This window comes from Camelus bactrianus, chromosome 8 (genome assembly GCF_048773025.1).
Source record: "Camelus bactrianus isolate YW-2024 breed Bactrian camel chromosome 8, ASM4877302v1, whole genome shotgun sequence".
Taxonomy (NCBI): Eukaryota; Metazoa; Chordata; class Mammalia; order Artiodactyla; family Camelidae; genus Camelus; species Camelus bactrianus.
This window is the reverse complement of record NC_133546.1, coordinates 27,581,318-27,633,002: the sequence shown is the minus strand read 5'-3', so window position 1 is coordinate 27,633,002 and position 51,685 is coordinate 27,581,318. Positions and strand designations below refer to the sequence as shown.

The following is a 51,685-nucleotide window of genomic DNA, read 5'->3' as shown; positions in this document are numbered from 1 at the left end:
CCTTAACTCTGCAGTAGAGCGCATTCGCAGCTGCATTAAAAATTGCGAATGCAAATAAGCAATCCTAGCAGGAACAACGAAGGAATAAGTGAAGTCATTTCCGTGTGTTCACTTAGTAGACAAGTTTTCATAGCACACACAAATTATTCTAAGCATCCCTGAAGGGCAGGAAGTAATTTTCACAGAAGTTGAGAAGCGCAGAGAATGTTCTTATGATAAATATTCAAATATAATGTAATTGTTAGAGAAAAAGCATTGATTGCTTCAGGTGAAAGAAATACCAAGTTAATTAGAAGATAGATTGGCTTGGCCTTTGTCTATTAAGGCAACAATATTTTCTGAAAGGATATCAGGACATTGAAAGTCCAGATGGTCTAAGGTGGGAAAAGACTTAAACCACCTGAGCAAATTCTAGGTTGTTTTGAATTATACATACACATGTACATAAGTGAGTGAGGTCTACCAGGGAAAAGAAACAGAAGTTTATTTTTCATTCTCTTCTTTCAACAGAGAAACGGGAACAAGAACTATTTTCTATTTCTCGTCTCTCCTGAAGGAAACTATAATCCAAGTGTGTTAATAAGCAGCAACTTATACTCTGCTTCTGCGAAGAGGGGGCAAGAGACCATTATACTGGTCAAGCAGAAGGCACGCGTCCCATCTAAAGGGATAGCATTCTTCAGCTAGACCCCATTGTGGACTTTTAGGAATAATGGCCCAACATAGTCAGATGATCTGCTTTGTCAAGATATATTGGAAATTCTTATTTTTATGTGAAATATTTTTTTCAGTATTCTTAAGTTGTTGTAAAATGTTCTGTGATCAAATAAAATATGTGTTTCACCCTCTGTAATAGGCAGTAGTTTCAGCCATAGAGTGCTAAAGCTGGAGAAAGCCTAACAAAAAATGTAGCCCCACTTCCTCATTTCACAGATTAAAAAATCTGAAACCCACAGAGACATCATCAAAACCACACAAATAATTACAAGCAGCACAGGTCCAGATGACCTAGTTCAGAATCTTGAGTTCTTCCTACCACAAAATTCACTCAGCAAATATTCACTGAGAATCCACCCTGTGCCAGGTTCTATGCCAGGCACTGCAGATATCAAGATGAGTAGGACAGAGTATTTCCCCTCATGTTGCTTGAGGAGTGAGACCCTTTCCAGACCACTGCAAGAGATGCTGTAATAAAGATTTGTTCACAGCACAGAGGGAGCCCAGAGATAAGGTTGACTCACTGTGGGGTCAGGAACCACTCCAAAAGAGAAGTGTTACTAGAATCTTGAAAAATGTGTAAGAGTTCACTGGGAAGACAAGATGGGAAAGGATGTTCCAGCCAAAATGAAGAGCACATAGAACTTCGTAAAATCATAGGCAAGTGTAAATTCTCAGGGATCTCTCATAATTTTAATCAGATAAAGCAGAGTGGGTGGACTGAAGGGACATAAGACTGGAAAATCAAGTGGAGTTTATACAATGAAAAACCTCTGTCACGTTAAATGAGTATCAAATAGGTGTTAAACTATTAAAGCAAGAGATGATGTGTTCATAATTCCATACAGAGAAAACTCTGGAGAAGTGGGAGAAATTAAAGGAAAATAACAGAGACAAAGAGAGAGAGTTTGATTTTGACCACTTAGAAGGCTGTTGCAATAGTAGCATCCCCCAATTAAGAATTTCCTCAACATCAGAGGTATTGAAGGACTATAGTAAGGCAATATATTGAAGAAGAGGTGGTGAGGACTACTTTGAGAAATATTTGAGACTTGGAAATCAGTTAGAAATGGAGAATTAAAGACATAATTTCTATTTTTAAGACACACACAACTGAGATCTAAGATTGCTGATCAAGCAATTGCAGTTTGAGGATGGAGGTAGTGAAATGAGGGAACAAAGTGACAATATGTTTAGCTTGGGACATATTGTGTTTAAGATTCTGGAGAAGTGATATTCAGTTCGAGATGTCCAGCTCCTACAGGTACCTGAGAATGGGAGCTGGAGTTCAGGATAGAGTTCTGATTGGAGCTATGGGAAGAGATGATCTCTCTAATTCTAAGGATGGGATGTTATCAACTTTCTGTGTTTAAAGGAGAGCAGAGAAAGAAAAACCCTGAAAAGGAGTAATCAGAGCAATAGGAAGTAAGCCAGAAAAGGTGTAGAGAATGAAGGAAGACATTTCAAAAAAGAAGGAATGGTCCATAATATCACATATCACGGGAAGTTCAAGTAAATTAAGAACCAAACGTTGTGCATTAGACTTGGGAATTAAGAAGTGGTTGGTGATTTAGGAGGAAGTATTTCAATCAGTCAAGGAGCTGTCATGTGTGGGAGCCCATTACTGGGTTAATAAATTGTAAAAGACCCCAGCTGCTTGTGACCTTTAGGAAGAACAAATGTGCTTTGCTAGCAGGCATCTGTGCATCCGCTCTCCTGTCTCCTTCCCGTAAAAAGCAGAGACAATGCCTTGCTTGCATAGTTGAGGTTTTAGCCTGGGGCTGCTTCCAGTGGCAAAGTCATTGTGTGTCCCTCGCTATAAAAGCAGGACACGGCTTGTTTTAAGAATAGGTCCATAGTCCAGGGTTTACTCTTCTCGTTGCAAAGCGACAACCCCATGCCCTCAGCTTTAAACTCTGGGCATGCTTTCTGCTGTTTAGATAGTCTATAATCCCCAAGACAACGAACTGGCTGGTCTGATGGTCTGTTTTGTAGTCAACATCTTATGTCTGAAGAATGTACCTTGTTCCTCTCCCTCCATGACTGCCCTGAAGATAAATTAAACCTTTGTTCTCATTGTGGAATTTATGATCTCTACCCGATCCTGTTTTTCCTTAAGCTCCTGCTTTCTGTGACACAATTGTTTGTGATCTTTTCTTTGATTGTATACAATAAATATGAGAGTGTTTGAGAGGCTCGGAGAGTTGGTCCCCAACTCCCTCTCACTCTCTTGACTTTCCACAGAGTCTCAAGTAACTCATTCTGTCTCGATGGGACTTCTGCTGGAAAGAACCCACAGTCATGCAAAGAATTTACATCTATATAAGGTATGCTGCATTTTCCAAACATCCCTTCGTGTTACCTTTGCTAGAACCCTGGACTGTGGGAGGGGAAATCACGAAGTGCTGTAGGAGAACTGAAGGCTAGGTGGTGTCCTCAGGTCACCCTGCTAGTTCCCAACTGAACAAGGACCAAAGCTCAGGTGTCTGAATCCTCCTCTTGGGCTTCTTCCAATTTCCCATGTTTTAAAACATGTTATGAGTGGATTCCTTTCAGGTCTTTTGAAAACTAAGAATAAGATCTCACCCGTTTGTATTCAAGTGAAAAAATAAGTACAGTTTAGTTAAACCTGAAATATTTACAGGTACAGAAGATGAATGAATTCTAAAAGAAATCCTGGTATTTATAGCATCCTATCGGAGCGCCTTCCTGCTTCTTAGTGAAATTCAGCTAGGTGCCTCGAATCCAGAAGGGCTCAAACATTTTACTGATTGCAATTCTTTTCACTTCTGCCCTAACAAACCCTTACACTTGTAGGAATTACTTACGTCTGAAGGCTTGTGATTTGGATTTTTCAGTGCTAGTAACTCTAGGAATTTGGGTCTTCTTGGAAAGATTTTTGAAGGGCAACCAGAAGAAAGTCTTTGAGTGGGAATCTTTTGTTATCTGCACACTTGTGTCCTTATTACTATAAATACCACCTAAATAACCCCTGTCATGTAGGCTACAGTGTATACGCTTCACTGCTGTATCTCCAGTGTTTGGAATAGCAATTCTAGTGAATGGAAGGAGATAATTGTCCATTCATGAAACAGTCCCTGAACTAAAAATATTTGTTAGAAGACCACCATATGATATTGTGGGACAGAGAAGGAAAAGACACAAAAAGGAAAATACAGCAAGACAAGGAATTTATTGATTAATAAGAGGTACAAGTATGCTTGTGAAAGCTTGTTTTTTTTTTAAATTTTAATACAGTGGGAAATCCACAGCTCTTTTAAGAAATCTGTGCTAGATTAAAAGGCAGCTTAATTTAATATCTAATAAACAATAGTTTGTTCCAGTGTGCCTTTTAAAAATTATTATTATTGAAGTATAGCTGGTTTACAATGTGTTAATTTCTGGTGTACAGCATAGTGATTCAGTTATACATAAATACACATATATATTCCTTTTCATATTGTTTTTCATTATACGCTATTACAAGATATTGAATACATAGTTCCCTGTGCTATACAGTGGGATCTTGTGGTTTATCAATTTTATATATAGTCGTTAGTATGTGAAAATCTCGAACTCCTAATTTATCCCTCCATGCTCCCCTTTCCCCTCTGGTAACCATAAATTTGCTTTCTATGTCTGTGAGTCTATTTCTGTTTTGTAAATAAGTTCATTTGTGTCATTTTTTTTTTTTTAGAGTCCACATATAAGTGATATCATATGGTATTTCTCTTTCTGGCTTACTTCATATAGTATGACAATCTCTAGGTCACCTCTCATCTGCTGCTGCAGTCTGCTTGTTAATCTAAGACCACTCAATGCTTAGTTATATGCCAAGCACAGAGCAGATTTTGCTCTTACTTTTAAACAAAGAGGTAATAGACATCCCATAGAAATTTTACATGGATGATTACAGCATGACGATTGGTATGTTCATTTCTCATTTTATTCCTAAATATTGTCGATATGTGCCCTCTTCTCTCTGCCTCTCACCGTCTGTGTCCCAATCCACTGCAACAGCTTCCTCATTGGCATCTGTACCTCCAGTCTACTCAGTGTTATTATCCTCAAAGCCACCACTGTGCATTTAAAACCGTCACTCCAGGCTTCATGCCACCCCCCTGATTGCAGTATGCCCCCAGAGGTACTTCTTACAAATAAAATTGCTTGGGCTGGGCAGGGGTGAGGGGTTGCACAGGTTAGGGGAAGAAATCATAGAAAGGTGTCAATGGAGAAACAGCTGGGAAATCTTTTGATAATACATCCATGAAAATTCACAGTGGACGTTTATAAATTGAAGGCTCTGAGAAGTAGTTCGGTAAAGAAACAAGTCTAACTTTCTTTAACTCAGTATTTTCTTTAACTCAGAATGTTTTTGACTGTAGATCTTTTTTTATATTCAATGGCTGTAAAGGCTTTCATAGTATCTATTATGGAAAACATTGGCATATAAATAGAGTGATCATATGTCCAGTTTGCCCAGGATAATCCCAGTTTAAGTTTGTTGTTTCAGCCTCCTGTCTGCTAAGCACCTCCTTTCCTTCTCAAAAATGTCCCAACTCAGGTGATACACTATATGGTTACCTTATGTATAAGGACCTACAGGGTTTGGAGACTGCCTTTCCCTGTACCAAAATTTATGCTTCGGATATTCTAGTTTAGAGAATTTTCCATCTCCTTCTGCTCCCACCTCCCTCCCACCCACCAGCTCTCCAACCACACACCAGGGGTTTTCTTATTTCTGTGCTTTGCTCAGTAAGTTCCCTTCAACTAGGATATGTTCTCTCCTCCTTTCCATTTTAAAAGTAAGCTCTATTTTAGTGTAATTGTAGACTTATAGAAGAGTTGTCAAGATAGAACAGAGTTCTCATATACACCTCACCCAGATTCTCCTAATGTTAACATCTTACATAGTCATCATGGATTCATCAAATCTAGGAAATTATCATTGTTATAGTGATTTTGACTCAGCTATTGACTTGATTTGGATTTCATCAGTTTTCCACTGATGTTTGTTTTCTGTTCCAGATCCAATCCCACATTGTATTTACATAGCATGCTTCCTTTGTCTTCTCCAATCTGTGACAGTTTTCTGGTTTTTCTTTTTTCTTTTTTTTGTCATAACCTTGACACTGAGAGTGCTAGGTAAGCATTTTGTAGAATGTCCTCAATGCAGGTTTGTCTGATGTTTTCACAGGATTAGACTGAGTTACAAATTTTTGGAAAGAATACCTTGGAGGTGAAGTGTTCCCATCGTATTATTTCAGATGGCGCATGATATCAGAATGATCTGTTTACCGATGTCGTTAATCTTTATAGCTTGGTTAAGGTGATGTCTGTGAGTTACTATTTTTCCATTTTCGTACTATATCCATCAGAAGAGAATCACTAAGTCCAGTCCACAATCAAGAGGAGAAGAATTGAGCTCTATCTACCTCCAGAAAGGAGGAGCATTAAAAATTTATGGATGTATGCTGAAACTATCTCAGTAACTAATAAATATTTGGAGAGAGAGACTTTGAGGCTATGTTCATATCCTACTTTTCCTTAAAGTTTTGCCCACGGATTTGAGTGTTCATCGATATGTTCTGCCTACTGCAGTTAGTACTCTTGTGTCGTAAAGGTCATTTTCTATTTCTTTCAATTCTTCTGTAAGGAGTAGTTGTCACTTCTCCCAAATTTATCTATTTCTTTCGTCATTTATTTATATCAGTATGGATTTATATTTATTTCTTTTTTTAGGTTATAATTGTTACCTCTCCACCATTGGGAATTTTTTCAGATTGGTTCCTGTGTCCCCATTTGACAGGACCCATTTTCCCCCCCTAATATTTCTTTACTTGTTAGTACAGCAAGATGTCCCAGGCTTATTTTGTATATTCCTTGCTTCGGCTCTAAAATCAGTCATTTTACTATGAAGGCATTGTTCCTTTTACCAAAAAATGGTGTTTAGAAACCAAGATCTGGATGCTAGCCTTCTCATTGCTCCTGGGGTGTCACTGCTTCTGTACCCTCTAAGTGGAAAGAACTAGGAAATAAATGTCTGTATATTGACTCATGCATACACACATATTTATAATTTTATCTGGCTTTTTCTGTATATACACACACACACGTGAGTTCACATAGGTATTTCCAGCTCTAATACAGCATCATTGGGTTCATTCTAGCCTTCTCTCTTTCTTCATTGTTAACTTATTTCTCTGACAGTGGGGAACCTAGCTCTTATTATCTGTCATTCAATTACTTATTCAGACCATGTAAAGTAGTTTCAGAGCTGCTAACTCATACTCTTGGGAGGGAAAAACTTAAGTACAGGGTTAAGGACAATTCTTTTTGTCTTTAGCCTTTCAGTACTGAGTCAAAACAATGTTTCCCAAAATTACCAAGATCAGCTCTTTTCCCTCACCCCTTAAGTGAAAGTATATTATATGTTTGTATTGCACTTTGATTCATTTGTCATGTGCCTACACTCCATCTGGTATTCACCAAACATACTGATTGATTTTTTTCATCTGAGTAAAATTCACTCTTTTTGTGTACAGTTTCATGGATTTTTGACAAATTAAAGGAGTCATGTATCCATCACCCCAATATCATCTAGAAAAGTTTCATCTTCCCCAAAATTTCCTTTTGCAGGAACTTTCATTCAACAACTCCCTCAACCCTTGGCAATCACTTATGTTTTCTGTCCCTCTAGCTTTTTGCCTTTTCCAGAATGTCATAAAAATTGAATCATGCAATGAGTAACATTTTGTGTTTGACTTTTTTCATTTAGCAGCATGCATTTAAGATACATTCACATCATTGTATGAATTCATAATTTGTTCTTTTCTATGGCTGAGTAGCTTTCCATTGTCAGGATGCAACACCATTTATTTGCCCATTCACCTATTGGTTGTTTCCAATTTAAGGAAATTTTGAATAAAGAGTCTATAAATATTTTCATGCAGGTTTTGATACAAGTATAAGTTTTCAATTCATTTAGGTAAATGTCTACAAATGGGATTGTTGGGTTGTATGTATTTAATTTTATAAGAAGTTGCCAAATTGTTTTCTAAAATGACTATATCATTTTGCATCCCCACCAGCATTGAAGGAGGATTTCTACTGCTCTAAATCCTTGTAAACATCTAATATTATTAGATTTTCCTTTTTAATTTTTATCCATATTAATAGGTGTGTAGTGGCATCTTACTGTAGTTTTAATTTTATTTTCCTAATAATGTTGAACATCTTTTTTATATGCTTTTTGAAATTCACATGTCTTCTTTACTGAAATGTTTGTTCAGATCTTTTGCCCATTTTTCTTTTTGTTAGATTGTTTGCCTATTATTGAGTTTTAAGGATTCTTTATATATTCTGTGTTTTATCAGATATTTCATCTGCAAATGTTTCTCCCATTGTGTAGCTTACTTTTAGATTTTCCTGACAGTGTCTTTCACATGGCAACATTTGTTAAATTTTTTTATGCTCTCTGGAGTTGTTGCCAATGCATAGTGAGGCCAAACAAGCAGAAACATCAGTGGAGTTTGGAGCAGAGAAAGGTTTATTGAAGGGCCAAGCAAGGAGAACCGGCAGTTCATGCTCAAAAAGCCCGCAAATTTCCCAGTGATTTTCAGTGAGGAGGTTTTATAGGCAAAATTTGGGGTGGGGGCTGAAGGGTGTGTGACTTTCTTCTGATTGGTTGGTGCTGAGGTAATAGGGCAGTGTTTCAGGAATCTTGTGCTCAGCCTGGGTGGGGTCCTTAGTTCCTGCAGAAAAACTCAAAGATACTGTGATGTATATCCCTTCAGGAGGAACCAGGACCCTGCTCCAAGGCTGCATGATTGTTTCTTAACTACTCCTTCCATCTTTCTGCATTCCCTCCTTTCCCTGAAAAGCAACTGTTTGAGTCTGCCCTTTGGAACTCAGGGAAGGTCAACGAGGTTGAATGATGTCTATTTTCTACAAATAAGAAGTAGAGGGCAGAGAAAGGATTTGTACTAGGGAGGACCCCACAGGATCCTGCTCCATTTCAATGCCCTCTTTTCCTTGATATGCCTCAATCTTGAAGAGAACAGGTTTTGGACAAAAAAGGGAATAACATTTCGGATAGAGGTTAATCATAAATTCAGCAGAGGAACTTGCTTTTGGGGCCTTCAGTTTCAGTCCCCACTTCTGTTTTAACCTCCCCTAAATCTTTCAGGGAGTGAGGCAAGGGCTCTGGCTACTTCCTGCTGAAATGAGGCATAGCCCTGCTTCAGTTTGGGGCATGGACACCAAACTGGAAACACTCTTGTGTTCCAAGTCTTGGATGATAGTCTTGTATGATTAAGGTCTTAGTCCCTTGATCCATCATTTTGATGGAACTGATCTAGTTAGAAGTAGCAGTGACAACTCAAACTTTAATAGACAAAATAGATCTCAGCTTATAAGGAATTCAGGATAATAACCCTGAAACCCAGTCTTGACCTGGCAGTTCAGGGGAGACTTCTTATAGCCAGGTAGCCAGTTGTCTAGTTTATCTAAGAAGATTGTAACTTCTGATGCGGTATTAATCTATACATAACAGAAGTTATTGGCCACTACACACATGTCCCTTTTATCTGCTAACATCTGATCATTGTCTAAAAATTTAATAGTTAGAAAAGGCCATCTTGTAACCATAAGGTTGTATCTACCAGCTGGCAGGAGACACCACTTTGAAAACTCAGATCTCAGCAATACAGGAACTTGTCTGAAATCATGTCCATGATGGCCACCTAGTTTTACCTTGGATGTCTAAACCACAGCTACTCCATTTTGACTTTATTTATTTAAAGTTATGCCACTTTTTTTTTAATTGCAGTATAGTCAGTTTACAATGTGTCAATTTCTGGTGTACAGCATAATGTTTCAGTCATACATTTACATGCATATATTCATTTTCATATTCTTTTTCATTATAGGTTACTACAAAAATATTGAAAATAGTTCCCTGTGCTATACAGAAGAAACTTGTGTATCTAGTCTATGTATAGCAGTTAGTACCTGCAAACTCAATCTCCCAATTTATCCTTTCCCATCCTCTTTTCCGCTGGTACCATAAGTTTGTTTTCTATGTTTGTGAGTCTGTTTCTGTTTTGTAAATAAGTTCATATGTGTCTTTTTTTTTTTTTAAGATTCCACATAAGAGTGATACTATATGGTATTTTTCTTTCTCTTTCTGGCTTACTTCACTTAGGATGATGATATCCAGGTCCATCCATTGCTGGAAATGGCATTATTTTATTCTTTTTTATGGCCAAATAGTATTCCATTGTATAAATATACCAGTCATCTGTTAATGGACATCTAGGTTGCTTCCATGTCTTTGTTATTATAAATAGTGCTACTATGAACATTGGGGTGACTGTTTCTTTTTGAATGAGAGATCCCTCTGGATATATGCCTAGGAATGAGATTGCTGGATCATATGGTAAGTCTATTTTCAGTTTTTTGAGGAATCCATTTTGACTTTCAAATGCATTCTTCTCCTCAGTGGCTAAAGCATATGTAAAATGTATGTCTGAAAGGCCACAAAACAGGCATCTCTGGTCAATTAAGTTTAAGTTAAATTATTTATAAGCCAGAATGAATTCCCCATATCTCAATATATGCAATTTTTCCATCATTCCCTCTTTTGACTGCAAATCCTTTAACAGACCAAAACATGTCCCATGAAGTCAAGATGGTTGTCCACTGCCTGGCCTGGGTCAAGATCATGTCCCTTGGTGCTAGACCTCTTTCATGTTTGCCTAGTTATCCACGTTGGGGGAAAACTGATCAGATATTTTGAACAAGCTCAGAGGTATTTGTCAAGGGGGAAACATTTTATAAGCTATGCACTTTGTCACTTATACCAAATTATTACACAAGCATTGTGCATGTGCTTTTAGCAGTAGACTTAAAGCAAGCATGATACGTCATGAGTAGTTACTCTGTGATAACGTCACTAGATAATTTTCTTTTCCTCTTGACACCAGGGCAAAAGTGTGGCTAACACAATAACTTTCATAAATACAGACTTTAATTAACAGGACTAGAATTTAATATCCATTGAAACATGATCTTTTTCTCTCCAAAATTATCATTTCCAGAAACATGCCAAATCAAGACAAGTTTGTTCGCAAACTAAGTCTGGTCAATTGACCACAGAGATTCCTCCAGACTGGCTGTGGTGGATCGCTTCAGAAGGAGTCTCAGACTGAATTTTCAAAACACCTCTCAAGGTGAGGGAAATCTGTCTGAAGGCCTGCCATCAAGCTCTGCTTGGTGGATTACTTTCTTCTGGAGGTCCCCAAAATATCAAGATTCCTGCACGTGCCAGGAGGCAATCTTTCTCATTCACCTGATAAGGCTGCTCAGAACCCAAGAGTCTTCAATTTCTGGAGTGTTCAGGCAGAGAGGAAATAAAAATATTTCAATTCTATCCATAGAGGTATAATTTACCAAATTCCTGTAAGTCATAAGTAAATTGAGGGGAAGGGCTTCCTTAAATTTGGAAAACACAGATCAAAACTAGTAATATTCCAGACAAAACCCATAAACATTATAACCACATTCACAAGCTCACTCAATAACCAATCCTTTTGTTAACTTTTCCTGAAACTGAGACAGGAGGGAAGGGGTCAGGGCACAACCATTAAATGAATTACACAATAATTTAGGATAGGACATAAACTGATTAGAACCAAGATACTGGAAGATTCAACTTCCAGTAGACTTTAAGCCTCATTATAGGCTCATTGTAATACATTAGCATGCTAAATGACATACTCATAGGTGCCATGATAGTTCCCAGGCTGACCAGAGAAGGCCAAAACTGGGCAGAGGCTCAATTCCTGGAAATCCCCACTCCTTCCCCAAAATAGTTGGAATACTCCTCCCATTTGTTAGCACTATTTGCACCCTGTCTATGGAGTGTGTATCTCCCTGAATAAATCTACTTTCACTTTATTATGGCTTGCTCTTGAATTCTTTCCTGTGTGAGACAAGAATCTACTTTCCGCTAATAAAACCATCAGGTTTTCCATTAAGATTCTTTAGTTTCTCAACCAGTTCAGTGGTATAATCTAAAATTTACCAGAGACATGTACTTGTCAAAAAGTCCTTCCTATGAATCTTCTACAACTTTCTGTATCCATATTTTGTGCCCCTGCCTTTTTTCCATTCAGAAACAACCAGCTCTAGGGCAAAACTATCCCTTTTCCCTTTAACAAAATCCATTTCCATTCCTCACACCTTGTTTTGCTGAAAACACACGTCTTACTTTCCTAGCACACTGGAATGTTTCCCTTATTATTTTAGTAGCTTTAATTACACATGTTATAATTTTAACCCTTAAAAGCCAAGGAGCCAGTAATTGTGAACTGTCATATGAGTATTTCCTGCTTGGAAAACATATGTTTCCGTCTTCCTCTCTTAAGAAGGCTAAGGCAGGCAAACCCAGACCTGCCCAGCAACCAATGTTCCAATATTTTATCCTATTTGAAATGTCCCAGATAGTCAATTAATTCTCTTCATTTAACTTAGTTTAGCTTCAAGTTACCAAAATCTGGAGAGACTGTTCTTAAAGCAGACATTCCCCAAACACAATCACTCCTGACAAGCTCACCTAATTAAAACCCCTCTTACCTCACTTACGTTTACTTAGTTTCATCATATCAAGTTAGTTCCCTTGCTGACAAATTTGCAGCAGACACAGAATAGATCTTATTTGAACTCTAGTAAACCTAGGTACAACAGAAGTATTATACTTAACATTGATGACTCTAAAGACTTGTCTACATTAATCAAACCAATAAACTTAAGCTATCTTCATAACCAGATATTGATTTAGTGCTGAATATTTCCCAGATCAAGTGGATCTAAAATTCATTCTGGCCAATTTTCTAAATATTTGGAAGTATTTAATTTGTAAGCACTTACTATTAAGTCAACTAAATAGAGCTCACTTATAAGTTAATTTTTACATAAAAACAGAACCAAAGATCTCACAATTATTCCACTTGAGTTTAAAAAGGCCCTCCCCTCTTTTTTTTCCTTTGGTCTCAGGAATTAGAGATGGTGTAGATAAGCGCTGTGAGAGCCAGGTAGAACATTTATATCTTAAGGCACAGGGCAAGACAAATGCCAAGCCCTTTCATTCACGGGAGCATAGCTGAAGATCTGCCAGTTTTGCAAAAATACCCTTAAGGGAACTGTAAGATGGAACAGAGCTCTGGTCACCCATACTTAATTATTTGCTGCCAAACAGCAAACCTACACAACACAGAACAGTACCCAAGGGTTGTAGTTCCCCTGGAAAAGGAAATTTCCAACCAATGTTCCACCATAGGTGAAGAAAATGCAGTAGAGAAGAGTACCCTTGTGTCATCAGAGCTCAGAGACCAGACACCCTCTCAACCATCCAATGTGGGTACTGATACACATACACAAACAAACATGGTCCCACAAATAAAAGACCAGACAAGGTGTAGCCCCCAAATTTCACCTCCACTCCCTGATGGAGGCTTCCAGAGTGGCCTGGCTCCCAGAAGACAATGGACCCACAGTGGCTCACAATGAGCCCAGAATGGTTCACTCCCTGAAAGGGAAGTAGCCCAGACAGAATGGGTAGAATTTTCCCATCCTGAACAAGCCAGAGTGACTCACCCCAAAATGATACACACACAAAAACAACAAATAAGCTACAGTCGCATAGACAGAAAAATCAAAGGAGGTGTAGTCTAAAAATCCATTTCCACCCCCAGAAAGAGGCCGCTAAACAGATTGGCCCAGCTCCTGAAAGAGAATGGACCCAGAGCAGCTCTCTTCCCACAAGGGAATGAGCCCAGATGGAGTGGAGAGAATTCCCAGCCTGAGCAAGCAGGACCAACTCCCCAAGGAACAATAAATGTAGACTGTACCTCAGGACATTTCTTGGCTCCAAACAGCCTCATGGCAGCTGGCACCTGTCAGGCAGAATCCTTCCCAGTTCCCCAGAGGGAATTGAGCTCCAGCAGCTGCTGGGGACCGGCCATGGGCACAAATTCCTAGAATGGCTCATCAGAATTGTTACAGAACACAAGTTTGTGTGCCTAATGCACTGTGAGGGCAAACAAACCAAAATGTTTGGGAGAAAGGGTGGCTCACGCTCAAACAAACAAAAACAAACTCCCCAGTGGTTTTCAGAGAGAAGTTTTTATAAGCAAAATTTGGGGGGAGAGCTGTAGAATGTGTGACTTTCTTCTGATTGGCTGGTGGTGAGGTAACAGGGTGGTGTTCCAGGAATCCTGTGCTCATCCTAAAGTTACCATCTTCTACCTGGGTGGGGGCTTAGTTCCTGCAGAAGAACTCAAAGATACTGCTAGTCCTTGAAGAGAAACCAGAACCCTGCCTCGAGGATGCATGATTGTTTCTTGACTGCTCCTCCTTTTTTCCTGCATTCCCTCCTTTCACTGATAAGCAACTGTTTGAATCTGCCCTTTGGAACTCAAGGAAGGTCAAGGAGGTTAAATGAAGTCTATTTTCTACAAACAAGAAATACAGGGCAGAGAAAGCATTTGTACCAAGGAGGGCTCCACAGGGTTCAAACCCCAGCTCTCACACTTACAGATGTGTAATCATGGGCAACAGAGTTAACCTCTCAGTGGCTCAGTTTTCTCACCTGGAAAATAAAGATATTTCCACCTCAAAGGATTGTTGGGAGGATTAAATGAATTAATACATGATAGCATGTAGTGCCCATATTGTAATATAAATGTAATAGTATAGCTAGTATTACTAAATCTCTATTATTGACATCCAAAGGTGTCTGCCACTTATTAAATATAAAAATCCACTTATAAAGTGAAATAGGTGCTACAATACCATTTTAAAAGTATAGATATAGCAAGAAAGGAAGAGAAAGAAATAATAATATCTGGAAGAATATACACGCAGACTTTAACTTTTTAAATTTTTACTTTATATACTTCTGAGCTGTTCAATGTTTTCTTTTAACAAAGTCTATTTCTCTACAATACAGTCTTTAAAATTTTAAATGTCAGACTCTATTACAAAGTTATAATAATCAAAACAGTATGGTATTGTCATAAAACCAGACACATAGATCAATGGAAGAGATAGACAGCCCAGAAATAAACCCATCCATATAAGGTCAATTAATTTACAACAAAAGAGTCAAGAATATACAATGAGAAAAGGATAGTTTCTGTAATAAACAGTGTTGGGAAAACTGCATCACTACCCACACAAGATTAAGCCTAAGACCTAAAACCCAAAAACATTTAGAAGAAAACAAAGTAAGCTCCTTGACATCAGTCTTAGCAATGACTTTTGGACTTGACACACGAAGCAGTCACCAAAGGCAAAAAGAAACAAGTGGGACCAAATCAAACAAAAAAGCTTCTGTAAAGCAAAGAAAACCATCAGTAAAATGAAAAGGCAACCTATGGAAGGGGAGAAAAATATTTGTAAATCACGTATCAGATAAAGGGTTAACATCCGAAATAGATAAAGAACTCATACAACTCAATAGCAAAAAATAATCCAATTAGAATACAATCAGAAAATCTGAATACACATTTTTTCAAAGAAGACATAAAGGTAATGATGCAGGTACATGAAAAAGTGTTCAACATCATTAATCACCATGGAAATGAAAGTCAAAATCACAATGAGATATCACCTTATACATGTCAGAATAGCTATTATCAAAAAGACAAAAAATAACAAGTACTGGGGAGGAAGTGGACTAAAGGCAGCCCATGTGCATGTTGGTGGGAATGTGCATTGGTGCAGACACTATGGAAAACCATGTGGCAGTTCCTCAGACTATTAAAAATAGGACTTCCATATGATCCAGAATTCCACTTCCAGTTATTTATCCAAAGGGGAAAAATTACTGTCTCAAAAAGATATTTACACTCTTATGTTCATTTCAATATGCTTTGCAATAGCCAAGACACAGAAATGACCTAAGTGTCTATTGACAGATGAATGTATAAAGAACTGTGGTATACGTATACTATAGGATATTAATTCAGTCATAAAAAAGAAGGAAGTCTTAGGGGCAGGGTATAGCTCAAGTGGTAGAGAGCATGCTTAGCATGCATGAGGTCCTGGGTTCAATCCCCTGTACCTCCTCTGAAAATAAAGAAATAAATAAACCTAATTACCACCCTCCTCCTCAAAAAATAAAAATAAATTAAATTAAATAAGAAGAACAACCAAACTCATAGATACAGAAAACAGATTGGTGATTGCCAGAGGCAGGGGATGGGGATTGAGCAAAATGGGTGAAGGTGTCAAACGGTACAAACTACTAGTTATAAAATAAAGTCCTGGAAATGTAATGTACAGCATGGTGACTACAGTTAACAATACTACACTGTATATTTGAAAATTGCTGAGAGTTGGTCTTAAAAGTTCTCATTGCAGGAAAAATAATGTTACTGTGTGTAATGATGAATGTTAACTAAACTTCTGTTAATTATTTCACAGTATATACATATATCAAACCATTATGTTCTACATGTAAAACTAAAAATGTTACATGGTAATTATATCCATTTAAAAATCTGGTGTTAATTGGAATTGAAGATTACCGAAGATTGCAAAAAAAGTGTAAGTATTAAAAATATTGAAGAGCTCCCTACAACAGTTAATCAGCTAATCTACAATTTAAGAGGTAATCAGCTGAGCCTTGGCTTTGAATATTCCTAGTAATGACTTTCAATCGGTGTTCTCCTTAAAACTTGCTAAACCACTCCCCCTCCAAGTTATTTTTTTTCATTCTTGAAGTCATCAGTATAATTTTGGTTCCTCACTTTTCACAAGCCACTGAATTAAGGAAGCTGGAGAAAAGAGAGGACTTAAAATCTGTCTTCAAATAGCTTACAGAAAGAGTAGAAGACAAAGACAGTTTTGTTCAAATCCTAGTTCTGCCACTTACTTCTGTGAATTTGAGAAAGTTACTCAAAGTCTGTGACACTCAGTTTTAACATGTCAAGTAGAAATTACAATATTCCCTCATACAGTTGCGATGATTAAATGAATTAATGATGTAAAACATTGGTAACAGTACCTAGCACAGGGTGAGTGCTCATTAAATGTTTTTCTTTTGTTTTGGGGGGTTGAGGGGGTAATTAGGCTTATTTATTTACTTATTTATTTTTTAATGGAGGTACTGGGGATTGAATCCAGGACCTTGTGAATGCTAAGCATGCGCTCTACCACTGAGCTGTATCCCCACCACTAAGCTACACCCCCACCTCCCCAACCAAGTGTTAGTTCTCACTATTATAGGAGTCATGGGCAGGATGAAATCACCATGCATAGATGGTGACTTACTTCGGGAAGGACCCCAGAAGGAGGAGGTTTTTGTGATGCTGGGCTGTGAAAAGGAGAATTACTGAAATGTGGAGGGGGTATGGGAATCACTTCTCTCTCTCTCAGTTTCCTTCCATCCTTTCCTTTGTCTGTCTGTCCTTTGCCTTTCTCTCTACCTCTATCTGTTGATCCCATCTCCTTTCCTCTCAGGTTATCTGATCCTATTTTTCCATTTGGACCTTTCTTGGGTTTAACTGAAGTTCCACGATCAATGACAAGACTAAATAAAAATGCATGATAAATTTCTGTTTGATAGATCATTGTGAATTATTAATGAAATTCAATGAGCAGTTAGGACCTCACCTGTTTTAGTTGGAAGAACAGCCAATTGTTCTTTATCTAAATAACATATATACATAGGACCATAAAACATCGGGTGGGAGCTGTTTGGAGTCACTGAATAACAACTCAAGCTCAATTATTTGCCTATTACAAACACTGTAACTAGTGTGATCTGTAAGCCCTCTGCCAAGTAAAAGTGAAAGGCACCAGGAATAGCCCAACATGGATATAACCAAATGTATAAACCCACATGTGTGTAATCTGTCTTTCTTATACCAATAACGAAACTCGGAGAGTTTAAAGGTGTGTTCAGAATTTGAATGCAATCTTGTCCCTCCTAACTCACTTCAGAGTCTCTTTGGAGAACTTTCTACAATAAATACCATCAACTTGGCTCTCCCAAGGCTGGTCCCTCACCCCCTCCTCATCCCCCAGAGTCCTCTCCACTTTCTTTCCAGAGTTCTTATCTCAGGGCACTGTAAGTGTTTACTCGGCCTCTCCCAAACTAGACTATGAACTTACTAATAGTCTAGTTTGGGAGATTTTGGTTTTATCTGTATTCTTAGCACCAGCATGGATGCCTGGCACTAGAATGTGCTTACCAAGTGTGAGTGGAATGAATGGACTCTATTTTTCCAAGTTCAAAGCACTTTCCACTGTAACAGTGCTACTTCCCCTAGGGCAGTGCTTCTCAAAAAGTGTTCTGTGGAATGCCAGAATCATTTGAGGTGCTTGATTTAGAAAAGCACATTTCATTTCAGTCCTAGCTAGAGATTAGAACTGCTGGGGCAGGGCTTGAAAATCTTAAGCACCTCATGTGATTCTAATGAAGTTCAAAAATCTTTCTTTGAGTTGTTTGTATGGAGGGGTAGCTTGGAAGGGAGAGAGTATATAGTTACTTAATTGGTGTGCTTTCAAATGATCGATGCTCATTTTGGGGGAGGTGGCTCATTTTTGAACAGACACTTCTTTTCTGAGCTTTTACCTAATTAGCTTGTGTGTGGTCAGCCCAGTGTTGTTTAGAGTGACCACGAGGGGGCAACAGAGTACGGGGGGAAAATGAGAGGGTCTGGGAAAACAGAATGGGGACATTTTACCTTTGAAATAGATCAGTAAGAAAGACATGCCCAGAAATAGTAGTTAAGATGCCCCAATCCCCTTCATACTTCTACCTACTATTTTAGACATTTTATTTTCAACATCATAATTTATATTTTTGTTAAGTAAATGATTTCTCAATTATGAAGTCCCCTCAAGACCAAGAAAATAGTGTTTAGAACACATTTTTCTTTTTCTTTTTTTTTAAGGAGGTACTGAGGATTGAACCTAGAACCTCGTTCATGCTAAGCATGCACTCTACCACTTAGCTATTACCCTTCCCTGACATTTTTCCTTAAAACCAAAGAAACTATCCCAATTGAAGCTGTGTTCTGACACTGACATGTCAAGAAGTAGAAATTTTTTAAATTGTTGGGGGAAAAAAATACATCATTTAAAGTACGTGATGGAGAATATTGTATCAATAAATTTTAGTTAAGAAAGAATTAATAATAGAAATTTCAGAGCCATTAATATACCTAATTTATTCTGTGCTTTGTAAAATAAATCTAGCATTTTGGAAAATTTTATTCAGGCCACAGTCTAGAATTGTAAAGTCGTTAACAACTTGCATGTGACCTGAGAAAAGCAATTTTATTGTGTTATAGTGGCTATTAGTAGGTACCTGACATACGTTCATGATAAATAATCATTCCCTTAACACTGTTAGTTCCCTGGATGATTGTGACATATGATGATGGCCCCCAAATAACTCTTTCTAGTCTTTTGAGCTCTACACAGATTTATCCATTTGTTCACTGGATGGTTCCCAGTTTGATTGTTCCTAAACATCTCCACTTCAACATGTCCCACCTGGAAATCCACTCCCCTCTCCACACCCTACCCAAACTTTTTCCTCCACCTGGTTATCAAGGCCAGAAAGCAAGGAAGCATCCTGGAATTTTTTCTTTCTCATTCACAACACTGAATCCATTTGTAGGTTGTTTTATGCAGAAATTTAACTTATTAGAAAGGTTTAGAATAGATCCCCAAATCTACAGAAAGGCAAGAGAACCAGGGTCAGAAAGAAACCAAAAGAAGATTTCACCACAGATTGGTTTACCTAGAAACCACCATGTGAACTTTTATTCTTCCCTAACCTCTGTCACCCTGAACATGGGACAGCATCACTGAAGCTCTTCAGACTCCACTGCAGCTGGAGAATCTTCAGCTCAAATAACGAATGGGCAGGTGCATTCATGCTTTGGACACTGGGGAGAAATGGCGCAGGGAGAGGATCATAATATGGGTCCAGATTTCCTCTTGCATGGTATTCTTCACAATAAGAACATTTGAATATTGGGCACTCCAAGTAATACATGTCCCCAGCAGTCAACAGTCTTTGCCCCATACTTCAACTTCAAAGTGCCTCTTTTTATCTTTATATAATATTTTTTATATAGCCCCAAACACATTCACACCAAGGGGCAGCTCAGTCCTCCCAATTGTTGCTGCCAGCTCCAAGTTCACGATTTCTGGGTGGTATCCAATCCTCTGTAAATATTCAGTAACTTACAGACTAAACTCTAAAGTTAAATGCCACTAATACACCCTGTATAAAGTAGTGAAATAGAGGGATACAAGAGCAATGGAAAAAGTAATTTTACTATTCAAATGTTAAATTTAGAAAATAAGGAAAATTAGGTTAGATGAAACAATCCTCTTTCTCTAGTTGGGCTGGGAGTTAACATTTGTCTTTTCTTTCCTACTGCCTATTCCATCTTCCTTTTGCCTTCAGCCGGCACCTCAGCCATTAGGCTACTGGGTAGGGTGTCCCATTTCTGAGAAAACTGAGCCTTTAGAAATCCTACCTTTAATGGATTGTTAAGTTCCTTTAGCACCGATCAAGGGGTTCTAGCCACATCCTCTAGTGCATTCACTGCGCAGCAGCAATCCAGGATTACTGTTGAAGCAGTAAATATCCTAACCTCCTTTTATGCCTATTTTTCCCAATAGCATTTGCAGCTCAAAATGCCCAGATAATATCAGCTTCAAATTCAATGAAATTGTTCGTCAATTTTTTTGAAATCAATATGGAAGCATTTTTCTACTGGATGATAAATCTCTAAACTATCAGAGGCCACAGTTACTATTACAGAAAGGAAAAATTTTCAAGTGCATACTTACAGGAGGTCTCTCACCCATCAGATGCTTGATAATAAGATAGATTCTCAGGCTCAAGTCTGCCTAGTTTCTTAACTAGACACTGAGAAACTTGTGATTTCTTTTCTCAACTTCATGTACATAACTAATTTTGTTTTTGTAATTTCAGATTTTTTTCCTAAAGAAAGATCCTGACCGTGAATGTCCCATCTAGATTTTTACATCTTTGAACCTCATTCTGCCTTCTTCATGTGTTCTTTTCTGGTATTGTCTCAAATTTTATAGATATTAAAATGACATTTGTTTGAATTTTGGCAATTGCTTATGGCTTTCGCTATGGTCACTGAACAAGCCAATAACACTTGGGCTCCTTACGTGAGATTCTGGTTCTGTAGGTGTAGGATATACTCTGGGCACCCCCAAACCACTTCTGAGTTAATTAATTTGGGGCAAAGATACAATCACTATTTCCCTGTTTCTGGCTTCCTAAGTTCCCCCGTGATTCACAGCCAGCCTCTCAGGCACCATACGACGAGGATGCATGAATCTGACACAGGAAACAGTTCTCTGTGCAGAGCGCTGGCATCTGCATTGTTCCTCCACCGGCCCCCTCTTCATCTGCCCCGACCTGCTCACCCCCAGTGTGATCTACCAGCACTTCGCTTTCATTCTAATGCTTACTCTTAGCCTACAGTTTGGCCTTCATGCTTTGATCTTTCCTTGCTCTTCTGACTTACTGTTACCTGGGACTTGTTACTCATCCTACAGGCTCTTGCTTTTCACAGACCCTTCCATGCTCCAAGTCAGCCAGCCAGGGTCAAGCTGCAGACTTCACATTGCACAGGAGGTGGGGCAAATACATTTACTGTGAGGAGTTTCTCTTCAATGTGACCCAAACATTCTCCTCATCACTTCACTGTGTCACCTTTTCTCAGCTGAAGGAAACCAGGAAGCATAAGAAGGTTGCTTGGGTCCCACAAAATCCAAGACAATAAAAAGGAGCAAGATGGTAGGTAACAGTAGTTTGTGGTCATATTGCTCTTGAAATGTTTGCTCTTTCAGCTGTTAACTGTGTTCCTTTTTCCTATACTTTCTGCATGACTTTAATTTATGTCTTTGTGTTTGAAGTTTTATCTTCTTTTCTCCCCTCTCCGAAGATGACTAACAGCAGATATGTGGGGGATTCCACATCCAGTACAGAAGGCAGTCCAGACTAGACAGCATGTTATGCATGTGACAGAGCTGAGTATAAATTCTGGTTGTGTGTGATCCTAGATCACTGAGGAGTTAATAAAAGGAAAGAAAATGAGCAAGGTGAGCAAACAGGGCAGCTAAACCAAGGAAGAGCACAAATAGCGTAGAGAATATAAGAACATAAGAACATAAGATCTTCATGGAATTTTTATTTGTGGTCCTAGGGAGAGTCCAGCGTGAACTGCATAGATAGAACAAGAGAGAGCTGCAATAATAAAGGTAAATTGGGTAGTGTGGGCACGTGCTTTGAAATGAACATGTGACTGCCGTGCTTCTAGTTACTGGGCAAGATCCAACAGGTCTGACTGCTTCACATGAAACAACTATAAATTTAGGACATAATCAAAAGGCAACTACCTGAAGGCAGTGGAGGGTGAACAGAAGCAGACAGATTGTGGTAGGAAGAACATGCATGAAGGATATGGGTTGGCTGGGGTACTCGTGGGAAAACTCAGTGCTTTTGGCCTGGAAATCCAGGGTAATTGTGGTCACTGGGGAGAGTGTGGGAACATCAGAAAGAAAAGAGCCAGACTGGGGGATCCCTAAATTCTGTCCACCTACAGCTCTGATTGACTCCTGAATGACACATATGCCAAGCAGACTAAAAGAGTTTACATAAAGGCAATGCACCTAAGTTAAGAGGAGCTACCATCCAGGAAATAGAGTCTACTAAAATAAAAAGAGATAATCCTTATCAGAGAAAGTAACTCAGGTGTTAAAACCAAAACCAAATGGAGACCAGCCTTGAAAATTCCCCGAGCAGATAAAACCAGTTTAGTCATGCAAACAAAGCTTAATTTAGCTTATTTTGCAAGACTAACCTGACCTGGGTCTTTCTTCCCTATGCCTGTAGAAATAATAAGCAAAACTTGAACTATTTCCAAAATTCATGTAAAGTAACCACCAACCAATTCCCTTTTCATTTAAGGAAATTCTATTATAACAATCACTGTGAAGAACAAAGTCACTGCCTTCTCAATAAGGAGCTTTATAAAAATATACTCCTGAGCTTTATGCCAAGTTTTGATCTGAGTGTCTCTTGTTTACAAAATGTCTTTTGGGGTGTGCACAAGAAACTTTTCCTAATCACTGCTTTGATAATTTGTTGGCTTTACTTTTGCTATTTCTAAACTTTTAATGAGTCTCCAGAATGTAATATTCTAAATGTCTAGAATACAATCCAAAATTATCCAACAAACAAAAATCCAGGAACATGGGACACGTTCTCAAGAACGAAGAAAATCAACTGAGACCAACCCTGAGATGACAAACATGAACTAGGAGACAAGGATTTTAAGGCAGTTGTTTTTAATTACCCTCAGTGAAGTAAAACAAAATATGCCACCCATAAATGAGACGTGGGGAATCTCAGCAGAGAATTGAAAGCAGTAAAATGCCAAGTGAAAATTCTAGAACAGACAAAAGTATAGTATTTGAAATAAAAGATTGCTAGATGGACTTAGCCAAAGGGAAGTTACAGAGAAAACAAGTAGTTGAAGTTGGAGATAAATCATGAGAAATTATCCAATATTAAGAACATACAGGGAAAAGAAGATTGAAAAAGAGAACTTAGAGAATTGTTAGATAATATCCCATGGTTCAACATTGTATAATTGCAGCTCTAGGAAAAGAGGACTGAGATTATAGAACAGAAAAAAAAATGTGAAAAACCACGATTTTATACTCTACCCAGATTCACCTATTAAAATTTTTCCCTGTGTTTGCTTTGACTTTTTTTTCTCTCTCTATCTGTGTATGTATGATTTTTTTTGAACCACCTGTGGGTAAGTTGAATATATCATGGCCCTAAATATTTCAGTAACTCAACATCAATACAATATTTTAGCAACTACTATTTTATCAGTTGACCTGATAACTTATTCCATTGTAGAGTTGCATATTTCCTTTCATTTTCTTGCCCTTTATTCTCCTTTATTCTCGGAATCGTCAGTCTTTTATGACATAGACATTTTTGAAAGACTATAACCTTCCCACCTTTTAAAAACAGAATGTTTCTCAACTTAAGTTTGTCTAAAATTTCTTCACGACTAGATTCCAGTTATGCATTCCTGGCTAGAATACTGTCTGCCTCTCAGGGTATCTATCCAGAGGCGTGCTTGGTCAGCTTACCTTCATTGGTGATGCTGATTTTGATTGTATGTCAAGGTCTTGTTTGATTTCTCCCCTGTGTAGCTATTATTTTTTCTTTCTTTGAATAAGTAATCTCTGGGAGAGAACACTTTAAACCACATAAATACCTGATACTCACCAAAGTTCCCTTCCCATCCCACCAGATTTTGTATCCATGGATGATTCTCGCCCAAATCAATACTAATGTCATGGTTGCAAAATCATGATGTTTCAGTTCTAGTGCTCTCTCCATATGCATCAGCTGGCACTTGGTTTTCTACTGTAATAAAGAGCCCTTTATCTATGTCTGTCTGTCTGTCTATCCATCATCATCATATCTTTTTCTCTAATCAGTATGGCTTCATGGATTCCCATTTTCTTCTAATGACTTATAATTTTTTTTTTACTCTCTCTAATTATTTTAGCACTCAAATTGTCCCACATTTGGCCAGTGGGATCCTATTCATGTTGTAACAGTGTCCTTATGAAATGCTCTAACGTGAAAGAAAAATTTCTCTCTCTCAGTTTCTGATATAAAAATATGTTCCAGCTTCTTCCTGTACTTTCCCTGTCCGTGGATGAATCGTTTCTTTGAGAAACTCTAGCTCCTTTTGCTGGTGTAAAGTAATAAGCACCAAGATGTGGGTCTTAGGAGTGTTCATTACTCCTCAAGTGTCTTTGCTTCTAGTGAAGGTCAAGTTTTAAGACACTATAAGACTGAAGGCTGCTATTTTAGGGCCCATGTATAAAGACCTGAGAAAGGGGTCACTCTCCTTTTGCACAACAGCAGCTTTACTTGGGCACCAGCAAAGTGGGGCCTCTAGAGCTTGGGGGAGATGGCACCCCTTACATAGACACTCAGACTCTGAGGCAGGGCACCATCGATGATGGCAGTGAAATTCCTTGAGCCAGCTCGGGAGTAAAACAAGAAATGTAGTGGACTTTATCAGGAGAGCGGGGGCAGAAATAGAAAACATGGGGGATGTCAAAAGGCTGACTTGTGAGCACATGGACACACCCATCTGGGGAATCCCTAGAGTAACTAAGGAGACTTAGATTTAGGCCATTAAACCAGTAAGGGCTTAAGTAACTATAAATTTGAGAAATAAAAGTAAAAATGAATTGATTTAAAACTCACAGACTACAGAATCCTGAAAATACCATGGGTGTTTTATACACACATACCACACATACATTAAAACATTTAAAATTCAGGCTAGTGAAGCCTATTAACTAGAGAGGACAGATATTTAGATAAAAGATACACACGTGTATGCACGTAGCTTTTCTTTCAGGATTCTGCACTTTCAACACAGGCCAGACCTATGTATGATGTGAGATAAATGGCAATAAAAGTAGTCTAGTCAATAGCTCAATTAAAATTTGGTTGCAAGGCTGCACCTTTCCATGGTTAAATGAAGTAAAAAAATAATTAGTAACTAACTATTGTTGGTGAACTCTGCAAACTGTCTGAAGACTGTATCCCCACTATAAAAAGAAACAAATAAACAAAAACAAAAACAAAAACCTGGAGAAACCAGCTTGGTGTCTACTTGAACTTTGGATGACTTAGTGTGAGTCCATTCCCACAGGAGACATGACTAATCTAGAAACACACCCCGCTCCCAACACCACCCCCAAGACCATCCTAAGCGTTGCTTGTTCCTCTCTGGTAGATTTAAAAATGTACTTCGTGGTTGTTTTTTTTTTTTAAGGATGGGAAGGTGAGGGAGGTAAGTTGTTGCTTATTTTAATCCATCATCAATTTGAGACATTTAAGACATCTGGCCATTAGCCAGGAAAAAACTTACACACTGACTATATATTATTATCAATTTGGTAAGAATAGTTCTCTAAATCATCTCAAGTTATCCAACATGAAGAAATACAGGAGGAAAAAGAAACCCTAGAAACTCTGAAAATACAAGCAATAGGAGAAATATATTCCCCAAATAAGTTTGGCAGGTTATAATGAGTAAATGTTTCCTCAGTCTTTACACTCTATACTGTAGGGATTTTTGAGGCTATAATTTGGAGGAGATGTAATTTATTTCTCCCTTCTTGAAAAAATAAAGTGCCGTTTGTCATTACTGCGGAAGTGACTACTCGAGGGAGATCACTTAGTAAATAAAACTCAGCCTTTGGTAGCCTAGTTAGTTCTCAACTCAGGTGGTTACAGGTGAAGATTTCAAAAAGTACAGTAACACAAAAAAGGGATTTTTCTAGTAATTAGCTAATTACATTCTATAAAATATATCATTGGACTAAATATATTGTTAGCCATTTATCTAACACTAAATTTGACTATAATTTTAATGACTTTCTGCAACAAGTTCCCACTCTAAATATATTAAAAGCTTGGGAACACTTTTGGAAAGACACAGCGATTGTAGTTAATATGTCTCCCTAAAGTGGTAGAAAAGTTACCATCTTTCATTTTTAACTAGATTTTTTTTCTCTTCCAGAAGCTTTTGAAATTGCCATCTCCTTGTTTTAAATTGCTTGAAATAGGGAATCTGAGAACTTTAATTCAAATAAGAGGGCAATGGTAAACAGTTTCTCCCAAGCTGAAGATGTGGCGCTCTGCTATGAGAACGTGAACGGATCCTGTGTTAAAACTCCTTACTCCCCAGGTCCTCAAGCAGTTCTGTATGCGGTCCTTGGTTTTGGAGCCGTGCTGGCTGTGTTTGGAAACTTCCTGGTCATTATTGCTATTCTTCACTTCAGACAGCTGCACACACCATAAACCTTCTGATCGCATCGCTAGCCTGTGCAGACTTCTTGGTGGGAGTGACTGTGATGCCCTTCAGCACGGTGAGGTCTGTGGAGAGCTGCTGGTATTTTGGGAAGAGTTACTGTAAATTTCACACATGTTTTGATTCTTCCTTCTGTTTTGCTTCTTTATTTCATTTATGCTGTATCTCTATCGATAGATATATTGCTGTTACCAACCCTCTGACCTATCCAACCAAGTTTACTGTCTCGGTGTCAGGAATATGCATTGTTCTCTCTTGGTTCTTCTCTGTCACGTACAGCTTTTCTATCTTTTACAAGGGGGCCAACGAGGAAGGGATTGAGGAACTAGTCGTTGCTCTCACCTGTGTAGGAGGCTGTCAGGCTCCACTGAATCAAAATTGGGTTCTACTTTGTTTTCTTCTCTTCTTTATACCCACTGTTGCCATGGTGTTTTTATACGGGAAGATATTTTTGGTGGCTAAACATCAGGCCAGGAAGATAGAAAGTACAGCCAGCCAAGCTCAGTCCTCCTTAGAGAGTTACACAGAGAGAGTAGCAAAGAGAGAGAGAAAAGCTGCTAAAACACTGGGCATCGCTATGGCTGCTTTCCTGGTCTCTTGGCTCCCGTACATTATTGATGCTGTGGTTGATGCTTACATGAATTTTATAACTCCTCCTATGTTTATGAGATTTTAGTGTGGTGTGTGTACTACAATTCAGCTATGAACCCCTTGATATATGCTTTCTTTTATCCATGGTTTTGGAAGGCAATCAAACTTATCGTGAGTGGCAAAGTCTTAAGAAGGGATTCATCAACAATTAATTTGTTTTCTGAGGAAGCGGACATCGGTTGACGCAATTACCACAGGGATTTTAAAACTAACGTGGGATTAAGGTCAAGCGCAAAATTAAGCACTTGGATCTAGAGAGGCAAGTGTGATCATGACATTACATTCAACAGTTAGTTGTTCTAAAGCATTTGTCGTCTTCCTATATTTTGGCATTTTTTAAGAATTTAGCGATAGATGAATAAGATTTGCTGATTACTTCCCATTTAGTATTTTTTTATGCTTTTCTGATTCTCTGCTTTTCTTTGTCTCTGAAATTTCTCCTTGTTTCTTCAAATAATTTGAATTTTTTAGTTTCTTCTACACTTATTATCAATGTTTAGTAGTCCAAAATATTAGAGAGGGGGAAAAAAAAAAACTCCTGCCCAACTTGCAATTAGATTCTTTGGGACAAAAATCTTTAAACTATATTTTGTTTGAAGAGTAAATACAGCATTATAAATTCTGGAAGTTTTTGTTAACCTAAAAGGACTTTTTAAAAAGCTGCAATGTGAACCTTTCTAGTGAATTAAAGACTGAAAAATACTAATGCTCTGTGTTTTCCAAAACCCTGGCTCTGCCTCCTCTCCAGTTTACAGACACTGTGTTCACAAAGAACATGTGTAGCGATACATGATTACACTACATTTTACTGTTGGAGAACATAATTTATCACAGTCAAATGAACACATCTACAAAAAGATGGTTTCTGTACTATTTTTTTAGTAATTTGAAGTAAAATAAGAATTTTGTATAAAAGCTAATTCAAATTAACAATTTTTTCACTTTTGAGTTTGTTCTTTGTACTAGACACTGTATTGGGCATTGCAAATATAAAGCTGAATAACCCAAATATAATCAAGGATTATTTCAAAATAACAAATACCCAAACTGGTATAATACACTCTAGGAATAGATTCAGTTTTCTCTCTGATAATATATCTTATTAGTCACCTGAATTTTAATTCATTTTAATTAAAATATACATTGAATGTTTTAAGATAGAGTAAACATTTGAAAAAAAACTAATAATAGGGTGATTTGCCTTCTCAAGTCTTTAATCACAGCCTCAAATCTTTGTTTAGGTAGCAGATTTTTCACAGACTATTCTGGAACAAATTTGTTTTATGAAATGAAAAGAAGAAATAACTAAGTAAATAGAGTTACATAAACATTACTTGTTATATGTTTTATAAATGGACCAGTTTAAAAATACTTTACATGAGAGTAAGCTGTTTAACATTTGTACATTAACATCTTTCAAGTAGAGCTGACAGTATTTAGGAGGGAAAAAAATCTAAAGATAAAAGAGCATGAAGGGAATTTGGAAGTCTTCACAGCAGAATAGCTGTGTGGTTCAGACCATCATGTCACAGAGCAGATCTACGGACCACCTTTCAAATGATGAAAATTAAGGTCCCTCACTCTCACTTCCTATGAAGAGCTTGAAGCTTGTGTTCCTTTAATGGTGAGTCAGTAGTGTTGTTGCATAGAAATATATGTTCCTTCCTTAATGGCAAGTGTAAACTGACACTGACACTCATAAATAATAATGAAAACCATGTGGGGGACTTAAAATATATATACACTATTCTGTTCACTTGTGCTATGTAGAGTGTAATATTTAGATGGACCGATGCAGAGATACTGTCCAGAGATGCTTTCAAGCTTTTATATTCACATCTGTAGGTGGAGAACACACTTCAAATGCACTCTTTCTTGTTTATTTTTCTACTTTCCTAGTAGTTCTTCATAAAAGAAATCTTTTTTTAAATTGAAGTATAGTCAGTTTACAATGTTGTGTCAATTTCTGGTGTACAGCATGTTTCAGTTATAGATGTACATACATACATTCCTTTTCATACTGTTTTTCATTATAGATTACTATAAGACACTGAATATAGTTCCCTGTGCTATATAGTAGAAATTTGTTGTTTACCTATTTTATATGTAGTAGTTAGTATCTTCAAATCTTAAAATCCCAATTTATTCCTTACCACCCCCTTGCCCCCCAGTAACCATAAGTTTGTTTAAAAGAAGTCTTTTGATTAAAGAAAAAATCCATTTGTTATTTTCCCCTAAACTATCTAGATAATCACTACAGCGCCACTCCTTTCTTCTACATCTCATTCATTTATACGAATGTTAGTTTAACTTCTTGGCTAGCTGCATACCAAACTGCTGCAAAGCCATGAATATATTTGGAACAAGACACAATGAAGATAGAAGTAGGCAATTATTGCAAAGATATAATTAATCCAGTTATGCCTGGGCTGTAGACTTCACAAATACTGTGTTTCTCACATAGATGTACTATTATTAAAAATTCATGTTTATTTTAATTAATAAAATACATATTTATTTAAAAGCATTGCTGAATTCATAATTCTTGTCCAACATGGATTTTTCTTAATAAGTTGATACTAAAAGTACAACTGCTACTTTAAAAAAATATTGTTTATTTTTTAAAAAAATACTGAAATGGAATGTTCAGACATAGAAAGTTACAGATAAAATTGCTGTCATTTACCTCAGTGTTGGTTGGGATTAGAGCAAATTTATCAGTTAGTGGCAAGGCTGTGAATAATCTATCACTAAAAAATTACAAAGATGAATAAACCATCATTAATACCTACATCCTCTTGGAGAGCTGCCAATGTCACTGGGCATTGCTCTAACAGCCTTTCTTCATATACTACTGATATACTTTTTATTTGCTGGTAACTATTTGTCCACATTATTTCAATACCTAGTCTAGTGCCTTGCACTTAGTAAGTCCCTACAGATATCTTTTAAGCAAATGAATGATTAATTCTTCTTTATTTTCACCCATCAAACAATTGTCTATTAATCTTTTACATCAAAAAAATCTGCCTCTTTCTTTTTTATTTGGTTTTCTAAAATAGAAAATCTTTAGTAATCAAGGTTTAGGAAAAATCCAGCCTTAGGCTATCAGTAAGCTTTGTCTAACCCAATCACTAAAGATAATTTTATATTTAATGAGAAAAAGTGGTAGAACACATAAACTTCCATAATGTTGAGTCTCTACCTGAAGTGGGAATACACGAGGTGATACCTTAGAGATTTACTGTGAGGATTGTAACTGTCAAGTCATTTTTGGAAACATGCACTTTCTTTTATCTGAAAAACCTGCATATGACATCAGAGTCCGGAGTAAAGTTCTAAAGCCAGGCTGCCTGGGTTTGACTCTCATGCCTGCCATTTCCCAGCTTCAACCTTGGTTAATTCACTTACCCTTTTTATATCTTAGTTGCTTACCTATACAACGAAAATAATAATAGAGCTTTCTTACTAAAGTCTTGTGTAAAAATGACCATGATTTCAAACAAATCTGCAGATTTTGGAGACCAATCAGCCAATAAACAAACCACTATCACATAAATATTATTTGTTTCATATTTTATGTGTTCTCAGTAGAAAGAATTTTATTAGGATATTTTATTTCAGACACTTTCAGAACATGCCTTTACAAGACTGATTCTCTGAAGTCATGCAATCAAGCCTCTTAACTGAAAGGGCCACTTGGCTATTGGACACAGTATTGGAAAAAAATATTATTTTATAATTAGTTCAGGAAGAGTTGCTGGATTCTGTAAAAGTGCCACTTAGCTGGTTCAGAAAAAAAAAAAGAGTTCAAAAGTAAATCTTTCATAGAGAAGTAATAATTCTGCCTCCATAAGAGTAAGAGACAGCAGAAACCAAATATACAAATTAAGATTATGTGAATCTACATGAATAAAAGGATATTTGTATAAACTGCTTAATTACATTACTATTATGTGTATTTTTAGAAATAGTATTTTTTCCTTATTGTTAATATTAATAATTGAAATTATTAATGAAGAAACAAATTCCAGAGAGCTTACATTACACTAAATCCTGGAGCTGGGATATTTAGACCTATGTCTGTTTCAAAGCCAATACTTTACTGTCACTGCGAACTAGTCAGAAAAACCAGCAGCATTTCGTAGAAATGAAAAGGCAGAGACTATATTCCCAAGTATTACATAGCAGCTGACACTTATATTTTATTCTGTTCAAACATACACACACACATGCACACCTATGAGTTATAAAGTAAGTACCCAACTGTGCCAAAGGGCAATATTTCATCAACTTCTAGGAACAGTGCAAAGCTAAGCAGTAGAGACCATTTTAAAGCTAAGACTATGTAAGTTTCCTGTTACGACTCATCTTTGTTAAATGTATGAGGCAGGTAAAATTCACTTTAGCATCCCTCACCTGCCTTGTCTCTACATCTCCTGGGGACCCATCTCCTTCACATGAGCTGCTGAACAGTAACTGTTAGCTGAATGGAAGCATTAGCCATAAAACAGACCATTCTCAGAGGGTTTCCCTCTTGAGTTGTTAGTAGATAAAGGCACAAGAGAAATTTTAGGGTGCATTCAGAGAGAAGAACTTTACAAAAAGAATAAAATGCTAAGCATGAACTTTCAAGAAGGGAAGATTTATCCAGCTGGCATAACTTCCTGGTGTCCCTCAGTTAGTACTAATTAGTAGAAATTAAAGGTCGTCTTATTGAGAAAATTTTCTTCTCCACTCTCATCCAAGGCCAGTGCTGGGCAAGTCTGTAATGAAACTGCTGTCCATTTTTTGTTTGCACCCACATACTGGCCTGAGTCCGCTGGCTAAATATTGTTGCCCAGCTAGGGCCTAGTCTAAGTACTAAATGGGAGACGGGGCACTGTCTTCTGTGATGATAACATTTCAAAGGAATGGCTCTCAGGTACTTGAGAAAAACAGTCCTGGGTTGTAAAATTGTCAAGAGGCTTTTTAAACAATTTATATCTGTGAGCTGGCCTTGAGACGAGTTAAGGCCATGGGACCCAAGGCCACGGCCAGAGCCTTGAGATAAATTAAGGCTGTGGGACCCAAGGCCACGACTACAGAGCATGTTTGTAGTATGCAGTAAATAATTGCTCCACACATGCGTCAATTATATGAGATTTAAAACAAAGAAAATAGAAGTACGTGTGTGCTAGAGGTATTCTGTAAGCCTAATGAACAAAAAAAAACTCAGACTGCGCATGTGCTGACAGGAAAACAGGTAAAAACAGGACAGGTGCATCACAGGCGCGCACCTCCCTGTGGCAATAAAGTGTTGTTAACCCCATGGTGTCTCCGGCGGTATGGCAACTCCTCGTGCATTTTTTCATTTGGGCCGCTCACCTCCTAGAACCCCACGTAAGCCTCCCTCAGCTGACAATACCTCAAAGGGGCAGAGAAAGAACTTACAGTTACAAGCTTTCTGAGATAAATGCTCTAGGAAAAGGGAGGTCAGGGACCTAGAGTTAGGAAGATGGCTAGCTACAGTTTAGTCAAGCTGAGGGGGCCACTAATACCATCTTGGTCAGTTGTAATTATTCCGTATTATAGAGCAAAGGTATCATTTTCACTGAGTTTCTATACTGACATCCCAAATCACCTCCAGTTCACCCTATTGTGAAGTATATATGTGCCTTAGTCAGCTCGGACTGCTATAAAAAAAAAACTGCCATTGACTGGGTGGCTTATAAACAACAGAAATTAATTTCTCACCGTTCTGGAGGTTGGGAAGTTCAAGATTGAGATGCTGCCAGATTCAGGTCTGGTGAAAACCAACTTCCTGGTTTATAAATGGGATCTTTCTGGGGCCTCTTTTAGAAGAGCCCCCATCTCATTCACGGGGGCTCCACCCTCAGGACCTACTAATACCATCACATCGGAGGTTACATTTCAGCAGATGAATTCTGAAGGGACACAAATATTCAGTTTATAGCAATATGTTACCATGTATAATGAAGTGAAGATAACTGGGTAGCAGAGACTCAGACCTACCCGTGAATCAGTTATTTCCCAGAAGGAAACAACAGGCTCTAGTTTATGGAGGTGTCCAATGAGACCCATCAAATTTCCAACCTCCAAAACTGGAAGATAATAAATTTGCGTTGCTTTAAGCCACTACGTTTGTGGTAATTTGTTACAGCAGCCACGAGAAGCCAATACAATGTCAAAATCCAGAGTTAGGCACCCCTTGTTCATGGCCCTTTGGCTTTAAGAAACCTTCCCTATTTCTACTCCCTTGACCCTAATCTTCCAGAGCCTAGATCTGTGCTTGTTTGCTCCCCTGCTTGGCAATAAAACTTTTCCAATTGAAGCTCAGTCTTTGGTCTCGTATACTTCATTATTAGTTTTTCTTCAGCACCCCAGAATAAAATAACAAATAAATCAAATCAAAACAAAACAAAAACAACATGGATATTCTCTGAATCTGTCTTTTGATATCCACTAGGTGTCGCTTTTCCTCTTTACAGTTGGCTTATTAAAATATCGGTCAATGCTTATGGTTTCCTTGCCTTCTCTACCCATTCCCATTCGTTCTCAATCCACTGCAATTTGGATTCTGTTCTCAACATTACACCAGAAGAGGCTGAATCATGTTCATCAGTGGTCTAGTTGTAAATGCCAACAAGCAGTTCTTGATTTTTACTTAACCTGATCCATCATCAACATTGGACACTCTTGGTATGCCCTCCTTCATGAGCCTCTTTCATCCCAGGGGGGTCTGTAAGACCACTTTTTCCTATTTCCTTATCTGTATTTCTGTCCACTCTTCAGGCATAACTTTGAAATTGGTACACATCTAGTTCCTCTATTTTCACTGCATCCACTGTAAACCAATCAAAAATATTTACTGAGTGTCTGATACAGCCCAGGCATTATGTCAGGTGTGTACCAGACAATCACATTTACTCCTATGGCCTCAAAATCACCATTATGCTGAAGAATCCCAAATGATTATATCCAGCACAAATTTTTGTCCTCAGCTGAAAATGTAAGTCTAAATTACTTACTGAAGAACTCCAGTTTTATGTCCCTCCAACCAATCCCAACTTAACCCATCATCTTTCTCCCCAGATATACTCTTTCTGCTAGATACCGTATCTTTCTTGTTGGCAACCTAAAAACCTGAGAATAACCCTTGATTCCTGCTTCCATCACACAGCCCTAAACCTCCACGTCCTTTCACTCATTAAATAATGTATGTCATATTTTCAGAAAATAAGGAGGCAAGGTTACTGAATAAGAGTGGAGTGAAATCAAGTTAGGTTTGAGAACTGAAAGAGAAGAAAAGATAGTATTACCAAGAAGAATTTGGTAGATGATTAACCAAATAATTGTTTTCATGGAACATCTTTACTATCTGTTTTACTTTTATTCCAATGCATTTTTAAAATCTTAATCCTAAATGGCAGATCATACTTCTTATTCAAGTAATGAATATATTGTAAAGGAAAAAATTCTTCATCACTTCTTATTTGTTTTGTAGGGTCCTTCCTATATACCTTACAGGATCAATGCTAGCAATTTTCCTCAGACTTGAAATATTTCAATGGGGTTTTCAGTTTTTAATATACCTCTCTAATTCTCTGAATTCCTGCTAATATCGCAAGGGCAAAGACTCAGTGTCAGGAAAGGCTGGTACTGTCAGCACTGCCTGGCCCTCGGCTCCCACACTCTCCCATGTGGCAGTTTTGCAGTGGCCTGCAGTTGATTTTCTTTGCTTCATCTCTTAGTTGCTATTACAACTTAGATAATTTAATCTCTGAAGTGAACTAGGCAGGGCCTTTTCATAGGCTTGTCCATTGGCATAGAGCCCTGCTCTTGGGCTTTGAGGCCTGATTTTTGTAGTCATGGAATTCTTAATCATTTTGTCTTTGAATTCGTGTTTTGTATGTGAAATCCTAAAGGGCAGTGGAGCATGTCTGGGGGCTTGGACCCTGGAATCACATGACCTAGGACTGTCATCCATTACACCACCTCCCTTCCCCTGGGATGGGTTCTCAGCTGCCTACCCCTGATCCCCAGGACTTTGGGCACAATTCAGCCTCCTTCCTCACCCCAACCTACTAGCAGTGCCAGTAGGCACCTCACCCTGTCTGAGGACTAGATATGATGCAGGGAGGGTTGGGGGTCACATGTGCACTGGGCAGTCTCAGGACGAGGCATGGTACTGTCATCCCATCTCAGGCTGGTGGGGCTACAGCATATTCCATGGACTGAGCGGGTCCAAACCCCTCCCTCACCCCCAGTTCAGGTACCAAATGGGTTGCTGTAGTTGCAGTCCTAGAAGGTCACCTGTCTCCTTTGGTTGAGGCGGCCGGCCCAGGAAGGGGGCAGGTACCTGGCTCAGCTTCCTTGGCCCGACCTGGGTGTGAAATATTCAGTCAGCTCTTTGTGGGAGGGGGAGCCTGGCAGCGGGTGGGCACGAGCATACTGAGTCTCAAGGCAGGGTCTCCAGCACCTGTGACGGGCTAAACTCGCCCTGCTAATATCTGAATGCCCAAGGGAGTGAGATGCTTCATAGCAAAAAAACATATGGCAGGTCAAAAGACATTGCAGAAAAATGGAAATATTTTTATATTTTAGTAACTATTTCAGAGTGCCTATTCAGAGTGCCTAGTTCTATATTTGAACAAAAGGCCCCACGTTTTTATTTTTCACTGGACCCTACATAGTGCATAGCAAGTCTTGTAAATAGGAAATAGGTAATATTACTGTTCAATTCTGGGTGAGGCTATTTCAGGACAGAACTTAAAGAAATCTCTTGGCTGTGAAAATCAGAAGTGTTTCTGTAGAGTAACAGAGTTCAGAGAGAGATGTTTTGTAGAAGAACTTTTTAATTATAATTCTCAAAAGTGAGTTTCCTTTCACGATTCACACCTTACACCGCAGGGATTGCTTGTGAGGAACTTATAATGGGTAAAGTTTACTGGCTGGCTTCCTAAAGCACCCTAGGTGTTAATGTCTCAGACAAAGTGAAGGTGAAAGTCTATTAAGATTCAAATATGCAACTATTATATGCAATTATCCTCTGTAAGGAAGAACCTCACAGGTGTAAAGGACCAAATATTTAAATTAAAGTGTTTCAGTTATTCAGATAATGTGATTTCTGGGGCTGATGAAAATTCATAGTAGATTTGCTTAGAGTTAACGATGAGATTTAGACATAGTTACAGTAATCATTATGTAAACATAGAAAGGAAAAAAATTCTGAGTTTTTAAAATTATTCTAACTGCTCTTCATAATAAAATGGGAAATGAATGTAATATGAGGCAGTTTCTAAAAGCAGCACTCAAATATGCAGTTATATATATATTTTTTAATATTCAGAATTGAAAACCTTCTTTCTGAAGGGCAGAAACACAGCAAGCATCACTCTGCAGAACCATGACCAGCAATCTTTCCCAACCTGCAGCTGTGCAGGTCTGCTATGAGAATGTGAATGGGTCTTGTATTAAAACTCCCTACTCACCCGGCTCTCGGGTGATTCTGTACACACTGTTTGGCTTTGGGTCTTTAGTGGCTGTGTTCGGAAACCTCTTGGTGATGACATCAGTTCTTCACTTCAAGCAGCTGCATTCTCCAACCAATTTTCTCATCGCCTCTCTGGCCTGTGCTGACTTTCTGGTGGGAGTGACTGTGATACCGTTCAGCCTGGTCAGGTCCGTAGAGAGCTGCTAGTACTTTGGAGCCAGATTCTGTGCCCTTCACAGTTGCTGTGATGTGGCATTTTGTTACTCTTCTGTCTTCCACTTGTGCTTCATCTCCATCGACAGGTACATTGCTGTGACGGACCCTCTGGTCTATCCCACCAAGTTCACGGTGTCTGTGTCAGGCATATGCATCGGCCTCTCCTGGGTCCTGCCCATTGCTTACAGCGGTGCTGTGTTCTACACAGGTGTCAGTGATGATGGGATGGAGGAATTAGTAAGTGCTCTCAGCTGTATAGGTGGTTGTCAAATTGTTGTAAATCAGCAATGGGTTTTGATAGATTTTCTGTTATTCTTCATACCTACTCTTGTTATGATCATTCTTTACAGTAAGATTTTTCTCATAGCTAAACAACAAGCTGTAAAAATTGAAAATACTGGTAGCAAAGCAGAATCATCCTCAGAAAGTTACAAAGCCAGAGTGGCCAGGAGAGAGAGAAAAGCAGCCAAAATCCTGGGGGTCACGGTGGTAGCATTTATGATCGCATGGTTACCATACACCATGGATACATTAATTGATGCTTATATGGGCTTCACAACCCCTGCCTATATTTATGAGATTTGCTGTTGGGGTGCTTATTATAACTCAGCCATGAACCCTTTGATTTATGCTTTATTTTATCCATGGTTTAGGAAAGCCATAAAAGTTATTTTAAGGGGGGGACTTTTTAAGGATACTTCATCAACCATTAGTTTATTTTCAGAATGAATATAAGCACTAAGTTGAGAAATGTAAGGATATTTTCAAAATTATGAATTTATGATGAAATTAGATAAAAGAAATGAATAATACCTTTCAAGATTGGGGAAATTTATTATGCTTTCAAATTAGCTAGGAACAAAGTCACAGGGAGGCACTTTCATTTATAAGATATTGTAAAAATATTTACATCGTAAAGATGTCCATTGCACTAAGTAATAAATGACAAAGTGCGTCACCTATGTCACCTGTCTCAAAGCTCTGTTCACGTCCTTACCACGTGCACTTGTTTCTTCCAATTTCATTGAGTTCTGACTCTCATTTTGGTTTTGTGATCTCTAGTGATTTTCTCATTTATACTCAACTCTCACGTATCCTTAAATGCTCCTTCTTTCCTGGTCTTTTGCAGCATTGTGTTAGTTTACTCTGGCTACCATAACAAAGTACCGCAGACTGGGTGGCTTAAACAACAGAAATTATTTTTTCCTGATTTTAGAGGCTAAACTTCCAAAATCAAGGTGTCAGTAGGGCCGGTTTCTTCTGAGGACCCTCTCCTTGGCTTGCGGATGGCTGCCTTCTCCCTGTGTCCTCACATGCTCTTTGCCAAGTGAGTCTGGGTCCCAATCTCCTCTCATAAAAAACACCAGTCATATTTGATTAAGGCTCACCCTTAAAAACTCACTTTAACTTAGTACTTTTAAAAGACCTTGTCTCCATATACAATTGCGTTCTGCAGTGCTGGGTGGTAGGACTTCAACATACGCATTTGCAGGGGACACAATTCAGCCTGTAAGAGCTGCAGCCCAGGGGCTGTTTATTTGCTGCTCTGCTGTGACTCTGTCTCCTCTGTACCTTCCTGGGGCTTCGGGGGCAGCAGGTAAGCCTGTCCTGCTTAATGGCTGGGCAGAATCCTGGAATGTTCCCTTGTAACATGGAGGGAACAGTAATTCTGCCTTGGGATCAGATGTTAGCTACAGGCATTACACAGAATTAGAATACTGTGGAAAAATTTTACCACAAAAAGACTGCCATAACGATCATTAGCTAATGGAAAATCTGCAAGTGCAAGAACTATCAATTATTACTAGCAGCAGGCATTTCCACACCGAATGTTTTCTCTTGAAAACAATGTGTAATTCACTTCCACATTCTTTTCAGCAGTTTTCTCACCTAAATGTAGTGAGTACTTACTTCCCCTGGATGTTGTGGGGTCAAAAAATTTCATGCTTTTCCTGCCACAAAATGTGTATCAAAAAGAGTATAAACAATATACACTGTTAATTTTTTATTTTGCTCTCTGAAGTATTTTACACTGTTAATTCAATAAAAGTTGAGAAACAATATGGGGTGGAAGGGAGACCTCTGCTGGCTTGGGACTGAGGCCGACTCCCAAAGCCCAGAGTAGGCGTTTTGGTGCCTGTCTTTCATGTGAATGTCTTTGAATTGGACTACTTACTGGGATTTACTGAGCAATTAGGTCCTTTCCCAACGTAGGGGATGGGGCACTCAGCCACCAGCAAAAACTCCTGTGTAAAAGTAAATTTTTAGTAAGCACCTTCTTTTTGGCCTTCTATTGATCCCCATTATTACACAGGATGGGAGGACAAGGGTCCAGGGAAATCAGTCAGCACAGAGTAGGTGGCTCCTTTATCTAACAAGAAGACAACTTTTTTACCTGCCACGTCAAAGGTTACCCAAGGCTCCTCCAGAGAAATGACCAGGTGTCCTATGGGAGCCAGGGAGGGTCCCAGGCCCAGTCAGTCTTTGGTCATCTCAGCCATCATTGGTTTGGGAGCTCCAAGCACCCTTCGGGACTGGGGCCAGTCCCACTTCCAGTGACCTTTTTGTTTGCATAGGGGGCAGGGTCCTGGTGGACTTCCCCCATACATGGGACATTTGTTTTTCCAGTGGCCCTCATGGCTGTACTTAAAACAGGTCCCTTTTCAGTGAGACAGTGGCCCTGAACCAGGCATCATGGATCCTGTCCTCGCCATGGGTCTCTGTGGAGGGTAACCCTGAGGTGGAGCAGGGATTAAGGCTGCCACTAAGAATTGTGCCTGTCGCTGTTCTCCCTGAATCCTTTTTGCCTCTTTAGCCATGTCTCTGTTGTTCAATACTTTAAACGCCAGATCCGTGAGCTGATTCATGGGGATCTGGGGTCCCTAGCTGCCCAGAAGGGGCCTTAGGGTAGATGATTGGGAGTCGAGGGAGGTAAAAGTTCCTGGCTGTGGACTTCAGGGAGGTGGACCCATAAAGAGTCATCTAAAACATCGTGCTCCTGTTGGGGGAGATGCTTTGAAGGGTAAGCGAGCCAGGCATACCCGGCAGGAGTTCCCTAAACCTGGGTCTTGAGATAGGGTCAGAAACATGTGAAAGTATTGGACTCCCCCCACCCCCCGTTTACCTCCTCTTTTACAAAACAGGTCTAGCTGTAAGATAGGGTTGTCATTTAACAACCCATTCTTTGGCCAGACCTCTTGGTCCCCTAGTTTGTGTAGGGGCCATGCAGTATTACAAAGGAAAATTAACTCCATTTTCCTCAAATTATCCTGTTTAAACTTTTCCCAGTTTATGAATATGTATCCTAATGGGGAGTTCTTTGGGGTACTTGTTGTCCCCATCATGCTTAGGATATCATGCCTGTGAGCCTGAGGTTGCTCCTTTGGACTAGTCAGGAGCAAGGGCCAGTGGGAGAAAAGGTGACTGGAGTCCCAGGGTCTAAATCCCTTAGAGGGAAGGAGGATACCTAGGTCCTGAGTCAGTTAAGCTGATTGCCGGACACAAAATAGCTTCAGAAGGTAGAAATCTAGGACAAAACGGGAATGCTACAGCCACAACGGTTCCTAGAATATAGGTCCTTCGGCTCACTGAGGGAGTGCCCGCCTGCGACTCCCACCCAGTGGGGTAACAAAATCGTGAAACCGTGACCCCAGAAGGGGTGCACAAACCATGTCCCATGAAGGGAGTGCCCACCTGCGACGCCCACTCAAGGGTACTAAATCCTGCGACCCCACCGAGGGATGCTGGAAACTGCGATCCAAATGGGGAGTGCCAGCCCACGACTCCTGCCTACAGATGCAACAAGGCCATGCCCCCCCCACCGAGGGTACTCGGGGAGGGCCGGGCTGCAAATTTTTAAAGGGAAGCTCCCAGAGTCCCCTAACTTGGGCCCCCTTTCACAATTCCAGCATCCCAGAACCAGACCAAGACCGTGCAGAGAAGAGGAATCAGGCTCAGGAACCACGGAGGGGAAGCTCACCTAGTCAGCGACTTGCCATGTGGTCTCAGCTTGGATGTCTGAGTGGTCTCCTTGGTGGATCTTCTCGAGTCTGAAGAGGTAGAGCCATAGAGGGGAGAATGAGAAAAGATCGAGGGGAGAAAAGCCTTGGGCTCGGTGGGCTCCTTCACGGCTAGAGAGCTGGTCGCTGCCAGATCTTGCAGGCAGCATCAGCTGCCACCTACAGGGCTACTTGAATCTGCGTGGCGTGGGAGAAAACCCCTGCCACTGTCGGAAGAGAAGGGAGCCGTAGCCCAACAGGCGGGTTGAGATTATGCCCTTTGAGTCCCGTTTATGTAAAAGCATCGCTTTGGGCACCAGAGATATGATGCTGGAATACAGATGTGGGGAGTGAGGAGGGCCGTGTCCCAGGTCTTGGCTGAGTCCCTGGGACGTGCCCTGTCAGGTGTGGGTCCTTGGCTTCATGCAGGAAAGAATTCAAGAGTGAGCCAAAGTTGAGTAAATGTAGATTTATTTAGAGATACATCAAAAGGCAAGAGAAAGGCCACGAGGTGGGGGTTGGGTGCTCAGATTAGAGTAAAAGTAGGTACACACGCTCAGATTAGAGTAAAAGTAGGTACACACGCCGTAGACAGAGTGCAAGCCATCTCCGAAGCTGGGGGGGGGGGGTGGCCACAAATTATCTCAAAGGATAAATTTCTCACCCAATCTGCCCCCAATATTAGACAAAAACCCCAAAAGGCAATGCAGGAACCCAGAGTTACTCTTGGTAAATGCTAACCATTGCTGTCATGGTTTTGTTTGTTTGTTTGTTTTTAATTGAGATCAGGTACAAGAGGCCAAGGCTCAGGAGAAGGGATGAAGGAAAGAGGCTGGGCATGCCCAAATGATTACAGCCCTTTGAGGGCAGCCACCATCCCTAAATCCCCGGCCCCAGCAGCTTGAGACAAGCCTGATGATCAATACAACATCTGCCGCTGACCTGGTCAATGGGCCAAGAAATGTCCCCATAAGGACAAACTTTCAAGATCTGTTTGGGGTGTAACAAGCAAGGTCATTGGGTGGCCATCTGTCCCTTGAGTCAAATGGCCCATGGGGGATAACCAGTCTGTCACCTGCAAATGGTTGTCTGGGACTAAAGAAGTCCCCTCCAGTTAGCCCCAATGCAAGAAATCTTCATCACTGGGCTGGAGCCACAGGTACAAATGGATGTGGCAGGTAGGACAGTAATTTTTTTGGGGGGTAGCAGGACCACCTCCTCTGTCCTAACTTCCTACTCCGGACCCTTCTCCTCTAGATTCTGTACTGTCATGGGAGTCACAGGTAAACTGAACTTAAGATTCTTTACTCACCCCCTTTGTTGTTTATGGGATGAATGCTCATTCTTTGTTATGGATGCCAGAATGTCCTAGCCCCTTTTAAGGCCAAGATCTTCTTTATGAGTTGGGAACCCGAGTTATCCTGGGAGAAAATCCTCAGACTTTCACTTCTTTACAACTCTTATTGCTCTCTGGGGAAGGAGAAAAACCTCTGGACCTAGAGGCCTGGGAGAATAAATTTAATCCTGCTGTCAGGGATCAAAGCGTCCCAAGGCGACAAAGACGGCTGCTCCAGTTGTCATCTCTCTCAAAGATCCTACCTGGTTCCCTAATCAAAAACAGTATATAACTTACTTATCTGCTCCCTTACTTGAGAACGGGCCATCCAACAGGCATTCCAAACTCTCAACTTCTTGGCCAAGCGGGGATATAAAGTTTCCAGGTCCAAGGCCAAAATGGTCAAACAAGAGATAACTTATCTAGGAGTTGTTCTGACTCCTGGCAACCGTAGCCTTTCCCCTGAATGAATTCAGGGAATCTTACAACTCCCTAATCCCACTACTTGGAAAAAGCTCATGGCATTTCTCAGACTAACTCACTCCACAAAAGGTTACTGTAGGCTTTGGATCCCTAACTATGGGTCTATAGCCCAACCTCTATATGACAGCTTAAAGGGTAAGGATGACTCAGTATATCTCCAGTGGGGTCCTTCCCAACAGGAAGCAATGGAAGAAAGAAAAAATCTCCTAGTAAGGTCCCTGGCCTTGGGGCTTCCAGATCCCACAAGGCCCTTCCAGTTCTATATTCATGAGAGAGGAGGAATAGCCTTGGCGGTCCTCACCCAATGGCTGGGTCCTACCCAAAAGCCTATGGGATACCTCTTCAAGAGGCTAGATCCCACTGCTCATCGAGGCTGGCCTTTCTGCCTCAGAGTGTTGGGAGCCCTCTCCACTCGCCTGGAGGAAGCTTTTCAGCTAACTCTGGGGGCCTCTATACAAGCATATGCTAACCATCAAGTTTCTGACCTTTGAAAAGGCAAGGGACACTTCTGGCTCTCAGATGCTTGGCTTATTAAATATCAGGCATTATTATTGGAAAACCCAGATGTCACTGCCTCTGTCTGTGAGACACTGAATCCTGTTACACTATTACCATCACCAGGCAAGTCTCTTCTCTTTCACCTATGTCATGAGACCCTATCCATTTCTCTAGGAGCTGGAACAGATCTTACAGAACAACCCCTAGAAAACCCTGATGAGATCTGGTTCACCAATGGGAGCCACATATTCTTGTGAACCTCTTAGCGATCTGCTACTGCTTTTCAAGCAACACTCCAGTGAGACTGATCCATTGCCCTAGAGGACTCTGGATTCCTGTCAGATAAACCTCTGTCTTCAATGTCTCCTGGTTCAAATCTTTTCTCTTTTAGGGCCCCCACCAAACTGTTTTAATACTAGTTTAAAATGTCTCTGACACTATGGTCCCTCTTTTGACTCCTCTTTTAGTTCACTGGACTAACACTCTAACATCTACTTTCTAAAACCTAAACCAACAGAAAGCACAGGAATCAATTTTTTTAAAGACCCTTGTTTACCCCTTCCATTCCTTGGCTAGGATTAGCTCTATATATTTGACCTCTATCTTTTCAACCTTCATATGAAACATGTTTCTTCTCATCTAGAGATCAACTCAAATGGCTATACAACAAGGTAATCAACCAATCAGCCAAGACATAAGCCCCTTGATGGACACTGACCCTTCCTTCAACACCTGCCCAGTGACAGTCAGCGAGTCTGGGACCCCAACGAGCTCCATGGTCACCCTAGATCAGCAGGAAGTAGCTAGAGCAGTTGCCGCCCTCTACATCCCAAATATTTGGGGTTCTATGACTGGAGGGTGGAATGTTAAGTAGTTAAGCTGGGAATAAGCAAAGGGCAGGGAGAGAGGAAGGGAAAATGAACAACCCAGGACACAAGGAACCTGAGCTGTCAATAAAACAGGGTGCAGGGAAATTCAGTTGTCAGTCAGTCAGTCAATCAATCAATCAATCATCAATAGCTTCCAGACCCAGCTGGCGGTGGAGGCACACCCCGTGTCATGTCTCTACTTCAAAATTGTTAAAAGAGACTATTTTTTGGTTAGAAAGGAATTTTGAGGCATGTTCAAGCATGTTTTGATATATGTAGGCAGATAGGAGTGTAGAAAACTTTTTTGATCTGTAGCATTAATTTCCATAAATGGCAGACTGGGCTTGGAAAAATTGAATGTCAATGAGTATATTAGTAGCATGATAACAATGAATAAATATAGTTTCATGCTATTACTTACTATACTCAATAAATTAGACTAGTTCTAGCAGATTTAGGAAAGGACATCATGTTTCCTATTTTTAGAGTATAGAAGACAAACAAAGAATGAAGTGAAAAATTGGATAATTCCATTCAACAAATGTCCCACATAATTGCACTGTTACTAAATTAAATGATAGATAATGAGTATGAGAGAAGTCCAAAAGAAAATGAAAGATTTAAAAAATTTATCTTATGGATAAGCAAAATATTATTTTGTTAAGAATGATACCAAAATCTCCAATACAATTCTAAATATGAAATTTATTTTGAAAATGTAGTGAGCATGTGGGACTCCACAAAAGAAAGAGAAAAAAAGAGATGAGATTCTTTCACATACTTCATGACAGTCTTTCCTAATTATGACTACCCCTGACATGCTGATAGTGGTTTTCAAACTATAGAAGCATGCAGTGCCTTTGTTGGTATGTGATAACCTCCTTGGCCTTAGATGACTGAATTAGAGCTAGAAATATGATTCTAGGAAAATTCATCAAATAGATAGGGCTGAATCTATCACATTATCATTCAAGAGAAAAAGAACAAAGACATCAGGTCATATTAATACTAAGCATTGGAATAAAGTTCCTGGATCTTTGCCAACTCCTATTCAAAGTTTTGATTGCTCACTGTTTCCTTAATTAATATGATAAAAAATATATCTAAATGCCAAAATTCAGCACACACCTAGAGGTGAAATTTTAGAAGTATTCTCTAGGATTCAGTTAAATACAAAATGGTGCAATAATTATTACATTGTATAAGCATTGTTTTATAGGTACTAGTTGATACAATTAGACAAAGTGTATATGAATAGTTATGCAAATTCAAGAATGGAAAGTTAGAATATCATTACTTGCAGATGATATGACCAGAAACAAATTTGTCTGCTTCAATTTCATTGAGAACAAGTCCCAGACATCAATACTCTTTCCCTGACATAGAAATAGAGATTACAGACATGTATTTCCTGCTGTACTCTCCCCAAAAGAGTCAGTCAGGGAAGCAAACATGACAAAGACATCCATTAGATAGCACTTAATTATTAAGCAGAATAAACCAGGATCAAAACAGGTCAAATTAAATACATTATGCTCTACCTTTGTGATGGAATGTTACAAAACCAACAAAAAGCACTATGAAGTTCTGTATCAGTGGACGTTGAAAGACAATCACAAAATATTTTTTGACTAAAATCGAGATTAAACAAAACCAAAAAACTGACTCAGATTGTAAAACAGTATATGTAATATGCCCCACATATAAATATATACACACATATATACCTCTATATGCTTTTATAAAGTGTAACTACATACAATGGACAGTGTCTGTGTATGAAGGGGATTTACTTTGTAATTTATCACTTTAATGTGTGTGATAAATATATTAAAATTGATGTTAACAAAATTGATTTAAGCACTGAAATTGTTTTTTTTTCAAATTAAGATATAATTGACAAACAGTTTTGTGCGAGTTTAAAGTAGACAGCAAAATAAATCAATAAAAAATGTTAAAAAAAAAAAAGTAGACAGCAAAATGACCTGACTTCCATATATAATAAATGATTACCACAAGAAGTTTAGTTAACATCCATCATCTCATCAATAGCAAAAAAAAGGGGGGGGGGAATTGATTTTATCCTTGTGATGAGAACTCAGAATCTACTCTCAACAAATTTCAAGTATATGGCAGTGTTCGCTGTAGTCATCATGCTGTGTGTGACACCCCATCCTCATTCATAGCAGAAAGTGTGTAAGCCCTGAAATTGTTTTGTCTGTGTGTTTGCTTGTTTTATTTTGGGGGATATCATTTGAGTATTTGTCACTGGTATGTTTTTGTCTTAGCCAATGAAAGTAAATTGTAGATGCATTGGTATACTTCAGAAATTGCATCTTAAAATGATTACATTGTCCTAGGAATTGTACCTCAATATTTCAAAGTATTTTTAATATTTTCAGCAGATATTTAAGATCTTCCAACTCTTTTCCTCTTTATTAATTATGTGCTGTATTCAGGAGCTATGGAAGCTAGCAAGAAGCATGTTTCCACCTTCCATTTGTGTTTTCTGTCTACTCTTTAGGTAATTTCTTGAAATGTGATAAATAGTGACGGTAGATGTGTTGAGTTTATGCATGTACTTTTGAGAGGAGACTTCACCTCCCAGCAAGGCTGGAAGGAACACTTCCTTTCTTGGAGGGGGAACACTGCTAAGTCTGCTCCTGAGAAGAGAGGAAGTGCATTCCTCAGTGAACTGATCTCAAAGGACACCCACAGAGGCTAACGTGGAGTCTGAGGCCCCTGGGACATGGATTCCACCCTGGGGACAAAGGAGCAGCAGCCTTAAATTTACTGGGGTTTATTTCTAATACCTGGGAGAATATGAGTCTCTAAGCAGATTTAAGAGTATTGCAGAAAAAGAAATCCTATTTCTAGATCTAGTACCTGAGTGGGGGAGCTAAGATTTGTACCTGTCAGTATGGATATTTCATGTCCTCTCCCCTCCCACACACTGACCTTTGCAGAAATCCAAACTGCGTGGCAAAATGAGGAAGGTGTGGTCAGGCTTAACCTGGGTTAAACCCTGGATTAAGTGAGGGAATAGCCCCCACCCCCTGGGTCAGGGAATTCCCTGCCAGTTGTTGAGTGTGTATATCCCAGGCATGAATTCCAGAATTGGGGAAATAGCCCTCAGTGGTTTGGGGGACCCAATACCAGAGGCAAAAAATATCTAAGACTATTGATCACCCGACCTTCATAAGCTCCTACTCTAACTCATGGGCCCCTTTAACTGATGCACCACAGCAATGTTTTCAGTAATTCTGAATTAATACTAGTTTAGAGCGAGTGCCCAGTAATCTCCTAAAATCTGAATGTTCCTCTTTCCTCAACACATAGTTCCCATGAAAAGAGACTGCATGCCACTTCAGGAAAGGTCAGAAGAAACATTAACAATATATTCTTGGCTCTATAACAGGAGCCTTCCTCAAGGGGACCCAGGCTGGGATTCACTCAAGGGCCTCTCGGTCTGTGAACTGGCTCAATCTGGGAGTTGACTGAGCAGCAATGACTAGGTGCTGGTGGTTCAAGTCAGTTCTGTTCACAAGAAGTTGGGGTTTTCCACTTACACAGAAACAAGTAAGACTTAAGTAGGCTGGACACCCATTTCAGCACTAGGGAGACCATGATCACATAATCGACATCGTAGGTTTCTGGGAGTCGTGTTATTCTGACCACTGCTTTGTCTCCACTGTCCACGTTGATGAGGGTATTAACCTGATCTTTGGAGATGAAAAACCAAGTAAGTGCTTAGTAAGTGTTTTTCCACTCAAGTCCATGGATACCATTTGGCTCCTGCCAGTTTGGGATTAATTCATTTTATTTGCATTTAGGGTTCCCAAGTTGAATGGTAGCAGTTCCCATTGTAATTTCTGATCTACAACAAGGAATAACCCAGGAGTCTTTGAGGATGCTAGGCTCCCTTCATAAATTTATTTCTTATATTTGTGGTGATTGTCAGGTCCTCTGGGCCCTGCTGGTTTGGACAAGCATTTTATATATAATGAGGTCGCTCAAGCATTCTACGTTCCTAAGTCTTTGCATACTATTCTTGATAGGAGAGCAAGGAAGTTCTGACATTTCAGCTTCATCTATTACAAGCAGCATTTTGGTCTATATGTCAGTTAATAAACCAAACAATCCTTTAGAGCTATTCCTAGCTCTTTGAATTCATATTCACTGCTAACCGGGCTCATATCAATACATTTGGCCCAATTGGATTTTATATTATTTCAATACTGAGAACACTTTTGATATTCATTCCCACATACATTTCTCAGAGTTCTGTTAATACAGATGTCCAAGTTATTCTGTTTCATGTCATATCTCCTGATGCATTACATATTATAACTCATTCTTGGGGGCCTGCTAGGACCAGATCCTGATTATAGGTTTAGAGGCAAGGAAACGTGTTAAGGAAGGTACTGAGGGGGGTCAGTGGTGCATTGTTAAAGCAACTACCTCAGGCGAGGCCATTTAGCTTCTTCAGACAAGGGGAGACTGAGCTCCCCAGCGGTGGTGGGAGGGCTGCCTCTCCTGGTAGAAAAGGCTTGACAGAATTAGGGCTTGGAGGAAACCAGTTCCAACAGGACCTGCCTCTATGTCACCGCCCTAACTTTGAGAATCCCTTTCCTCCATACTCAAAGCCAGAATTTTAGTGAGAAATGCTCTGGAAGTTTGAGAATTCCATCTACACTTTAATTCAGGCTGCTACAGAATTATGCTTGGAGTTTGGTTTTCAGAAATTCAGTTCTGGGCTCTGGGAGATAAAGGGTTCTCTCAAGGATTTCATTGAAGCTCGCAGGTTAATTATACGGACCTTGAGCTTGGACTTAAAGCCTTTAATTTTCACTATTTTTCTTCCAAGTTTTCCAGAACTATTCAAAGAAACTAACAAATTCATTATACCCCCCTTTTTCACTAAAATGTTGTATGGCAGCAAGGACTTGGTCACCCAGACCTTTTCTTCTGGGGGCACTTGATTACAGGAATCTGTAGGTAGTAAACTGAAGAAGTATTTTTGCACTCTAGCCCAGGGCTCCTAGTTCTCTCTCTACCACTGGAAACAGGGTCATTGATAAGAATGTGTCCTAAATAGATGGTTCTAACAAAAGTGAAAAGGCAATCCCCAACAATTAATAACAATAAATAACATGGCTCTCACATTCTGGATAAAGTTTTGAAGAATATACACCATTTCTATCTCATGAAAAGGTCAGATGTCATCAGGAAATTAGTAGGGCATGAACTCATTTTAGCATAAACATCATTGTTATTTAAAGTTTTTTCCCCTTTCCGTACCTTGCACTGTGGGGATTCAGTCTGAAGGGCTTTGGGTATTGGAATCATTGAGCTCCTTTCCTGAGGGGACAGAGTGTTTGGGGCGTTATCCTTGCTCTGATAAATTAGGAAAGAATGTTCATAAAGTGTGGCATTTGAACATGCATCATGTAATAGCTCCTTGAACACCAACAGTTTTCTGATATGAAGAACTAGGTAATGCAAGCAGATTTTTTTTTAATTTAGATAAATAGAAGTTTATGTAATGATGAAAAGTAACTGCTTATTCATTTGGAAGTGAATTTTTTTTTTTTGAGGTGAGAATATGAGTCACCTTCTAAACATGAAAATAAGGATTTGTTCTTAGAAAAAGATAGAGACAGAATATACTAGCAGTTACTGACAAACTGTATTTATCTTGTTTTAAGAACATTTGAAAACTGGAACGACAACCTGGGCCACAGAGGGTGACAGTTATTCCGGGAGTCAAAACGGAGAACCATGAGCAGCGACTGGCCGCCTCCCGCGGCTGCGCAGCTCTGCTATGAGCACCTGAACGGATCCTGTGTCAAAACCCCCTACTCACCCGGCCCCCGCCTGATCCTGTACGCTGCGTTCGGCTCTGGAGCTGCCCTGGCTGTGTTTGGAAACCTCTTGGTGATGATTTCAATTCTCCACTTCAAGCAGCTGCATTCTCCAGCCAATTTTTTGATCGCCTCCCTGGCCTGTGCGGACTTCTTGGTGGGGGTGGCTGTGATGCCCTTCAGCACAGTGAGGTCCGTGGAGGGCTGCTGGTACTTTGGGCAGCGCTTCTGTCAGTTTCACTCCTGTTTTGACGGGTCGTTCTGTTATGCTTCCATCTACCACCTGTGCTTTATCTCTCTCGACAGGTACCTGGCGGTCACTGACCCCCTGCTCTATCCCACCAGGTTCACTGCCAATGTTTCTGGCCTGTGTATTGCCTTCTCCTGGCTTTTTTCCATTTTTTATTCTTTTTCCCTTTTTGGCACAGGTGCGAATGAAGCTGGGCTGGAGGATCTAGTAAGTGCTCTCACCTGTGTGGGTGGCTGTCAAATTGCAGTGAATCAAAGTTGGGTATTGGTCAATTTCCTATTATTTTTCCTTCCCATGCTTGTGATGATAATTGTGTACTCCAAGATCTTCCTCATTGCCAAACAACAGGCAAGAAAAATTGAAAGTGTGAGCAATAAGACTGTGAGATCCTCAGACAGTTACAGAGACAGAGTGGCCAAGAGGGAGAGAAAAGCAGCAAAAACGCTGGGCATTGCAGTGGTAGCATTTCTGATTTCCTGGCTGCCATACTTTGTGGATTCAATAATTGATGCCTTCCTGGGCTTCATCACCCCCACATACATTTATGAAATATTGGTTTGGATTGCTTATTTTAACTCAGCTATGAACCCCTTGATTTATGCTTTCTTTTATCCTTGGTTTCGAAAAGCCATCAAATTAATTGCCACTGGCAAAGTCTTGAGAGAGAATTCTTCAACAATACATTTACTTTCTGGCTAAGTTCATATTTTAGATTGAGGAATTGAAAATAGATTCACAGTGAAGCTACTATTGGGGAGAAAAAAATTGATCATAAAAGTGCAATATCTTCTAACGTAAAATAATTAAATTGTGGTTCCACTTGGACCCAAACACTAAATTCAGGTTCATAGCTCTTTGGTAAATGTGACATTAACACCCATTTGTGATGGGAACAGCATGCCCTTGGAGCCAGAAATGGCTGGAATGCAGTACCAACTCTGCCATTTAATGCTGTGATCTTGGGCAACTTAGCTGTTTCTGAACTTCACTGTATTTCTCTCGTTCAAAATCCCTCTCCTGTAGTATTCATGACAAAATTTAAGATAACACATGTAAAGGATGTAATATATATTTGTTATTTTAAATTCTCCCTTTAGTTACCTCATAATAGTTCAATCCCTGCCTATATCTTTTCTTCTTCCCTTTGAAATATTTTTCTATGAAAATGTAGATACAATCATGAGATACTTAGTGAGGTGGTGGCTTCTTAAGAGGGCAAAGAGGACATCTGCACTGTCCTGTGTTGAGATTTGCAAGCCCCAAATTGTGATTTTAGAATCAGGTAAAATCAGTCAAGATCGCACTGT

The 51,685-nt window shown here is 39.3% G+C and overlaps 3 protein-coding genes across 3 annotated transcripts in view; all 3 read left to right on the top strand.

Moving 5' to 3' along the window:
- The first annotated feature begins 26,506 nt into the window (after window positions 1-26,506).
- LOC105077430 (trace amine-associated receptor 9) lies at window positions 26,507-27,740 on the top strand. Its single transcript, XM_010965823.2, is given in 3 exon segments — window positions 26,507-26,702; window positions 26,705-27,370; window positions 27,373-27,740. Coding segments are annotated over 3 exon segments (1,041 nt in total). The 3' UTR covers window positions 27,552-27,740.
- A 9,037-nt stretch (window positions 27,741-36,777) lies between these two features.
- LOC105077227 (trace amine-associated receptor 8) lies at window positions 36,778-37,809 on the top strand. The gene is given in 1 exon segment (XM_010965568.3): window positions 36,778-37,809. A coding segment is annotated over 1 exon segment (1,032 nt).
- Window positions 37,810-49,990: 12,181 nt separating this feature from the next.
- LOC105077431 (trace amine-associated receptor 7a-like) overlaps window positions 49,991-51,685 on the top strand; it is a 2,880-nt gene continuing 1,185 nt past the window's right edge. Inside the window, exon 1 of the mRNA XM_074368929.1 lies at window positions 49,991-51,685. This exon is cut by the window's right edge and continues 1,185 nt beyond it. Within this exon, the coding sequence (XP_074225030.1) occupies window positions 50,046-51,077 (1,032 nt within the window). The 5' untranslated portion in view covers window positions 49,991-50,045 and the 3' untranslated portion in view covers window positions 51,078-51,685.